General features: G+C 36.6%; 1 pseudogene across 1 annotated transcript; it reads left to right on the forward strand.

Moving 5' to 3' along the window:
* Positions 1-689: 689 nt before the first annotated feature.
* Positions 690-14,422, forward strand: LOC146666495 (interleukin-1 beta-like; annotated as a pseudogene). Its single transcript, XR_014912776.1, has 6 exons — positions 690-1,186; positions 1,641-1,683; positions 7,578-7,764; positions 11,626-11,790; positions 12,200-12,340; positions 12,801-14,422. The product of XR_014912776.1 is annotated as an interleukin-1 beta-like (transcript).
* Positions 14,423-72,089: the final 57,667 nt, after the last annotated feature.

Genomic DNA, 72,089 nt, shown 5'->3' on the forward strand with positions numbered 1-72,089 from the left:
TGTGAAACAGCTCAGTCAGTGAAGCATCAGCACGCTGTGCCTGAATTAACTCTTGCTGGGAAACTGACAAATGTTCAGGAACAATCAAGTCTGGTTCAACCTGACACTCTTCTGCTTGAGTTACAGGCTCTGCATCCCTTTTAGCTGCAGCCCTCGTAACAGCACAAGCTGCAAAGTCAGAAAAACCCTGTTCACACTCATGGGACTCATTCAGAACTCTAGATTTAACAGGTAAAGAATTGTTGTGGGCAGTCTGAGGTACACCTGTGCACTACTCATGATGTCAGATCAGCATCCTGATGTGGCACACCTGTGAGGTGGGATGGATTATCTCAATATAGCAGATGTGCCCACTACCACACATTTGGACTGATTTGTGACCACTGTTTGGGAGGGATGGTTATATTGTGTATCTGGAATGAATTTTAGGTCTCTACGTCCATCCCATGGGGAATGGGAGCAGTAACAAAGGTGTTGCGTTTATATTTTTGTTGAGTGTATATATGTGTGTGTATATATATATATATGTGTGTGTGTGTGTATATATATATATATATATATATATATATATATGTGTGTGTGTGTGTGTATATGTGTATGTATATGTATATGTATATATATGTATATGTATATATATGTATATGTATATATATGTATATACATATACATATATGAGCAATGTTTGTCAAACAAGTGTGACAAACATACAAAAAATAGGAAATCGGGAAGGGGGAAACCCTTTTTCACATTTTTAGACACATTTTTAGTAGACATCAAAAGTCCCACAAACATTAAGTTATGGATTTTTTCCTCTAGTTTTGTTTAAATAGTTGTGTAAAATGGGGAAAAAAACATCAACCTTTCACCTGAATTAATGCAACTTTTTCCTCCTCACTGTGTGTCTAGAAATGAGTAGCATTAGGCAGAGAGCATATTCTTTCCATTTCCCCTGTAACAAAATTGCAGCAGTGTGGTTTCTGATGACATAAAGAAAGAAGGTCCACCTCTAGCCGCATAAAGGAAGCTGCTCACACACAGGACTGTCATTCAACTTGCAGTGCAACAAGTGACACTAATTACTTAAAACGCTCGCAAAACCTGGACAGAGAACTTAAAAAAAAAATCCCAATTCAGCAATTTACTTCGCAACTATGTGTGATTTTGATCTCTCTCAAGCTCTGGACTGGTAAGTACAAGAAGTTCTATTCAGTTAAATTTATTTTAAATTTAAGCCAAAAGCTAATGCTTTTACTAAAACTATCATAACAACATAATGTGATTTTTACGTGATTATGGATATGTTAAGTAAAATTCTAAATGTTTTATGCTTTTGATCTCAAACCAGTAGCTAAGGGTGGAGTTTCCCAAAAGCATTTGCAATTATAGAGTTACATCCTGGGTTATTGTTTGTGAAAAGGGAACAGCTCCAGTCTGGCAGCATGTTTCGTTTCCCATTCCCTCACTGTAATCATATTGTACTTGCATTCTGTGTCTAAATACATTGCTTGACAAAGCATGGTGTTCACATTACAACAGACATTTGTGTATATAGGTATGTAGGCTGATATTGATAATTATATACAGTTATACGTGTTTTTATTCCATTCAGTGTCTTAAAAATGTTTTATTTCATATTTCAGCTCACCTGAAGAAGGAATTGAATCTGCCTGCTTTGACATGAAGGTAAGATTTTTCCCTTCCATAACTTTTTCATCTAATATCTTTACACTGTCACACACACATACATTCAATAACATTTAATTTAAATGGAGTTTTTAAACAAATTTTACTATTTCATGAAAAATATCATCTTATTTTGAATTTGATGCCAGTAAAATGTTCCAAAAAAAATTGGGTCAAGGGAAGCAAAGGCTAAAAACGTGTGGCAGGGTGTGGTCTGTAGCACCGTATCTGGCTGATACACCGAAACTGCATCAGCTCATCACACTTCCCCTGCATTCAAGTCTTTGCTGGGTCCTGACTGTGTTGTTTTAGTTGGTGTGTATGTTCGGCTGCAAGCTAAAAAGCTGCAGCCGTGTCTGTAAAACAAAGACCGTGAACAGTGGCGGTCCTAGCCTGTTTGGCGCCCAGGGCGAACACTCCCTCTGCCCCCCCCCGCCAAACACACACACACACACACACACACACACACACACACACACACACACACACACACACACACATAAAACATATTAAGGATTATGCATTAACATAAAACTGTTGTCGGAACCATACTGAATTTCACCAGAGAAACACACACATATGAAGAAGAGAGAGAGTGTGCATAGTATGCAAACAGCCACCAAACAGCCATCATAATTCATCATACAATGAGAATAGAACAAATCAACAATTGACAATGACTAATTAATATTAAAATCTGTAACATAATGTATTGTTTGGAGTTTAGTCTGTTACTGTTACTATTTTTACCATTTCTTCTTGGAGCAACCCACATTTCCTTAGGGATTAATAAAGTATTCTGATTCTGATTGTTTCAGGATACATGACTTGCCATGATCCAATGACACATCTGGTTACCTGTATCTTTTGCTCGTTTCTCCTCCTCTTCTTTTTTCTTTTTTCTAAACTGAAGACATGATGGCTTTGAACTTTTCTTGTCCATCTTCCATTGGTTTTAATTTTACACTACAGTATGAACACCCATCCCCCAACTCAGGGATCACCCCAACATAACCTAATAAACCTACACCTTAGTTCATTTTGTCTAGGGTTTATTTCGAGGATTTCGCACAACCCAGGATTCCAATCATGAATACATAATGGGCTTGGATTTACAACATTATGAATGAAATGTGGTCTACTTGGAAGCAGCAGGGCTCTCCTCCCCTTTTGACGGGTTGTGTGTGAGATTTTAAATCATCAAACTGTAAATTATGAATTTTAAATTGTTATTGATCCCTTTATCGCGGGGGCAATAGTCCTAAAGTGTATATTTATTTTCTTACTCTTCTTGTTTGTTTAATTGCACTGCTGTAACTGGAGCCTCGTTGTCTTGTAAGCAAGTAAAACTTTATTTATATAGCACCTTTCAAGATAAAAATCACAAAGTGCTTCACAGAAGCTAAAACCTAAAAATAAAAATCAACTAAAAGCAAGTTTAAAAAGATGGGTTTTTAGCTGTTTTTTAAAAGTGACCACTGAGTCCACAGATCTCAGGCTCAAAGGGAGGTTCCACAATCTGGGGGCCACAGTTCCAAAAGCTTTGTCGCCTTTTGTTTTCAGCCTCGTGTGCTGGACAGCAAGCAAGCCCTGGTCACATGACCTCAGGGACCTGCTGGGAATGTATGGATGCAAAAGTTCACTTATATATGTTGGTGCTTGTCCATGCAGGGCCCTGAAAGTCAAGGTCAAAACCTTAAACTGGATCCTGAATTTAACGGGGAGCCAGTGCAGCTGAATCAGAAGCTTTGCAGCAGCATTCTGAACAACTTGCAGACGATCCAAAGAGGCTTTACATAAACAAGTAAACAAAGAATTACAGTAGTCCAGACGAGATGAAACAAATGCATGAATGACAATTTCTAATTCGGAGCGCGATACAATGGGACTCAGCTTAGCAATGTTTCTCAAATGATAAAAACAGGAGCGAACCAAAGATTTTACATGGGCATCCAAAGTCAGAGCTGAGTCAATACTAACACCAGATAGACGGTTTTGCAAATGTAGCAAGTGGACCCAAGTTTTCCATAACACTAGGTACAAAAGTTTTAGGAGCACAAACAAGAACTTCAGTCTTCTCCTCATTTAGTTGAAGAAAGTTTCCAGCCATCCAACATCTAATGGAGTCTATGCACTTGTGCAAAATTTGTAGCTTGGAAACATCATGGGGCTTAAAGGAGATATATACCTGAATATCATCAGCATAGCAGTGATACGAAATGTCCTTAAAAGTGCTCAATAAGTGTTGAAGAGGAAGTAAATACAGTAAGAACAATAAAGGCCCCAAAACTGAACCTTGTGGCACACCATAGGCAAGAAAAGTAGAAGAGGAACTGTACTTAGAGGTAGCCACAGAAAAGGATCGTTCATGCAAATAGGATTCAAACCAGTCCAAAGCAGCCCCTGATATACCCACCCAGTCTCTCAGCCTATCTAGCAGAATATGATGGTCCACAGTATCAAAGGCGGAGGTCAGGTCCAACATCAACAGAACGGAGCATTCTCCTGCATCACATCTCATTAAAATGTCGTTGGAGACTCTAAGAAGTGTAGTTTCAGTAGAGTGAGCTCTACGAAAGCCAGATTGGAATTTATCCAGAATGCTGTATTCATCTAGAACAGCTATAAGCTGCTTAGCCACAACCTTTTCTAAAATCTTAGAAATGAACGGTAATTTTGAAATCGGTCTGTAGCTACTGAGAAGAGAAGCATCAAGCTTAGGTTTTTTTTAACAGTGGGTGAATAACAGCATTCTTACAATAAACAGGGACCTGACCAGAAACCAGTGAGGTATTAATAATTGTGAGCACACAGGGACCAATAGACTGAAAGACATTTTTAAACAAAGATCCAGGTAAAATATCAAGAGAGCAGGAGGATGCTTTCATTGAATTAACCAACTTGACCAGCTCAGGTAAGGACACAGGTAAAAATCTTTCTAAAATTACAGGCCTAGATTGAGTTGGAGCAGACAAGAGAGACACAGAAGGAGAGATACTGTTCCTCACGTTACTGACTTTTTCAACGAAGAAAGAAAGAAATTTTTCACAATCTTCATTTGATGAAATTGGGACAGCAGGTGGAGCAGGAGCAACAATATCACTAATGGTGTCGAATAGTACCTTAGACACTAAGTCTGAGAAATAGGCCGCCCTCGCATCTCGAACTAAAGTGTTAAAAGAGACTAAAAGTTCCTTTAGATAAAGGAGATGGACATGCAAACGCGTTTTCCTCCATAAACGCTCAACCTTACGGCAGCAACGCTTTAAGAAGCGAATGCTGTCATTTAACCAGGGAGACGATTTTGAAACCGGAGCTAGTCAAACTTTGACAGGACAAACATTGTCTAAAATACAAAGACAATGATTATTAAAAAGATTTGTTAAAAAATGAACATCATTATAGGGAGATAAAACTAAATTAAAAGCATCGGAAAATTTAACAGCACTAGAGGAAGTTAAGATGCGAGAGCTAACCACGTGTCGAATAGGAGAGAAGGACAAATGAAAAGACAGATTAAAAAGAATACAATGATGATCCGAAATAAAAATGTCCTCAGTACAAATAAAATCAATGTTTAAACCTAAAGTAAAAACAAGGTCCAGTGGTGTGTCCTTTGGTGTGTGTGGGACCAGACACATGCTGAGTAAAATGAAAAGAATCCATGACGCTAAGGAAACCTCTGGCAAAGAGGTCAGAGTCATCATCAACGTGTATATTAAAATCCCCGACTATAACCAGTCTGGACAGCTTCAAAGTCGAAGATAAAAAGTCACTGAACTCCTTTAAAAACATAGTGTTTAGGCCAGGTGGACGATACACTACAGCGCAGTAAAATGGATCTTTATTTCCAATTCTAACCAGCTGTAGTTCAAAGGATGAAAAATGTCCGACCAACACTGCGCGACAGTAAAACCGGCTTCCAAACACCGCAGCGACACCTCCTCCTCGACCCGACGTCCGAGGCTGGCTGATGAATGAGTACCCACTCGGACAGAGTTCAATGAAGGATGAAAAGTCACCATCGCGCTGCCAGGTTTCGGTTAGAAATAAGAAGTCCAGTTTCTTGGAAAGAATAAAATCGTTCAGCAGGAACGTTTTATTAGTCATTGATCGAGCGTTGAAAAGCGCCACTCTCAGCGAAGTAGAAGACATATTATTAACAGAAGCGGCCCGATTTAGGGGACGAAGAAACAGAGTTTGATCCGCGACGTTCATAAATTCCACTCACCGCGGGGATGGAAGGCCAAACAACAGGAGAGTCTGGATGAACACTCCTGAGGTAGCGCCGTCTCATAGATCCAGGCACAGTTAGTCCCCGCTTCCAGAACAGTCTGAGTTTTACCTGGACACCTGCTCTTTTTCCTCTCCTTCTCCGTGACTTGCGCGGACACAGAAAGGCGCCACTGATGACACCTAACGAAGATCCAGACACCGGTGTCGGCAGCGGAGGATGGAAAATACCGCAGGAGGATAAGGCATCTTGACTTATCATAGAGGATCGGATGGATAATAGCGTCAGGCGATCATAGACAAGGGCAGCCAACACATTAGTGACAAAAAGCGAAAGCAAAAAGGCCGAAAAAAACAGCACAGAGAAACCACGGCCGGCAGCGGCAAAGCCAAACACAGGCGCCATCATACCGGAAGTGTCTTGTCTCTCTATATACTGGACTGTATGTAGCGGAGATGTCAATAAAGTTTACTTTGACTTCAGCAGCAAGCAGGCGCACCGAGGGCTCTCGCGCTCACTTTTCGCATATAGAATTTCGAAAAAACATCGGTGCAAATTATTAAGTCTGTATTATAATGTCTGGTGTTTTAGTGTTCGTTAGTTTGTTTTTATTTTGTTTTATTTTGCGAGCTGGTTATTAGATGCTGCTCCAGCCAGCCAGAGAATCCCCCCACCGCCCTGCCCTCTCCTCCCTGTGCAAGCAGCAGGCGCACCTCGCAAACGGAGGGCGATAGAAAATCGATCGGTGCCTATGCCATTCCCAATATGCGCTGGCATGATGTCAGGGCAGCATGAGTACGAGCAATTTTTTTATTTTAATTTTTTGCCCATGCGCGTGATGCCGCCCCCCACCACGATGCCGCCCCAGGCAACCGCCCGTGTCGCTACTATCAAAAACCGCTACTGACCGTGAATAAAGTACGCTGGAAAGCATGAAAATATGGTTGGGTATGCCTTGGATCTATTACAGTGGTGCCAAAACCCAGGATCGGGGCACAACCGTAGCTTGCCTCCACCAGTGTGTGAATGCGAGAGTGAATGAATAGTGGCATTGTAAAGCGCTTTGGGTGCCTTGAAAAGCGCTATATAAATCCAATCCATTATTATTATAGCATTTTATTAGCGCCCATTTCAAAAGCCGGCATCTCTGATGGTATGTGAGCATGTTAATGTCTATGGAATTGGCCTGACTGACTTGAACATCTGCAAAGATACCATCAGTGTTAAAAGGTATACACAGGTTTTAAAGCAACATATGCTCCTATCCATTTTCAAGGAAGGTGAGATATTGTGCTGCCATCAAATTCAAAATGACCATATTTTTTCCTTAAGATGGTACATTTTCTCAGTTAATTCTCAAAATGAAATATTGGTTTATGAGAGTTGCAAAACTTTACATTCTTTTGGGCAGTGTCTAACCTTTTGGGCATTTTTTTGTACTTGCAAGAGTGTACAAAAATTGTGTACAAAAAAGTGTACATAGGCAACAATATATCTAAGTGAGATGTACAGAATAACATTTTTTATGGAGCAATGTTGAGGTTACGTAACTTGTCCTGAGCAGCATTTTTTTTTTTGTCTCACTGTAAACTTTGTATGGCATGGATGAGAAGCGGCAGCAGAAGTCTGACTTCTTGTTTTTCTGCTTTGTATTATGCAGGAGGTTGAAAGTGAGATCTTCAGACTTAATGAGGGTTTGGAGCTGATGGTTTCCCACAACAGAAGGACCATGCAGAGTGTGGCTCTTTTAGTGCTGGGGGTAAACAGGATGAAAAAGCCACTTACTCAAAGTGACAGTAAGCTCAGTGATGATGATGTCATGAACATCATAGACAGTGTAGTGAAAGGTAAGTAATAATATTGTTATACAGTTAAAAAGAAATCCTCTTATGGCTTATATAATAAAAATAAAACCACACAGTTACCACACTGCTGTGAAGAAATACAAAATTTCTGCTGTTTAGCCCTTTTAATTGTATTTCTCTTGTTTGGGTACATGATATTCTGGGCAACCACATAAGTAAACTAATGTCTATATTTAGGCACTGTAAAAATGAGACAGTGCTGCCATCACCAGGTCAAATTGGAGATTACTAAATCTGCCCTATATACAGTTATCATACAAAATGCTGTTATTAAAAAAATTGGATCAAAAACACGTTTTAAATAAAAATAGTACAAAAAATGCTTCATTTTCATAGTCCCACTGAAAATTAAAAGCAACAATTTAATAAATATAATTCTATCATTTAACACGACTCTTATTATCATTGTGTTTTTTCCCCTCATTTGCTTGTTCACAAAAGAACAATAATTAAAATAAGTCAGACATTATTGTTTGCCAAATAATTTTGTAGCAGTATCTGGCTTAAGCATACTGATCACATCATACTGATGTGATTACTGATGTATTTTTTTCTTTACTGAGAACAAGCTGGAGCAGCTCATTTACTATATTAATATGTCAAACATCAATGACAGCTATCAATTTATAATTGAAACTAAAGTGCAACTAGAAAAATTTGCATTTCCTGCGAAAATGCTGTGAGGATGCTTGAAACTAGCTGAAAAAGCTGAAAATTTGCAGAAATTGTAAAAACTTTGCAGAAGCAAAGGAACTTTGCTAAAATGGAATAACTTAGCAGAACTGCAATATCTTAGAGGAAACATAATACTTGGCAGAAATGCAATAGCATAGCAGAACTTAGCAGAAATATTGTAACTTACCAGAAACATGATAACTTCTCAAAAATACAAAAATTTAGGAGAAATAGTATAAGATAACAGAAAGAATATATTTAGCCAAAAATACTCGAACATTACAGAAACACTATGATTTAGAAAAAAAGTACAACATAGCAGAAATACTGTGATTTACCAGAGACACTGTGATGAAGTATGAATATTGTAATTTTAAATTAATACTATAATTTGACAGAAATACTATCATTTGGCAGAAATACTATGTTTCAGCACAAATACTCTGGTTTAGCACAAATATTATAACATAGCAGAAATACAATTATATAGCAGAAATGCTATATTTAGAAAGAAAAATATAATATAGTAGAAATAGTATGATTTAGCAGAAATACTGTAATCAGCACATATACTGTAACATGACAGAAATTCCTCCACTTAGTAGTAATACTATAACATAACACAAATGTTATGATTTGGCACAAAAACCATGATTTGGCAAAAATACTATGATTTAGCAGAAATACTATGATTGAGCAGAAGTACTAAGATGTAGTAAAAGTACTTTGATTTAACAGAAATACAATTATGGAGGAGTAATACTTTAAAGTGGGAGAAATATTGATACACACAGACATACACAGAGCCTAAAGGGAACAATATTTGTGCCATGGAGTGCTAACAAGAATGTGAGGTCCATATTAGAAAAGCTGGTAAAATCATAAAAGTTTGCAGAATACTGTAAAAGGCTTTCTCTCTCTCTCTCTCTCTGTGTGTGTGTGTGTGTGTGTCTCGCACACACACACACACACACACACACACACACACACACACACACACACACACACACACACGGCGAGAGAAGCAAGTTTCTAGGTCAGTCAAGCAGCCTGGGAGCAGCTAAATTTGAATCCACCAATCAGAGAGGCTGTGTACTTTTTCCCGCCAAAACAGGTGCACAGAGACAGGATTTTTGTAGTCTATTTCTCATAGTGAGGATTCCCCTCAAACAAATGACCATAATTTCCTAACCGTAGGGGCTAGAACGGTCATTCTTACACAGTTTTGTTCAGAAGAGATGGGGGAATCGTCAAGTGTTGACAATTTATCATTAAAATATGGATTTTTAGAGATATATGACATGGATGACTTGTTGGCTTAGAAGTAGGGTTGCCAACCGTTCCTTAAAATACGGAATCGTCCCGTATTTAGAAACAAAAGTACACGTCCCGTATTGAACTAATAAAGGACGCACTTTGTCCCGTAATACAGTGAGGATCAAAAGTAGTCTATAACTTTTAATGGAATTAACGCTTTGTTTGAAAACATAATTCCCAGCCCCTCTCCTGCTTTGTGACCAATGAGCTGACAGCACACTTATGACAATTCGAGTATGACAATTCAGATTACCGCTCATCGAGGAAAGGTCGCTTGAAATACCGGAAGACAACAAGTCAAGGCAGTTTTTGCTTTGCTCTACTCAGTTATGGTGCATTAGAAGTCAAATATCTTTAATAATTCATATTTTAATGATAAATTGTCAACACTTGACGATTCCCCCATCTCTTCTGACCAAAACGGTCTAAGAATGACCGTTCTAGCCCCTACGGTTAGGAAATTATGGTCATTTGTTTGAGGGGAGTCGTCATTATGAGAAATAGACTGCAAAAATCCTGTGTCTCTCTGTGCTGCGTGCACCAGTTTTGGCGGGAAAAAGTGCACAGGCTCTCTGATTGGTGGATTCAAATTCAGCAGCTCCCAGTCTGCTTGACTGACCTAGAAACTTACTTCTCTCTCCCTGTGTGTGTGTGTGTGTGTGTGTGTGTGTGTGTGTGTGTGTGTGTGTGTGTGTGTGTGTGTGTGTGTGTGCATGAGAGAGAGAGAGAGAGAGAGACCCTCTTTAGGGCAGCATCTCATTGTTGGAAAAAAATATAATATATTCAGACTGGTTGACTGGCATAGACCCTCCGTGTGTGTCTCTCTCTCTCTCTCTGTGCATTTGTGTATACATATTTGATTTTGTGTGTATCTGTTGGCTATTCCTTCTTGTTTTTTAAATTTATTTATATTTCTTTTTTTTTTTTCACAGGTGAACAACAATTAGTTTTGAGGGAACTTAACCATGTTCCGTTTTTTTTTTCAGCTTGTCATCTTACTTTTCCAGTATTTTCACTTAAGTTATTACTATTCTGCTCAATCATAGTATTTGTTCTAAATCATTGTTATTATGCTATATTGTAGTATTTCTGCTAAAAGATACTATTTCTACTATATTATATTTTTCTTTCTAAATATAGCATTTCTGCTATATAATTGTATTTCTGCTATGTTATAATATTTGTGCTAAACCAGAGTATTTGTGCTGAAACATAGTATTTCTGCCAAATGATAGTATTTCTGTCAAACTATAGTATTTGTGATAAAACATAGTATTGATTTAAAATTATAATATTCATAGTTCATCACAGTGTCTCTGGTAAATCACAGTATTTCTGCTCTGTTGTACTATTTTTCTAAATCATAGTTCTGTAATGCTTAAGTATTTTTGGCTAAATATATTCTTTCTGTTATCTTATACTATTTCTCCTAAATTCTTATATTTTTGAGAAGTTATCATGTTTCTGGTAAGTTACAATATTTCTGCTAAGTTCTGCTATGCTATTGCATTTCTGCCAAGTATTATGTTTCCTCTAAGATATTGCAGTTCTGCTAAGTTATTCCATTTTAGCAAAGTTCCTTTGCTTCTGCAAAGTTTTTACAATTTCTGCAAATTTTCAGCTTTTTCAGCTAGTTTTTGCATACAGCTTCAGCTTTAAAGCATCCACACTGCATTTTCGCAGGAAATGCAAATTTTTCTAGTTTTTTCTGTGTGTGTGTGTGTGTGTGTGTGTGTGTGTATTTGTTTTTTTTTTTTCTTTTTTAGAAAAACAGAAACTGCTGTTTGTCTAGCTTTAGGTGAATAGAAATTTTTGTTGTTTTTCCTTGTTTTGTTTCCTCTGTCTCTTTAGAAACTGTTTGGACTCCCACCCAAGGAATAAAACGAAGGGACTTCCTGCGTGCCAACAGTGAGAAAGCGTTGACACTGTGTGACAACTCTCAGAAAGATCTTGTTCTGTCAGGAGAGTTACAGCTGCAGGCCATCACTCTGCAAGGGGGATATTGCCACCGCAAAGGTACAAACAGGACACAAAATCATTTACATAAGCAGGTATATTAACGTACTGGTACTAAACTTGAGTATTTCAGGTTCATGCCGCTTTATAGTCCTACTCCGCTGAATTTCAGAGATATTATATCTGATGACCCTCAGCTTCAAGGTTGGAAATGTGACATCAGTTTTAACAATCTAATAAAGTTAACCCCCATAAAGAACAGCTGTGTTTACTTCATTAAGTAAAAGCAGGTGTTTGAATGTAAGACTTGTAGTTGGAGCAAGTATGTTTAACCTGTTGGACTTTAGGTAGAGAGTGTTATCCATCCGTCCATCACTACCAACTAAAAACAAATGGCCATTCTGCACAACTTCAGTCTTCCAACTACACACGAGCTCCTGTTCTTACTTTTTTTGTTTCCTTACGTTAGTGAATTTTAAAATGTCCCGGTACATCCCTTTCTCCGTCCCTCCTGGTGACTCTCCTGGTCTGATTGTCGTCCCTTGATAGCAACAACAACCTGTACATGTCTTGCCGCATGGAAGATAATAAAGTTGTGCTGTTTCTGGAGGTAAATATAAATTCACATGATGCAATCCCATTTTATTTCTTTTTAGAGAGTATTAAATAGACAAATTCTCCTTGCCTCCAGCCTCCCGTCTTACCCTGTCCTATAATTTTTATCTGAAAATTATAATGGGGATTTAATAGGTCCAATATTTTACTTTATATGTCACACTTTAAGTTGATGTTTATAGGCTTTTACTACTAGTATTACAACTTATACAGGGGACAGTATAAAAAATTTGGTTTTAAAATTATTTACTCTGAGTAGTTTTCCAATAACTTTGACTTACTATGTCTGAACATACCTCACATACCTCTTTAGTGCAAAATGTGGATATTTTTCCTAATGATTAAGTCCCAGTTTTAACTTTCCATAAACATTTTTCTTTTTCATTGGGACGAAATGTGTTTCCATGCATGAAAAAATGACTGGGAAACGTATTCTTTTCATCTCTTTCTGCCAGCAATACCATGATGACATTTTAACCGACAGAGACATGGACCGATTTCTCTTCTACAGGAAAACCACTGGAATTTCTCTAACCACTTTTGAGTCTGTCAAGTTCCGCGGCTGGTACATCAGCACTTCACAACAGGAAAACCAGCCCGTTGAACTGTGTAAGGTGGATGCTGCTAACCGCCTTACAAGCTTCAGAGTAAACTAAAAGATGTTGTAGCACCCACGCATCTGTATAATTTTTGACATAATCACTAGATGAAGCAATTTTATATAGTAATGCCTGAGTCTGTAGTGGCAGTGTTCTGTACTTATTGAAATAGAAAAGCTTATGACCTAGTGTAACCTATCAAAAGCACTATTACTTTATAATACATTTACTTACAACATACTTAAAAATAAACAAAGAAAAAAAATTGGAAAACACATGCCTTCTTTGTTGGAGAAAATTGTAACAGAATATTCCTTAAAACTACTGATATATTTTCTTTTTTTCTAAAAAGCTATTATCTTTATTTAAGTTTATGCTATTGCTGTGGCTTTTTAGCCATTAATGCTCTGATTTAAGTCTTCTGCAGTTTTTTTGTACTAAGACCTTTAGAGGTTACGCTTTTCCTTTTCTGATATCAGCTGGTGTTGTGGGTTAAAAAAATACTGTTATATATTTATTTTTTCAATTTCCTCCTTGTTAGCTTGTATTTTGTATTGTTTTAAAACCTCTTTTTGTGAAGAGCCTATATATCTTTAAGAACTTGTAATGTGTCTTCTCTAACCAGTGTAAGGATTTCAGTACCATATTAAAACAAACAAAGAGGGTAGTTTCAACTGGTAGATCCAATTATCTGAGAACAAAAAGTAAAATTAATTAACTGTTTGGTAAGAAAATGGGTTGTGAGAGCCTACTTTAGGAATCTGCCAATAAATAATACCCTAATCTGCTGTACTTCCTACCTACAGATCTTCCTACAAATCTTGGGATATAATTTGGGAAATTACTCTTCATCAGCAATCCATTCACTTGAGCATTGTTGTAAAAGCCGCATTGTGAACTTACAATGAGGCTTTTACAACAATGCCGCATTGTGAACTTACAGCTATGACATTTTCATGTCATAGCTGTTGTAAGCTTTAGGACCAAGTGATAACTGCTACATCTGATTACCTGTGAATTACATATACATTCATTTCTTGGAGAAATGTTGTTTTTGCATTTATTCAGGATTTATTCAAAACACATGCCTACAGGAGCCTTTTCTTCAGTACTATGTAAATCTCAAGTGAAGGAAAGAAAAGCATTGTATATGATTGACAGGGTAATTTTTTTTTTAAATTAGGTTTTGTGAAATTATATATACTGATTATGATTTATCTGTATTTTGTTGCACTATATCTTACATTTGGTGTCTAAAATCTTGTAACTGCATGTAACTGCATTCTCATAATTTCTCAAATAAAGAATGCTAATTTTACATATTAAAATTTAACTTGATCACCTTTGGTAATCTTAAATTTATTGCACTTGATCTGTTAAAAACATTTATTATGATTGTTAATCGGTGCTGATATTTATGAAATTTATATTTGTGTAATTGATTGACTGATGAAAATGTCTTGAGACGACGCGGAGACTCTAGCAACATTTTAATGTAATGATAAACATCCTTATTAAGTGACCAACGCATTTCGGCTAACTGCCTTCATCAGAGTCATTGTAAAATGTGAAACAGTTTGTGTTCAAATAAAAGACAGGAAACAGAGATTTTTTTCAAATGGATGAATCACACCTTCACAAACAAACCATGTGACCAATTGACATTTAACGAGGTGGTATTGGCTATTTGGTAAATTGGTTATGTCACAGTCCAAGTGCTTATCCTGTTCCTCCTTCCACAAAGGAGCAGATACCAGTCATGCTGATGGATGAACCTTTTATGGCACTTTTCAGCTCTGCTAAAGTAACTTCCTGGCTGTATCCCAATTCAGGGTCTACAGCCTTAAAGTACACAGCCTTAACGGTCCTCAAGGGCCGCGTACTCGAAGATCGCTACGGCCAGAAGTGCGAGGCTTGTAGGCTTGTGAAATGGGACGGTCTAGCCTCGGTCGCACTGACCAGGTTGCCTAGCAACCGTGATACCAACCGCTGGAAACGTGTCATACAGCTTTGTTTGACATAAATGAATGAGGGATAACGTATTTTGTTCATTTGTTTCTACGTGAGCTCTGTGTGATTTAATGACCAGAGGACTGTAAAACATGATTGTTGGGCTTCATTTCTGTGCTGAACAGTCATTTTAAGATTAGCTAGTAAATAACAATTAGCTAATGTTGTTCATGAGACTAAAGTCATCTCACTTTGGTAATGTGAATATAATATGGCCAATATTATAGTTAATATATTAATTATTATTAGTTATTACAGCAGTGAGCTTGAACTCTGTGTCAAAGATTCAAGTTGCATTTATTTATATGTCCTATCACCTTAAATCTTCACTCAAAGACAAGTATCTTTGACAGTGTATCTATAGATGTATTATATATGAGACAAATATTCTTTTAGTATGTTGGCATTACTAAATTTGGCTCAATGCTTACATATATGTGTAAAAAGAAAATGTACGAGCTGTAATAACTGTTGCTGATAGAATGAAGAGTAGACCAATATATTAAATATTCCTTTATTAGGTGAAAAAATTATACCATGTGACATAACTGCTTTAAGTCATACAGAATAGATATCAGAGCCTTAAACAGGCTGACTTCTGCTAAATGGGTCAAACTGAGCAGAAAGTACACAAACACATAACATCCTTATAGAATATGATGTAACACTATAGATCAACCTACCTCAGAATATATAAAGCATATACACAATTACAGCAACATGATGCAACAAACATAGCAGGACTACTAATCTAAAATACTCAAAGCTTCATAGAACTGAAACAAACATTTATTTTTAGGTCCATTCTGCTGCTTATACATACTTTAGGTTTCTGAATATTAAACTTGTTTCTGCCTTTCATAGTGTTTAACTTGAAGGCCCTGAGTACTTTCTCCCACACTGAGAACACTGGAATGATAAAATTATTTGAACATTAACTAATAAGACTGATTCAGGACAGACAATTAGTTATTTTAAACTTTTCTAGCAGTCCTTCACAAACAGGGAACAGTCTCTGTATTCTCTCCATCTGTCAGCTGCTGCTGGCTCTTCCTCCCCCTCTTCCTCACACACTGCTGAGTTTGTCCTGGTGGATCATCAGGGGTGCAAAGTCTCACAGATGATGTGCAGCAGTGGGTCCCTCAGTCTGTCCTCACTCTGGACACTTGCAGTTGTCACACATGGAAATCAAATGTGTTACAACGCGTTACTGTAATCCGATTACTTTTTTCAAGTAACGAGTAAAGTAAGGGATTACTATTGCAAAAACGATAATTAGATTACTGTTACTTTCCCGTAAGCACGCTGCGTTACTAAAACCGTGATTAATTTGCGAGAGTGTCTGACAATGACGTAAGCGAGTGCGACGTTTGTGGCAACAGCTGTATGCTAGTAATGTAATTTCCGGCTCTTTTTGGAGAACCGGCTCTTTCGGCTCGGATCACTAAAAACAGCCGCCTCTTTCGACTCCGAACCGGCTTTTCAGGTTTTTTTTGTTGCTTTAATTAATTTATTATTAAAAATAATATAAAATTATGCACAAAAGGAATTACTAATGTAAAAAAAAAAAAAAAAAAAAAAAAAGTGGTTTTATTTATATATGTTTATATATAAATATATGCGGTGGCCCCTAGAGACAAAGCACGTAAAACTCCAAAAAGCACCTACAAACTCTAAAACACATTTCTAGCTTTAACTGAACTTCCAAAACAGAGCTATCTAGATCACTTAAATTACACAATTGAAAGAATATGTGTATTGTTTGTGTATTTAAACAAATAATTAAAAAAAAAAAAGTTCATTTACCTATTACTATCACACACTAAATCCGGTCGTTGGTACTTCCTGGCTTGTGTAGCCACTAGGTAACAAAAGATCAACACTTTCTGTTTTATTTGGTTCATTACAGTTACATGTGTTCAGTACATGTGTGTTATCAGTAAGTTCAGTTTTGCATATAAAGTTAAAGTTCTAAACTAAAAATCTTTTAACACTCTTTTCTTTGTCAGTCTGATGTATTTTTGCTTTTACACACCCATTCACCTTCACCTGAGTTGTTGTATCGTTTAAGCTATGAAAATGTAAATAAATGTCACAGCTGTCGAGGCGAGCCGTGTGGTGTTGGAGGGAAAAGGACCCAAAGTGCAGGCAGTTGACTCATAATGCAAGTGACGTTTATTTACAAGTAATAGGGTGACAGAACTGGCAGTGAGAAATGACAAATGACTAAAGAAACCTAAACAACAAACCTGGGAACATAAGAAACCGGGTGTGGGGCAGAGAGATGCAGCGAGAGGAATGAAACACCATGGAACGCAGACGAACCAGACACAGGTAGGAGAACACACAGGTCTTAAATACAGACAGCAGTAATCAGGGGATGAGAGAGAGGAGGGCAACACACCTGGGAGAAATCAGAGCTGACGGGACAGGGGAAACGTAATCTGAACACACTCACATGAGAGGGGGACCTTCAGAATAAAACAGGAAACTCAGACACAGAGAACCAGACTGAACTAAACAGACAGATTCACAAACAGACAGTGTGACACCATAGACAGACAGAACACAGAAGTGGGACCAGGGCAGGCACAGAACAGAAACCTAACAAATGGCAAATCATAACAGAATACATACTCAGAATAAACGAAAGCATAAAGAAACACAAAACACTGAGTCGGCAGACTCAGGACCATGACAATAAAAATGTTTATCTTTAGATTTTATAGTAAAATGAATCATCTAACCTTTACAACGGAAAAAATATTTGTTAAAATGAAGCTAAGTGAGTCCTTTCCATAAAAATTGAAAATTAGGAAAGATGGGCAACCAACTTGAAAATTACAGCAAGCAGTTTTGAAGCTAAGAAACATTAAATCACTTTGCACCTTGTACATTCTGTGAATAGTCAATGCAGATATTTCATAAAAAACAAACTTAACAGAACCCTTTCTTGTTGTCTCTATAACAAAACATAACTTACTTGGTCTTTTAAGAGCCACAGTGGAGGGGCCAGAGAGGCACATGTGGCTTTAGAGCCGCAGGTTGAAGATCCCTGGCCTAGGTGCTGTAGAATATAAAATTTTCTACATGTAGGTGGCAACCTATGAAAGCAAACACTTTATTTCTTCTAAGACGGCTACATTAATAATAATGAACATATATAACTCAAAACAAAATCATAGAGACAAACTGGGTATGTAAAAAATAATAATCATTTAGGTATACATGAATCACTTCACATGAAAGTCACAGTTTTCCACAGAAAAAAATAAAGAACTTTAGCCTACCTTGCGTACGTTTCTGCACTGGTAACAAAAGAAATATCGACCTTTCTGCTGACTAAATTGTGTTACTAAAGTGTAAACTAATAAAACTTAATATGCAGCAAGCCTAAGAAAAGTGGACAGTCTTCTATAAACGTGCAAAACTCCACAGCTGCTGAAACTCACTGCCACAGACACTGGTGTTATACAGCATAGGCCGTAAGAATTAAAATCATTATATCTTAGAAACCGTAGCAGCACAAACGCTAATTTTACCTGCACAAATCTGCACAAACGTAGCACTAACCGCTCCGCCTACTTGCCTTTACGTTTCAAGTGGGTGGGGTCAGCTTCACTCTGCTCCAGGGCTTTCATCAGGCGTCCCAGACGCTAACGAAGGAAGCTTTGGTCAGAACCAGGCAGTGGAGCTTAAAGCTCCTCACCTGTCTCTAGCCAAAGTCCTTCAAAGAGCAGCTCTCCTCGTATCTATTTATTGAAAACTGTTATAATACACAACAGAACACAAGCACCTCCCACCGTAAAACCCACAAAGGTTTGTGGGCATCAAGGCACTATATGTGTGTATGTGTAAGCACGTGCGTGCGTGCATGCATATGAGAATGTGTGTGTTGGGGGGGGGGGGGGGGGGGCGTTTGTGTGACCTCCTGCTCACCAAAAGGATCGTAAAGGATCAGCAGGAAGCTTACAACACAAGTCACAGATCTATCAGATAGGATGTATCTGTAATAAAACCTCACCCCAGCACCAGAGTGGCTGGAGAGATGGTCAGAGACTATGGAATGTCTTTGATCCTATAGTTTGAACCTAGACTTTGTTAAATGTAGTCATTGGGTTTCTTAAATTTTACTTAACAATGGGGATATTGAATTCTATAAGGCAAAGCATAAATATCTGTGTCTGAGTCTTCTATCAAAAGTTATAGCTATCTTTATGAAGTGGTACAAAAACGCTTTCTTTCGCCAGGACAGTGCATTTCTCGCTATTACATGCATTTGAATGGGGAACTCGCCCAAAACACAGTATAGGTTTTCATTATGTGAATAACTTTAAAATCTTACCTCAAACAGCTACAAAACCTGTTTGCCAAGCACGGGGATATTGAATTCTATAAGATAAAGCCATAAATATGTGTGTCTGAGTCTTCTATCAAAAGTTACAGCGATTTATATGAAGTTGTTCAAAAACGCTTTATTTCGTCAAGACAATGCGTTTCTCACTGTTACATGCATTTGAATGGGAAACTCGCCTGAAACAAAGTATAGGTTTTCATTATGTGAATAATTTTAAAATCTTAGCTCAAACGGCTGCAAAACCTGTTCTGTTTGCCAAGCACGGGGATATTGAGTTCTATAAGATAAAGCCATAAACATGTTTGTCTGAGTCTTCTATCAAAAGTTACAGCGATTTATATGAAGTGGTTGAAAAACGCTTTATTTCGCCAAGACAGTGTGTTTCTCACTGTTACATGCATTTGAATGGGAAACTCACCCGAGACAAAGTATAGGTTTTCATTATGTGTATAACTTGGAAATCTAAGCTCCAACAGCTGCAAAACCTGTTTGCCCAGCACGGGGATATTGAGTTCTATAAGATAAAGCCATAAACATGTTTGTCTGAGTCTTCTATCAAAAGTTACAGCGATTTATATGAAGTGGTTGAAAAACGCTTTATTTCGCCAAGACAATGCGTTTCTCACTGTTACATGCATTTGAATGGGAAACTCGCCTGAAACAAAGTATAGGTTTTCATTATGTGAATAATTTTAAAATCTTAGCTCAAACGTCTGCAAAACCTGTTCTGTTTGCCAAGCACGGGGATATTGAGTTCTATAAGATAAAGCCATAAACATGTTTGTCTGAGTCTTCTATCAAAAGTTACAGCGATTTATATGAAGTTGTTCAAAAACGCTTTCTTTCGCCAAGACAGTGTGTTTCTCACTGTTACATGCATTTGAATGGGAAACTCGCCTGAAACAAAGTATAGGTTTTCATTATGTGAATAATTTTAAAATCTTAGCTCAAACGGCTGCAAAACCTGTTTGCCCAGCACGGGGATATTGAGTTCTATAAGATAAAGCCATAAACATGTTTGTCTGAGTCTTCTATCAAAAGTTACAGCGATTTATATGAAGTTGTACAAAAACGCTTTCTTTCGCCAAGACAGTGCATTTCTCACTGTTACATGCATTTGAATGGGAAACTCGCCTGAGACAAAGTATAGGTTTTCATTATGTGAATAATTTTAAAATCTTAGCTCAAACGGCTGCAAAACCTGTTCTGTTTGCCCAGCACGGGGATATTGAGTTCTATAAGATAAAGCCATAAACATGTTTGTCTGAGTCTTCTATCAAAAGTTACAGCGATTTATATGAAGTTGTTCAAAAACGCTTTCTTTCGCCAAGACAGTGTGTTTCTCACTGTTACATGCATTTGAATGGGAAACTCGCCTGAAACAAAGTATAGGTTTTCATTATGTGAATAATTTTAAAATCTTAGCTCAAACGGCTGCAAAACCTGTTTGCCCAGCACGGGGATATTGAGTTCTATAAGATAAAGCCATAAACATGTTTGTCTGAGTCTTCTATCAAAAGTTACAGCGATTTATATGAAGTTGTACAAAAACGCTTTATTTCGCCAAGACAGTGTGTTTCTCACTGTTACATGCATTTGAATGGGAAACTCACCCGAGACAAAGTATAGGTTTTCATTATGTGAATAATTTTAAAATCTTAGCTCAAACGGCTGCAAAACCTGTTCTGTTTGCCAAGCACGGGGATATTGAGTTCTATAAGATAAAGCCATAAACATGTTTGTCTGAGTCTTCTATCAAAAGTTACAGCGATTTATATGAAGTTGTTCAAAAACGCTTTCTTTCGCCAAGACAGTGTGTTTCTCACTGTTACATGCATTTGAATGGGAAACTCGCCTGAAACAAAGTATAGGTTTTCATTATGTGAATAATTTTAAAATCTTAGCTCAAACGGCTGCAAAACCTGTTTGCCCAGCACGGGGATATTGAGTTCTATAAGATAAAGCCATAAACATGTTTGTCTGAGTCTTCTATCAAAAGTTACAGCGATTTATATGAAGTGGTTGAAAAACGCTTTATTTCGCCAAGACAATGCGTTTCTCACTGTTACATGCATTTGAATGGGAAACTCGCCTGAAACAAAGTATAGGTTTTCATTATGTGAATAATTTTAAAATCTTAGCTCAAACGGCTGCAAAACCTGTTTGCCCAGCACGGGGATATTGAGTTCTATAAGATAAAGCCATAAACATGTTTGTCTGAGTCTTCTATCAAAAGTTACAGCGATTTATATGAAGTTGTTCAAAAACGCTTTATTTCGCCAAGACAATGCGTTTCTCACTGTTACATGCATTTGAATGGGAAACTCGCCTGAAACAAAGTATAGGTTTTCATTATGTGAATAATTTTAAAATCTTAGCTCAAACGGCTGCAAAACCTGTTCTGTTTGCCCAGCACGGGGATATTGAGTTCTATAAGATAAAGCCATAAACATGTTTGTCTGAGTCTTCTATCAAAAGTTACAGCGATTTATATGAAGTTGTTCAAAAATGCTTTCTTTCGCCAAGACAGTGTGTTTCTCACTGTTACATGCATTTGAATGGGAAACTCACCCGAGACAAAGTATAGGTTTTCATTATGTGAATAATTTTAAAATCTTAGCTCAAACGGCTGCAAAACCTGTTCTGTTTGCCAAGCACGGGGATATTGAGTTCTATAAGATAAAGCCATAAACATGTTTGTCTGAGTCTTCTATCAAAAGTTACAGCGATTTATATGAAGTTGTTCAAAAACGCTTTCTTTCGCCAAGACAATGCGTTTCTCACTGTTACATGCATTTGAATGGGAAACTCGCCTGAAACAAAGTATAGGTTTTCATTATGTGAATAATTTTAAAATCTTAGCTCAAACGGCTGCAAAACCTGTTTGCCCAGCACGGGGATATTGAGTTCTATAAGATAAAGCCATAAACATGTTTGTCTGAGTCTTCTATCAAAAGTTACAGCGATTTATATGAAGTTGTTCAAAAACGCTTTCTTTCGCCAAGACAGTGCATTTCTCACTGTTACATGCATTTGAATGGGAAACTCGCCTGAGACAAAGTATAGGTTTTCATTATGTGAATAATTTTAAAATCTTAGCTCAAACGGCTGCAAAACCTGTTCTGTTTGCCAAGCACGGGGATATTGAGTTCTATAAGATAAAGCCATAAACATGTTTGTCTGAGTCTTCTATCAAAAGTTACAGCGATTTATATGAAGTTGTTCAAAAACGCTTTCTTTCGCCAAGACAGTGTGTTTCTCACTGTTACATGCATTTGAATGGGAAACTCGCCTGAAACAAAGTATAGGTTTTCATTATGTGAATAATTTTAAAATCTTAGCTCAAACGGCTGCAAAACCTGTTTGCCCAGCACGGGGATATTGAGTTCTATAAGATAAAGCCATAAACATGTTTGTCTGAGTCTTCTATCAAAAGTTACAGCGATTTATATGAAGTTGTACAAAAACGCTTTCTTTCGCCAAGACAGTGCATTTCTCACTGTTACATGCATTTGAATGGGAAACTCGCCTGAGACAAAGTATAGGTTTTCATTATGTGAATAATTTTAAAATCTTAGCTCAAACGGCTGCAAAACCTGTTCTGTTTGCCAAGCACGGGGATATTGAGTTCTATAAGATAAAGCCATAAACATGTTTGTCTGAGTCTTCTATCAAAAGTTACAGCGATTTATATGAAGTTGTTCAAAAACGCTTTATTTCGCCAAGACAATGCGTTTCTCACTGTTACATGCATTTGAATGGGAAACTCGCCTGAAACGAAGTATAGGTTTTCATTATGTGAATAATTTTAAAATCTTAGCTCAAACGGCTGCAAAACCTGTTCTGTTTGCCAAGCACGGGGATATTGAGTTCTATAAGATAAAGCCATAAACATGTTTGTCTGAGTCTTCTATCAAAAGTTACAGCGATTTATATGAAGTTGTTCAAAAACGCTTTCTTTCGCCAAGACAGTGTGTTTCTCACTGTTACATGCATTTGAATGGGAAACTCACCCGAGACAAAGTATAGGTTTTCATTATGTGAATAATTTTAAAATCTTAGCTCAAACGGCTGCAAAACCTGTTCTGTTTGCCAAGCACGGGGATATTGAGTTCTATAAGATAAAGCCATAAACATGTTTGTCTGAGTCTTCTATCAAAAGTTACAGCGATTTATATGAAGTTGTTCAAAAACGCTTTCTTTCGCCAAGACAGTGTGTTTCTCACTGTTACATGCATTTGAATGGGAAACTCGCCTGAAACAAAGTATAGGTTTTCATTATGTGAATAATTTTAAAATCTTAGCTCAAACGGCTGCAAAACCTGTTTGCCCAGCACGGGGATATTGAGTTCTATAAGATAAAGCCATAAACATGTTTGTCTGAGTCTTCTATCAAAAGTTACAGCGATTTATATGAAGTTGTTCAAAAACGCTTTATTTCGCCAAGACAATGCGTTTCTCACTGTTACATGCATTTGAATGGGAAACTCGCCTGAAACAAAGTATAGGTTTTCATTATGTGAATAATTTTAAAATCTTAGCTCAAACGGCTGCAAAACCTGTTCTGTTTGCCAAGCACGGGGATATTGAGTTCTATAAGATAAAGCCATAAACATGTTTGTCTGAGTCTTCTATCAAAAGTTACAGCGATTTATATGAAGTTGTTCAAAAACGCTTTCTTTCGCCAAGACAGTGTGTTTCTCACTGTTACATGCATTTGAATGGGAAACTCGCCTGAAACGAAGTATAGGTTTTCATTATGTGAATAATTTTAAAATCTTAGCTCAAACGGCTGCAAAACCTGTTCTGTTTGCCAAGCACGGGGATATTGAGTTCTATAAGATAAAGCCATAAACATGTTTGTCTGAGTCTTCTATCAAAAGTTACAGCGATTTATATGAAGTTGTTCAAAAACGCTTTCTTTCGCCAAGACAGTGTGTTTCTCACTGTTACATGCATTTGAATGGGAAACTCACCCGAGACAAAGTATAGGTTTTCATTATGTGAATAATTTTAAAATCTTAGCTCAAACGGCTGCAAAACCTGTTCTGTTTGCCAAGCACGGGGATATTGAGTTCTATAAGATAAAGCCATAAACATGTTTGTCTGAGTCTTCTATCAAAAGTTACAGCGATTTATATGAAGTTGTTCAAAAACGCTTTCTTTCGCCAAGACAGTGTGTTTCTCACTGTTACATGCATTTGAATGGGAAACTCGCCTGAAACAAAGTATAGGTTTTCATTATGTGAATAATTTTAAAATCTTAGCTCAAACGGCTGCAAAACCTGTTTGCCCAGCACGGGGATATTGAGTTCTATAAGATAAAGCCATAAACATGTTTGTCTGAGTCTTCTATCAAAAGTTACAGCGATTTATATGAAGTTGTTCAAAAACGCTTTATTTCGCCAAGACAATGCGTTTCTCACTGTTACATGCATTTGAATGGGAAACTCGCCTGAAACAAAGTATAGGTTTTCATTATGTGAATAATTTTAAAATCTTAGCTCAAACGGCTGCAAAACCTGTTTGCCCAGCACGGGGATATTGAGTTCTATAAGATAAAGCCATAAACATGTTTGTCTGAGTCTTCTATCAAAAGTTACAGCGATTTATATGAAGTTGTTCAAAAACGCTTTCTTTCGCCAAGACAGTGTGTTTCTCACTGTTACATGCATTTGAATGGGAAACTCACCCGAGACAAAGTATAGGTTTTCATTATGTGAATAATTTTAAAATCTTAGCTCAAACGGCTGCAAAACCTGTTCTGTTTGCCAAGCACGGGGATATTGAGTTCTATAAGATAAAGCCATAAACATGTTTGTCTGAGTCTTCTATCAAAAGTTACAGCGATTTATATGAAGTTGTTCAAAAACGCTTTCTTTCGCCAAGACAGTGTGTTTCTCACTGTTACATGCATTTGAATGGGAAACTCGCCTGAAACAAAGTATAGGTTTTCATTATGTGAATAATTTTAAAATCTTAGCTCAAACGGCTGCAAAACCTGTTTGCCCAGCACGGGGATATTGAGTTCTATAAGATAAAGCCATAAACATGTTTGTCTGAGTCTTCTATCAAAAGTTACAGCGATTTATATGAAGTTGTACAAAAACGCTTTCTTTCGCCAAGACAGTGCATTTCTCACTGTTACATGCATTTGAATGGGAAACTCGCCTGAGACAAAGTATAGGTTTTCATTATGTGAATAATTTTAAAATCTTAGCTCAAACGGCTGCAAAACCTGTTCTGTTTGCCCAGCACGGGGATATTGAGTTCTATAAGATAAAGCCATAAACATGTTTGTCTGAGTCTTCTATCAAAAGTTACAGCGATTTATATGAAGTTGTTCAAAAACGCTTTCTTTCGCCAAGACAGTGTGTTTCTCACTGTTACATGCATTTGAATGGGAAACTCGCCTGAAACAAAGTATAGGTTTTCATTATGTGAATAATTTTAAAATCTTAGCTCAAACGGCTGCAAAACCTGTTTGCCCAGCACGGGGATATTGAGTTCTATAAGATAAAGCCATAAACATGTTTGTCTGAGTCTTCTATCAAAAGTTATAGCTATCTTTATGAAGTGGTACAAAAACGCTTTCTTTCGCCAGGACAGTGCATTTCTCGCTATTACATGCATTTGAATGGGGAACTCGCCCAAAACACAGTATAGGTTTTCATTATGTGAATAACTTTAAAATCTTACCTCAAACAGCTACAAAACCTGTTTGCTCAGCACGGGGATATTGAATTCTATAAGATAAAGCCATAAATATGTGTGTCTGAGTCTTCTATCAAAAGTTACAGCGATTTATATGAAGTTGTTCAAAAACGCTTTATTTCGTCAAGACAATGCGTTTCTCAGTGTTACATGCATTTGAATGGGAAACTCGCCTGAAACAAAGTATAGGTTTTCATTATGTGAATAATTTTAAAATCTTAGCTCAAACGGCTGCAAAACCTGTTCTGTTTGCCAAGCACGGGGATATTGAGTTCTATAAGATAAAGCCATAAACATGTTTGTCTGAGTCTTCTATCAAAAGTTACAGCGATTTATATGAAGTGGTTGAAAAACGCTTTATTTCGCCAAGACAGTGTGTTTCTCACTGTTACATGCATTTGAATGGGAAACTCACCCGAGACAAAGTATAGGTTTTCATTATGTGTATAACTTGGAAATCTAAGCTCCAACAGCTGCAAAACCTGTTTGCCCAGCACGGGGATATTGAGTTCTATAAGATAAAGCCATAAACATGTTTGTCTGAGTCTTCTATCAAAAGTTACAGCGATTTATATGAAGTGGTTGAAAAACGCTTTATTTCGCCAAGACAATGCGTTTCTCACTGTTACATGCATTTGAATGGGAAACTCGCCTGAAACAAAGTATAGGTTTTCATTATGTGAATAATTTTAAAATCTTAGCTCAAACGGCTGCAAAACCTGTTCTGTTTGCCAAGCACGGGGATATTGAGTTCTATAAGATAAAGCCATAAACATGTTTGTCTGAGTCTTCTATCAAAAGTTACAGCGATTTATATGAAGTTGTTCAAAAACGCTTTCTTTCGCCAAGACAGTGTGTTTCTCACTGTTACATGCATTTGAATGGGAAACTCGCCTGAAACAAAGTATAGGTTTTCATTATGTGAATAATTTTAAAATCTTAGCTCAAACGGCTGCAAAACCTGTTTGCCCAGCACGGGGATATTGAGTTCTATAAGATAAAGCCATAAACATGTTTGTCTGAGTCTTCTATCAAAAGTTACAGCGATTTATATGAAGTTGTACAAAAACGCTTTCTTTCGCCAAGACAGTGCATTTCTCACTGTTACATGCATTTGAATGGGAAACTCGCCTGAGACAAAGTATAGGTTTTCATTATGTGAATAATTTTAAAATCTTAGCTCAAACGGCTGCAAAACCTGTTCTGTTTGCCCAGCACGGGGATATTGAGTTCTATAAGATAAAGCCATAAACATGTTTGTCTGAGTCTTCTATCAAAAGTTACAGCGATTTATATGAAGTTGTTCAAAAACGCTTTCTTTCGCCAAGACAGTGTGTTTCTCACTGTTACATGCATTTGAATGGGAAACTCGCCTGAAACAAAGTATAGGTTTTCATTATGTGAATAATTTTAAAATCTTAGCTCAAACGGCTGCAAAACCTGTTTGCCCAGCACGGGGATATTGAGTTCTATAAGATAAAGCCATAAACATGTTTGTCTGAGTCTTCTATCAAAAGTTACAGCGATTTATATGAAGTTGTTCAAAAACGCTTTCTTTCGCCAAGACAGTGTGTTTCTCACTGTTACATGCATTTGAATGGGAAACTCGCCTGAGACAAAGTAGGTTTTCATTATGTGAATAATTTTAAAATCTTAGCTCAAACGGCTGCAAAACCTGTTCTGTTTGCCCAGCACGGGGATATTGAGTTCTATAAGATAAAGCCATAAACATGTTTGTCTGAGTCTTCTATCAAAAGTTACAGCGATTTATATGAAGTGGTTGAAAAACGCTTTATTTCGCCAAGACAATGCGTTTCTCACTGTTACATGCATTTGAATGGGAAACTCGCCTGAAACAAAGTATAGGTTTTCATTATGTGAATAATTTTAAAATCTTAGCTCAAACGGCTGCAAAACCTGTTTGCCCAGCACGGGGATATTGAGTTCTATAAGATAAAGCCATAAACATGTTTGTCTGAGTCTTCTATCAAAAGTTACAGCGATTTATATGAAGTTGTTCAAAAACGCTTTATTTCGCCAAGACAATGCGTTTCTCACTGTTACATGCATTTGAATGGGAAACTCGCCTGAAACAAAGTATAGGTTTTCATTATGTGAATAATTTTAAAATCTTAGCTCAAACGGCTGCAAAACCTGTTCTGTTTGCCCAGCACGGGGATATTGAGTTCTATAAGATAAAGCCATAAACATGTTTGTCTGAGTCTTCTATCAAAAGTTACAGCGATTTATATGAAGTTGTTCAAAAACGCTTTCTTTCGCCAAGACAGTGTGTTTCTCACTGTTACATGCATTTGAATGGGAAACTCACCCGAGACAAAGTATAGGTTTTCATTATGTGAATAATTTTAAAATCTTAGCTCAAACGGCTGCAAAACCTGTTCTGTTTGCCAAGCACGGGGATATTGAGTTCTATAAGATAAAGCCATAAACATGTTTGTCTGAGTCTTCTATCAAAAGTTACAGCGATTTATATGAAGTTGTTCAAAAACGCTTTCTTTCGCCAAGACAGTGTGTTTCTCACTGTTACATGCATTTGAATGGGAAACTCGCCTGAAACAAAGTATAGGTTTTCATTATGTGAATAATTTTAAAATCTTAGCTCAAACGGCTGCAAAACCTGTTTGCCCAGCACGGGGATATTGAGTTCTATAAGATAAAGCCATAAACATGTTTGTCTGAGTCTTCTATCAAAAGTTACAGCGATTTATATGAAGTTGTACAAAAACGCTTTCTTTCGCCAAGACAGTGCATTTCTCACTGTTACATGCATTTGAATGGGAAACTCGCCTGAAACAAAGTATAGGTTTTCATTATGTGAATAATTTTAAAATCTTAGCTCAAACGGCTGCAAAACCTGTTTGCCCAGCACGGGGATATTGAGTTCTATAAGATAAAGCCATAAACATGTTTGTCTGAGTCTTCTATCAAAAGTTACAGCGATTTATATGAAGTTGTACAAAAACGCTTTCTTTCGCCAAGACAGTGCATTTCTCACTGTTACATGCATTTGAATGGGAAACTCGCCTGAGACAAAGTATAGGTTTTCATTATGTGAATAATTTTAAAATCTTAGCTCAAACGGCTGCAAAACCTGTTCTGTTTGCCAAGCACGGGGATATTGAGTTCTATAAGATAAAGCCATAAACATGTTTGTCTGAGTCTTCTATCAAAAGTTACAGCGATTTATATGAAGTTGTTCAAAAACGCTTTCTTTCGCCAAGACAATGCGTTTCTCACTGTTACATGCATTTGAATGGGAAACTCGCCTGAAACAAAGTATAGGTTTTCATTATGTGAATAATTTTAAAATCTTAGCTCAAACGGCTGCAAAACCTGTTTGCCCAGCACGGGGATATTGAGTTCTATAAGATAAAGCCATAAACATGTTTGTCTGAGTCTTCTATCAAAAGTTACAGCGATTTATATGAAGTTGTACAAAAACGCTTTCTTTCGCCAAGACAGTGCATTTCTCACTGTTACATGCATTTGAATGGGAAACTCGCCTGAGACAAAGTATAGGTTTTCATTATGTGAATAATTTTAAAATCTTAGCTCAAACGGCTGCAAAACCTGTTCTGTTTGCCCAGCACGGGGATATTGAGTTCTATAAGATAAAGCCATAAACATGTTTGTCTGAGTCTTCTATCAAAAGTTACAGCGATTTATATGAAGTTGTTCAAAAACGCTTTCTTTCGCCAAGACAGTGTGTTTCTCACTGTTACATGCATTTGAATGGGAAACTCGCCTGAAACAAAGTATAGGTTTTCATTATGTGAATAATTTTAAAATCTTAGCTCAAACGGCTGCAAAACCTGTTCTGTTTGCCCAGCACGGGGATATTGAGTTCTATAAGATAAAGCCATAAACATGTTTGTCTGAGTCTTCTATCAAAAGTTACAGCGATTTATATGAAGTTGTTCAAAAACGCTTTCTTTCGCCAAGACAGTGTGTTTCTCACTGTTACATGCATTTGAATGGGAAACTCGCCTGAAACAAAGTATAGGTTTTCATTATGTGAATAATTTTAAAATCTTAGCTCAAACGGCTGCAAAACCTGTTTGCCCAGCACGGGGATATTGAGTTCTATAAGATAAAGCCATAAACATGTTTGTCTGAGTCTTCTATCAAAAGTTACAGCGATTTATATGAAGTTGTTCAAAAACGCTTTCTTTCGCCAAGACAGTGCGTTTCTCACTGTTACATGCATTTGAATGGGAAACTCGCCTGAGACAAAGTATAGGTTTTCATTATGTGAATAATTTTAAAATCTTAGCTCAAACGGCTGCAAAACCTGTTCTGTTTGCCCAGCACGGGGATATTGAGTTCTATAAGATAAAGCCATAAACATGTTTGTCTGAGTCTTCTATCAAAAGTTACAGCGATTTATATGAAGTTGTTCAAAAACGCTTTCTTTCGCCAAGACAGTGTGTTTCTCACTGTTACATGCATTTGAATGGGAAACTCGCCTGAAACAAAGTATAGGTTTTCATTATGTGAATAATTTTAAAATCTTAGCTCAAACGGCTGCAAAACCTGTTTGCCCAGCACGGGGATATTGAGTTCTATAAGATAAAGCCATAAACATGTTTGTCTGAGTCTTCTATCAAAAGTTACAGCGATTTATATGAAGTTGTACAAAAACGCTTTATTTCGCCAAGACAGTGTGTTTCTCACTGTTACATGCATTTGAATGGGAAACTCACCCGAGACAAAGTATAGGTTTTCATTATGTGAATAATTTTAAAATCTTAGCTCAAACGGCTGCAAAACCTGTTCTGTTTGCCAAGCACGGGGATATTGAGTTCTATAAGATAAAGCCATAAACATGTTTGTCTGAGTCTTCTATCAAAAGTTACAGCGATTTATATGAAGTTGTTCAAAAACGCTTTCTTTCGCCAAGACCGTGTGTTTCTCACTGTTACATGCATTTGAATGGGAAACTCGCCTGAAACAAAGTATAGGTTTTCATTATGTGAATAATTTTAAAATCTTAGCTCAAACGGCTGCAAAACCTGTTTGCCCAGCACGGGGATATTGAGTTCTATAAGATAAAGCCATAAACATGTTTGTCTGAGTCTTCTATCAAAAGTTACAGCGATTTATATGAAGTTGTTCAAAAACGCTTTATTTCGCCAAGACAATGCGTTTCTCACTGTTACATGCATTTGAATGGGAAACTCGCCTGAAACAAAGTATAGGTTTTCATTATGTGAATAATTTTAAAATCTTAGCTCAAACGGCTGCAAAACCTGTTTGCCCAGCACGGGGATATTGAGTTCTATAAGATAAAGCCATAAACATGTTTGTCTGAGTCTTCTATCAAAAGTTACAGCGATTTATATGAAGTTGTTCAAAAACACTTTCTTTCGCCAAGACAGTGTGTTTCTCACTGTTACATGCATTTGAATGGGAAACTCGCCTGAAACAAAGTATAGGTTTTCATTATGTGAATAATTTTAAAATCTTAGCTCAAACGGCTGCAAAACCTGTTTGCCCAGCACGGGGATATTGAGTTCTATAAGATAAAGCCATAAACATGTTTGTCTGAGTCTTCTATCAAAAGTTACAGCGATTTATATGAAGTTGTACAAAAACGCTTTATTTCGCCAAGACAGTGTGTTTCTCACTGTTACATGCATTTGAATGGGAAACTCACCCGAGACAAAGTATAGGTTTTCATTATGTGAATAATTTTAAAATCTTAGCTCAAACGGCTGCAAAACCTGTTCTGTTTGCCAAGCACGGGGATATTGAGTTCTATAAGATAAAGCCATAAACATGTTTGTCTGAGTCTTCTATCAAAAGTTACAGCGATTTATATGAAGTTGTTCAAAAACGCTTTCTTTCGCCAAGACAGTGTGTTTCTCACTGTTACATGCATTTGAATGGGAAACTCGCCTGAAACAAAGTATAGGTTTTCATTATGTGAATAATTTTAAAATCTTAGCTCAAACGGCTGCAAAACCTGTTTGCCCAGCACGGGGATATTGAGTTCTATAAGATAAAGCCATAAACATGTTTGTCTGAGTCTTCTATCAAAAGTTACAGCGATTTATATGAAGTTGTTCAAAAACGCTTTATTTCGCCAAGACAATGCGTTTCTCACTGTTACATGCATTTGAATGGGAAACTCGCCTGAAACAAAGTATAGGTTTTCATTATGTGAATAATTTTAAAATCTTAGCTCAAACGGCTGCAAAACCTGTTTGCCCAGCACGGGGATATTGAGTTCTATAAGATAAAGCCATAAACATGTTTGTCTGAGTCTTCTATCAAAAGTTACAGCGATTTATATGAAGTTGTTCAAAAACGCTTTCTTTCGCCAAGACAGTGTGTTTCTCACTGTTACATGCATTTGAATGGGAAACTCACCCGAGACAAAGTATAGGTTTTCATTATGTGAATAATTTTAAAATCTTAGCTCAAACGGCTGCAAAACCTGTTCTGTTTGCCAAGCACGGGGATATTGAGTTCTATAAGATAAAGCCATAAACATGTTTGTCTGAGTCTTCTATCAAAAGTTACAGCGATTTATATGAAGTTGTTCAAAAACGCTTTCTTTCGCCAAGACAGTGTGTTTCTCACTGTTACATGCATTTGAATGGGAAACTCGCCTGAAACAAAGTATAGGTTTTCATTATGTGAATAATTTTAAAATCTTAGCTCAAACGGCTGCAAAACCTGTTTGCCCAGCACGGGGATATTGAGTTCTATAAGATAAAGCCATAAACATGTTTGTCTGAGTCTTCTATCAAAAGTTACAGCGATTTATATGAAGTTGTACAAAAACGCTTTCTTTCGCCAAGACAGTGCATTTCTCACTGTTACATGCATTTGAATGGGAAACTCGCCTGAGACAAAGTATAGGTTTTCATTATGTGAATAATTTTAAAATCTTAGCTCAAACGGCTGCAAAACCTGTTCTGTTTGCCCAGCACGGGGATATTGAGTTCTATAAGATAAAGCCATAAACATGTTTGTCTGAGTCTTCTATCAAAAGTTACAGCGATTTATATGAAGTTGTTCAAAAACGCTTTCTTTCGCCAAGACAGTGTGTTTCTCACTGTTACATGCATTTGAATGGGAAACTCGCCTGAAACAAAGTATAGGTTTTCATTATGTGAATAATTTTAAAATCTTAGCTCAAACGGCTGCAAAACCTGTTTGCCCAGCACGGGGATATTGAGTTCTATAAGATAAAGCCATAAACATGTTTGTCTGAGTCTTCTATCAAAAGTTACAGCGATTTATATGAAGTTGTACAAAAACGCTTTATTTCGCCAAGACAGTGTGTTTCTCACTGTTACATGCATTTGAATGGGAAACTCACCCGAGACAAAGTATAGGTTTTCATTATGTGAATAATTTTAAAATCTTAGCTCAAACGGCTGCAAAACCTGTTCTGTTTGCCAAGCACGGGGATATTGAGTTCTATAAGATAAAGCCATAAACATGTTTGTCTGAGTCTTCTATCAAAAGTTACAGCGATTTATATGAAGTTGTTCAAAAACGCTTTATTTCGCCAAGACAATGCGTTTCTCACTGTTACATGCATTTGAATGGGAAACTCGCCTGAGACAAAGTATAGGTTTTCATTATGTGAATAATTTTAAAATCTTAGCTCAAACGGCTGCAAAACCTGTTTGCCCAGCACGGGGATATTGAGTTCTATAAGATAAAGCCATAAACATGTTTGTCTGAGTCTTCTATCAAAAGTTACAGCGATTTATATGAAGTTGTTCAAAAACGCTTTCTTTCGCCAAGACAGTGTGTTTCTCACTGTTACATGCATTTGAATGGGAAACTCGCCTGAAACAAAGTATAGGTTTTCATTATGTGAATAATTTTAAAATCTTAGCTCAAACGGCTGCAAAACCTGTTTGCCCAGCACGGGGATATTGAGTTCTATAAGATAAAGCCATAAACATGTTTGTCTGAGTCTTCTATCAAAAGTTACAGCGATTTATATGAAGTTGTACAAAAACGCTTTATTTCGCCAAGACAGTGTGTTTCTCACTGTTACATGCATTTGAATGGGAAACTCACCCGAGACAAAGTATAGGTTTTCATTATGTGAATAATTTTAAAATCTTAGCTCAAACGGCTGCAAAACCTGTTCTGTTTGCCAAGCACGGGGATATTGAGTTCTATAAGATAAAGCCATAAACATGTTTGTCTGAGTCTTCTATCAAAAGTTACAGCGATTTATATGAAGTTGTTCAAAAACGCTTTCTTTCGCCAAGACAGTGTGTTTCTCACTGTTACATGCATTTGAATGGGAAACTCGCCTGAAACAAAGTATAGGTTTTCATTATGTGAATAATTTTAAAATCTTAGCTCAAACGGCTGCAAAACCTGTTTGCCCAGCACGGGGATATTGAGTTCTATAAGATAAAGCCATAAACATGTTTGTCTGAGTCTTCTATCAAAAGTTACAGCGATTTATATGAAGTTGTTCAAAAACGCTTTCTTTCGCCAAGACAGTGTGTTTCTCACTGTTACATGCATTTGAATGGGAAACTCGCCTGAAACAAAGTATAGGTTTTCATTATGTGAATAATTTTAAAATCTTAGCTCAAACGGCTGCAAAACCTGTTTGCCCAGCACGGGGATATTGAGTTCTATAAGATAAAGCCATAAACATGTTTGTCTGAGTCTTCTATCAAAAGTTACAGCGATTTATATGAAGTTGTACAAAAACGCTTTATTTCGCCAAGACAGTGTGTTTCTCACTGTTACATGCATTTGAATGGGAAACTCACCCGAGACAAAGTATAGGTTTTCATTATGTGAATAATTTTAAAATCTTAGCTCAAACGGCTGCAAAACCTGTTCTGTTTGCCAAGCACGGGGATATTGAGTTCTATAAGATAAAGCCATAAACATGTTTGTCTGAGTCTTCTATCAAAAGTTACAGCGATTTATATGAAGTTGTTCAAAAACGCTTTCTTTCGCCAAGACCGTGTGTTTCTCACTGTTACATGCATTTGAATGGGAAACTCGCCTGAGACAAAGTATAGGTTTTCATTATGTGAATAATTTTAAAATCTTAGCTCAAACGGCTGCAAAACCTGTTCTGTTTGCCCAGCACGGGGATATTGAGTTCTATAAGATAAAGCCATAAACATGTTTGTCTGAGTCTTCTATCAAAAGTTACAGCGATTTATATGAAGTTGTTCAAAAACGCTTTCTTTCGCCAAGACAGTGTGTTTCTCACTGTTACATGCATTTGAATGGGAAACTCACCCGAGACAAAGTATAGGTTTTCATTATGTGAATAATTTTAAAATCTTAGCTCAAACGGCTGCAAAACCTGTTTGCCCAGCACGGGGATATTGAGTTCTATAAGATAAAGCCATAAACATGTTTGTCTGAGTCTTCTATCAAAAGTTACAGCGATTTATATGAAGTTGTACAAAAACGCTTTCTTTCGCAAAGACAGTGCATTTCTCACTGTTACATGCATTTGAATGGGAAACTCGCCTGAGACAAAGTATAGGTTTTCATTATGTGAATAATTTTAAAATCTTAGCTCAAACGGCTGCAAAACCTGTTCTGTTTGCCAAGCACGGGGATATTGAGTTCTATAAGATAAAGCCATAAACATGTTTGTCTGAGTCTTCTATCAAAAGTTACAGCGATTTATATGAAGTTGTTCAAAAACGCTTTCTTTCGCCAAGACAGTGTGTTTCTCACTGTTACATGCATTTGAATGGGAAACTCGCCTGAAACAAAGTATAGGTTTTCATTATGTGAATAATTTTAAAATCTTAGCTCAAACGGCTGCAAAACCTGTTTTCCCAGCACGGGGATATTGAGTTCTATAAGATAAAGCCATAAACATGTTTGTCTGAGTCTTCTATCAAAAGTTACAGCGATTTATATGAAGTTGTACAAAAACGCTTTATTTCGCCAAGACAGTGTGTTTCTCACTGTTACATGCATTTGAATGGGAAACTCACCCGAGACAAAGTATAGGTTTTCATTATGTGAATAATTTTAAAATCTTAGCTCAAACGGCTGCAAAACCTGTTCTGTTTGCCAAGCACGGGGATATTGAGTTCTATAAGATAAAGCCATAAACATGTTTGTCTGAGTCTTCTATCAAAAGTTACAGCGATTTATATGAAGTTGTTCAAAAACGCTTTCTTTCGCCAAGACAGTGTGTTTCTCACTGTTACATGCATTTGAATGGGAAACTCGCCTGAAACAAAGTATAGGTTTTCATTATGTGAATAATTTTAAAATCTTAGCTCAAACGGCTGCAAAACCTGTTTGCCCAGCACGGGGATATTGAGTTCTATAAGATAAAGCCATAAACATGTTTGTCTGAGTCTTCTATCAAAAGTTACAGCGATTTATATGAAGTTGTTCAAAAACGCTTTATTTCGCCAAGACAATGCGTTTCTCACTGTTACATGCATTTGAATGGGAAACTCGCCTGAAACAAAGTATAGGTTTTCATTATGTGAATAATTTTAAAATCTTAGCTCAAACGGCTGCAAAACCTGTTTGCCCAGCACGGGGATATTGAGTTCTATAAGATAAAGCCATAAACATGTTTGTCTGAGTCTTCTATCAAAAGTTACAGCGATTTATATGAAGTTGTACAAAAACGCTTTCTTTCGCCAAGACAGTGCATTTCTCACTGTTACATGCATTTGAATGGGAAACTCGCCTGAGACAAAGTATAGGTTTTCATTATGTGAATAATTTTAAAATCTTAGCTCAAACGGCTGCAAAACCTGTTCTGTTTGCCCAGCACGGGGATATTGAGTTCTATAAGATAAAGCCATAAACATGTTTGTCTGAGTCTTCTATCAAAAGTTACAGCGATTTATATGAAGTTGTTCAAAAACGCTTTCTTTCGCCAAGACAGTGTGTTTCTCACTGTTACATGCATTTGAATGGGAAACTCACCCGAGACAAAGTATAGGTTTTCATTATGTGAATAATTTTAAAATCTTAGCTCAAACGGCTGCAAAACCTGTTTGCCCAGCACGGGGATATTGAGTTCTATAAGATAAAGCCATAAACATGTTTGTCTGAGTCTTCTATCAAAAGTTACAGCGATTTATATGAAGTTGTACAAAAACGCTTTCTTTCGCCAAGACAGTGCATTTCTCACTGTTACATGCATTTGAATGGGAAACTCGCCTGAGACAAAGTATAGGTTTTCATTATGTGAATAATTTTAAAATCTTAGCTCAAACGGCTGCAAAACCTGTTCTGTTTGCCCAGCACGGGGATATTGAGTTCTATAAGATAAAGCCATAAACATGTTTGTCTGAGTCTTCTATCAAAAGTTACAGCGATTTATATGAAGTTGTTCAAAAACGCTTTCTTTCGCCAAGACAGTGTGTTTCTCACTGTTACATGCATTTGAATGGGAAACTCACCCGAGACAAAGTATAGGTTTTCATTATGTGAATAATTTTAAAATCTTAGCTCAAACGGCTGCAAAACCTGTTTGCCCAGCACGGGGATATTGAGTTCTATAAGATAAAGCCATAAACATGTTTGTCTGAGTCTTCTATCAAAAGTTACAGCGATTTATATGAAGTTGTACAAAAACGCTTTCTTTCGCCAAGACAGTGCATTTCTCACTGTTACATGCATTTGAATGGGAAACTCGCCTGAGACAAAGTATAGGTTTTCATTATGTGAATAATTTTAAAATCTTAGCTCAAACGGCTGCAAAACCTGTTCTGTTTGCCAAGCACGGGGATATTGAGTTCTATAAGATAAAGCCATAAACATGTTTGTCTGAGTCTTCTATCAAAAGTTACAGCGATTTATATGAAGTTGTTCAAAAACGCTTTCTTTCGCCAAGACAGTGTGTTTCTCACTGTTACATGCATTTGAATGGGAAACTCGCCTGAAACAAAGTATAGGTTTTCATTATGTGAATAATTTTAAAATCTTAGCTCAAACGGCTGCAGAACCTGTTTGCCCAGCACGGGGATATTGAGTTCTATAAGATAAAGCCATAAACATGTTTGTCTGAGTCTTCTATCAAAAGTTACAGCGATTTATATGAAGTTGTACAAAAACGCTTTATTTCGCCAAGACAGTGTGTTTCTCACTGTTACATGCATTTGAATGGGAAACTCACCCGAGACAAAGTATAGGTTTTCATTATGTGAATAATTTTAAAATCTTAGCTCAAACGGCTGCAAAACCTGTTCTGTTTGCCAAGCACGGGGATATTGAGTTCTATAAGATAAAGCCATAAACATGTTTGTCTGAGTCTTCTATCAAAAGTTACAGCGATTTATATGAAGTTGTTCAAAAAGGCTTTCTTTCGCCAAGACAGTGTGTTTCTCACTGTTACATGCATTTGAATGGGAAACTCGCCTGAAACAAAGTATAGGTTTTCATTATGTGAATAATTTTAAAATCTTAGCTCAAACGGCTGCAAAACCTGTTTGCCCAGCACGGGGATATTGAGTTCTATAAGATAAAGCCATAAACATGTTTGTCTGAGTCTTCTATCAAAAGTTACAGCGATTTATATGAAGTTGTACAAAAACGCTTTCTTTCGCCAAGACAGTGCATTTCTCACTGTTACATGCATTTGAATGGGAAACTCGCCTGAGACAAAGTATAGGTTTTCATTATGTGAATAATTTTAAAATCTTAGCTCAAACGGCTGCAAAACCTGTTCTGTTTGCCAAGCACGGGGATATTGAGTTCTATAAGATAAAGCCATAAACATGTTTGTCTGAGTCTTCTATCAAAAGTTACAGCGATTTATATGAAGTTGTTCAAAAACGCTTTCTTTCGCCAAGACAGTGTGTTTCTCACTGTTACATGCATTTGAATGGGAAACTCGCCTGAAACAAAGTATAGGTTTTCATTATGTGAATAATTTTAAAATCTTAGCTCAAACGGCTGCAAAACCTGTTTGCCCAGCACGGGGATATTGAGTTCTATAAGATAAAGCCATAAACATGTTTGTCTGAGTCTTCTATCAAAAGTTACAGCGATTTATATGAAGTTGTACAAAAACGCTTTATTTCGCCAAGACAGTGTGTTTCTCACTGTTACATGCATTTGAATGGGAAACTCACCCGAGACAAAGTATAGGTTTTCATTATGTGAATAATTTTAAAATCTTAGCTCAAACGGCTGCAAAACCTGTTCTGTTTGCCAAGCACGGGGATATTGAGTTCTATAAGATAAAGCCATAAACATGTTTGTCTGAGTCTTCTATCAAAAGTTACAGCGATTTATATGAAGTTGTTCAAAAACGCTTTCTTTCGCCAAGACAGTGTGTTTCTCACTGTTACATGCATTTGAATGGGAAACTCGCCTGAAACAAAGTATAGGTTTTCATTATGTGAATAATTTTAAAATCTTAGCTCAAACGGCTGCAAAACCTGTTTGCCCAGCACGGGGATATTGAGTTCTATAAGATAAAGCCATAAACATGTTTGTCTGAGTCTTCTATCAAAAGTTACAGCGATTTATATGAAGTTGTTCAAAAACGCTTTATTTCGCCAAGACAATGCGTTTCTCACTGTTACATGCATTTGAATGGGAAACTCGCCTGAAACAAAGTATAGGTTTTCATTATGTGAATAATTTTAAAATCTTAGCTCAAACGGCTGCAAAACCTGTTTGCCCAGCACGGGGATATTGAGTTCTATAAGATAAAGCCATAAACATGTTTGTCTGAGTCTTCTATCAAAAGTTACAGCGATTTATATGAAGTTGTACAAAAACGCTTTCTTTCGCCAAGACAGTGCATTTCTCACTGTTACATGCATTTGAATGGGAAACTCGCCTGAGACAAAGTATAGGTTTTCATTATGTGAATAATTTTAAAATCTTAGCTCAAACGGCTGCAAAACCTGTTCTGTTTGCCAAGCACGGGGATATTGAGTTCTATAAGATAAAGCCATAAACATGTTTGTCTGAGTCTTCTATCAAAAGTTACAGCGATTTATATGAAGTTGTTCAAAAACGCTTTCTTTCGCCAAGACAGTGTGTTTCTCACTGTTACATGCATTTGAATGGGAAACTCACCCGAGACAAAGTATAGGTTTTCATTATGTGAATAATTTTAAAATCTTAGCTCAAACGGCTGCAAAACCTGTTTGCCCAGCACGGGGATATTGAGTTCTATAAGATAAAGCCATAAACATGTTTGTCTGAGTCTTCTATCAAAAGTTACAGCGATTTATATGAAGTTGTACAAAAACGCTTTCTTTCGCCAAGACAATGCATTTCTCACTGTTACATGCATTTGAATGGGAAACTCGCCTGAGACAAAGTATAGGTTTTCATTATGTGAATAATTTTAAAATCTTAGCTCAAACGGCTGCAAAACCTGTTCTGTTTGCCCAGCACGGGGATATTGAGTTCTATAAGATAAAGCCATAAACATGTTTGTCTGAGTCTTCTATCAAAAGTTACAGCGATTTATATGAAGTTGTTCAAAAACGCTTTATTTCGCCAAGACAATGCGTTTCTCACTGTTACATGCATTTGAATGGGAAACTCGCCTGAAACAAAGTATAGGTTTTCATTATGTGAATAATTTTAAAATCTTAGCTCAAACGGCTGCAAAACCTGTTCTGTTTGCCCAGCACGGGGATATTGAGTTCTATAAGATAAAGCCATAAACATGTTTGTCTGAGTCTTCTATCAAAAGTTACAGCGATTTATATGAAGTTGTTCAAAAACGCTTTATTTCGCCAAGACAATGCGTTTCTCACTGTTACATGCATTTGAATGGGAAACTCGCCTGAAACAAAGTATAGGTTTTCATTATGTGAATAATTTTAAAATCTTAGCTCAAACGGCTGCAAAACCTGTTTGCCCAGCACGGGGATATTGAGTTCTATAAGATAAAGCCATAAACATGTTTGTCTGAGTCTTCTATCAAAAGTTACAGCGATTTATATGAAGTTGTTCAAAAACGCTTTCTTTCGCCAAGACAGTGTGTTTCTCACTGTTACATGCATTTGAATGGGAAACTCGCCTGAAACAAAGTATAGGTTTTCATTATGTGAATAATTTTAAAATCTTAGCTCAAACGGCTGCAAAACCTGTTTGCCCAGCACGGGGATATTGAGTTCTATAAGATAAAGCCATAAACATGTTTGTCTGAGTCTTCTATCAAAAGTTACAGCGATTTATATGAAGTTGTACAAAAACGCTTTATTTCGCCAAGACAGTGTGTTTCTCACTGTTACATGCATTTGAATGGGAAACTCACCCGAGACAAAGTATAGGTTTTCATTATGTGAATAATTTTAAAATCTTAGCTCAAACGGCTGCAAAACCTGTTCTGTTTGCCAAGCACGGGGATATTGAGTTCTATAAGATAAAGCCATAAACATGTTTGTCTGAGTCTTCTATCAAAAGTTACAGCGATTTATATGAAGTTGTTCAAAAACGCTTTCTTTCGCCAAGACCGTGTGTTTCTCACTGTTACATGCATTTGAATGGGAAACTCGCCTGAGACAAAGTATAGGTTTTCATTATGTGAATAATTTTAAAATCTTAGCTCAAACGGCTGCAAAACCTGTTCTGTTTGCCCAGCACGGGGATATTGAGTTCTATAAGATAAAGCCATAAACATGTTTGTCTGAGTCTTCTATCAAAAGTTACAGCGATTTATATGAAGTTGTTCAAAAACGCTTTCTTTCGCCAAGACAGTGTGTTTCTCACTGTTACATGCATTTGAATGGGAAACTCACCCGAGACAAAGTATAGGTTTTCATTATGTGAATAATTTTAAAATCTTAGCTCAAACGGCTGCAAAACCTGTTTGCCCAGCACGGGGATATTGAGTTCTATAAGATAAAGCCATAAACATGTTTGTCTGAGTCTTCTATCAAAAGTTACAGCGATTTATATGAAGTTGTACAAAAACGCTTTCTTTCGCCAAGACAGTGCATTTCTCACTGTTACATGCATTTGAATGGGAAACTCGCCTGAGACAAAGTATAGGTTTTCATTATGTGAATAATTTTAAAATCTTAGCTCAAACGGCTGCAAAACCTGTTCTGTTTGCCAAGCACGGGGATATTGAGTTCTATAAGATAAAGCCATAAACATGTTTGTCTGAGTCTTCTATCAAAAGTTACAGCGATTTATATGAAGTTGTTCAAAAACGCTTTCTTTCGCCAAGACAGTGTGTTTCTCACTGTTACATGCATTTGAATGGGAAACTCGCCTGAAACAAAGTATAGGTTTTCATTATGTGAATAATTTTAAAATCTTAGCTCAAACGGCTGCAAAACCTGTTTGCCCAGCACGGGGATATTGAGTTCTATAAGATAAAGCCATAAACATGTTTGTCTGAGTCTTCTATCAAAAGTTACAGCGATTTATATGAAGTTGTACAAAAACGCTTTATTTCGCCAAGACAGTGTGTTTCTCACTGTTACATGCATTTGAATGGGAAACTCACCCGAGACAAAGTATAGGTTTTCATTATGTGAATAATTTTAAAATCTTAGCTCAAACGGCTGCAAAACCTGTTCTGTTTGCCAAGCACGGGGATATTGAGTTCTATAAGATAAAGCCATAAACATGTTTGTCTGAGTCTTCTATCAAAAGTTACAGCGATTTATATGAAGTTGTTCAAAAACGCTTTCTTTCGCCAAGACAGTGTGTTTCTCACTGTTACATGCATTTGAATGGGAAACTCACCCGAGACAAAGTATAGGTTTTCATTATGTGAATAATTTTAAAATCTTAGCTCAAACGGCTGCAAAACCTGTTTGCCCAGCACGGGGATATTGAGTTCTATAAGATAAAGCCATAAACATGTTTGTCTGAGTCTTCTATCAAAAGTTACAGCGATTTATATGAAGTTGTACAAAAACGCTTTCTTTCGCCAAGACAGTGCATTTCTCACTGTTACATGCATTTGAATGGGAAACTCGCCTGAGACAAAGTATAGGTTTTCATTATGTGAATAATTTTAAAATCTTAGCTCAAACGGCTGCAAAACCTGTTCTGTTTGCCCAGCACGGGGATATTGAGTTCTATAAGATAAAGCCATAAACATGTTTGTCTGAGTCTTCTATCAAAAGTTACAGCGATTTATATGAAGTTGTTCAAAAACGCTTTCTTTCGCCAAGACAGTGTGTTTCTCACTGTTACATGCATTTGAATGGGAAACTCACCCGAGACAAAGTATAGGTTTTCATTATGTGAATAATTTTAAAATCTTAGCTCAAACGGCTGCAAAACCTGTTTGCCCAGCACGGGGATATTGAGTTCTATAAGATAAAGCCATAAACATGTTTGTCTGAGTCTTCTATCAAAAGTTACAGCGATTTATATGAAGTTGTACAAAAACGCTTTCTTTCGCCAAGACAGTGCATTTCTCACTGTTACATGCATTTGAATGGGAAACTCGCCTGAGACAAAGTATAGGTTTTCATTATGTGAATAATTTTAAAATCTTAGCTCAAACGGCTGCAAAACCTGTTCTGTTTGCCAAGCACGGGGATATTGAGTTCTATAAGATAAAGCCATAAACATGTTTGTCTGAGTCTTCTATCAAAAGTTACAGCGATTTATATGAAGTTGTTCAAAAACGCTTTCTTTCGCCAAGACAGTGTGTTTCTCACTGTTACATGCATTTGAATGGGAAACTCGCCTGAAACAAAGTATAGGTTTTCATTATGTGAATAATTTTAAAATCTTAGCTCAAACGGCTGCAAAACCTGTTTGCCCAGCACGGGGATATTGAGTTCTATAAGATAAAGCCATAAACATGTTTGTCTGAGTCTTCTATCAAAAGTTACAGCGATTTATATGAAGTTGTACAAAAACGCTTTATTTCGCCAAGACAGTGTGTTTCTCACTGTTACATGCATTTGAATGGGAAACTCACCCGAGACAAAGTATAGGTTTTCATTATGTGAATAATTTTAAAATCTTAGCTCAAACGGCTGCAAAACCTGTTCTGTTTGCCAAGCACGGGGATATTGAGTTCTATAAGATAAAGCCATAAACATGTTTGTCTGAGTCTTCTATCAAAAGTTACAGCGATTTATATGAAGTTGTTCAAAAACGCTTTCTTTCGCCAAGACAGTGTGTTTCTCACTGTTACATGCATTTGAATGGGAAACTCGCCTGAAACAAAGTATAGGTTTTCATTATGTGAATAATTTTAAAATCTTAGCTCAAACGGCTGCAAAACCTGTTTGCCCAGCACGGGGATATTGAGTTCTATAAGATAAAGCCATAAACATGTTTGTCTGAGTCTTCTATCAAAAGTTACAGCGATTTATATGAAGTTGTTCAAAAACGCTTTATTTCGCCAAGACAATGCGTTTCTCACTGTTACATGCATTTGAATGGGAAACTCGCCTGAAACAAAGTATAGGTTTTCATTATGTGAATAATTTTAAAATCTTAGCTCAAACGGCTGCAAAACCTGTTTGCCCAGCACGGGGATATTGAGTTCTATAAGATAAAGCCATAAACATGTTTGTCTGAGTCTTCTATCAAAAGTTACAGCGATTTATATGAAGTTGTACAAAAACGCTTTCTTTCGCCAAGACAGTGCATTTCTCACTGTTACATGCATTTGAATGGGAAACTCGCCTGAGACAAAGTATAGGTTTTCATTATGTGAATAATTTTAAAATCTTAGCTCAAACGGCTGCAAAACCTGTTCTGTTTGCCAAGCACGGGGATATTGAGTTCTATAAGATAAAGCCATAAACATGTTTGTCTGAGTCTTCTATCAAAAGTTACAGCGATTTATATGAAGTTGTTCAAAAACGCTTTCTTTCGCCAAGACAGTGTGTTTCTCACTGTTACATGCATTTGAATGGGAAACTCACCCGAGACAAAGTATAGGTTTTCATTATGTGAATAATTTTAAAATCTTAGCTCAAACGGCTGCAAAACCTGTTTGCCCAGCACGGGGATATTGAGTTCTATAAGATAAAGCCATAAACATGTTTGTCTGAGTCTTCTATCAAAAGTTACAGCGATTTATATGAAGTTGTACAAAAACGCTTTCTTTCGCCAAGACAATGCATTTCTCACTGTTACATGCATTTGAATGGGAAACTCGCCTGAGACAAAGTATAGGTTTTCATTATGTGAATAATTTTAAAATCTTAGCTCAAACGGCTGCAAAACCTGTTCTGTTTGCCCAGCACGGGGATATTGAGTTCTATAAGATAAAGCCATAAACATGTTTGTCTGAGTCTTCTATCAAAAGTTACAGCGATTTATATGAAGTTGTTCAAAAACGCTTTATTTCGCCAAGACAATGCGTTTCTCACTGTTACATGCATTTGAATGGGAAACTCGCCTGAAACAAAGTATAGGTTTTCATTATGTGAATAATTTTAAAATCTTAGCTCAAACGGCTGCAAAACCTGTTCTGTTTGCCCAGCACGGGGATATTGAGTTCTATAAGATAAAGCCATAAACATGTTTGTCTGAGTCTTCTATCAAAAGTTACAGCGATTTATATGAAGTTGTTCAAAAACGCTTTATTTCGCCAAGACAATGCGTTTCTCACTGTTACATGCATTTGAATGGGAAACTCGCCTGAAACAAAGTATATGTTTTCATTATGTGAATAATTTTAAAATCTTAGCTCAAACGGCTGCAAAACCTGTTTGCCCAGCACGGGGATATTGAGTTCTATAAGATAAAGCCATAAACATGTTTGTCTGAGTCTTCTATCAAAAGTTACAGCGATTTATATGAAGTTGTTCAAAAACGCTTTATTTCGCCAAGACAATGCGTTTCTCACTGTTACATGCATTTGAATGGGAAACTCGCCTGAAACAAAGTATAGGTTTTCATTATGTGAATAATTTTAAAATCTTAGCTCAAACGGCTGCAAAACCTGTTTGCCCAGCACGGGGATATTGAGTTCTATAAGATAAAGCCATAAACATGTTTGTCTGAGTCTTCTATCAAAAGTTACAGCGATTTATATGAAGTGGTTGAAAAACGCTTTATTTCGCCAAGACAGTGTGTTTCTCACTGTTACATGCATTTGAATGGGAAACTCGCCTGAAACAAAGTATAGGTTTTCATTATGTGAATAATTTTAAAATCTTAGCTCAAACGGCTGCAAAACCTGTTTGCCCAGCACAGGGATATTGAGTTCTATAAGATAAAGCCATAAACATGTTTGTCTGAGTCTTCTATCAAAAGTTACAGCGATTTATATGAAGTTGTTCAAAAACGCTTTCTTTCGCCAAGACAGTGTGTTTCTCACTGTTACATGCATTTGAATGGGAAACTCACCCGAGACAAAGTATAGGTTTTCATTATGTGAATAATTTTAAAATCTTAGCTCAAACGGCTGCAAAACCTGTTCTGTTTGCCCAGCACGGGGATATTGAGTTCTATAAGATAAAGCCATAAACATGTTTGTCTGAGTCTTCTATCAAAAGTTACAGCGATTTATATGAAGTTGTTCAAAAACGCTTTATTTCGCCAAGACAATGCGTTTCTCACTGTTACATGCATTTGAATGGGAAACTCGCCTGAAACAAAGTATATGTTTTCATTATGTGAATAATTTTAAAATCTTAGCTCAAACGGCTGCAAAACCTGTTTGCCCAGCACGGGGATATTGAGTTCTATAAGATAAAGCCATAAACATGTTTGTCTGAGTCTTCTATCAAAAGTTACAGCGATTTATATGAAGTTGTTCAAAAACGCTTTATTTCGCCAAGACAATGCGTTTCTCACTGTTACATGCATTTGAATGGGAAACTCGCCTGAAACAAAGTATAGGTTTTCATTATGTGAATAATTTTAAAATCTTAGCTCAAACGGCTGCAAAACCTGTTTGCCCAGCACGGGGATATTGAGTTCTATAAGATAAAGCCATAAACATGTTTGTCTGAGTCTTCTATCAAAAGTTACAGCGATTTATATGAAGTGGTTGAAAAACGCTTTATTTCGCCAAGACAGTGTGTTTCTCACTGTTACATGCATTTGAATGGGAAACTCGCCTGAAACAAAGTATAGGTTTTCATTATGTGAATAATTTTAAAATCTTAGCTCAAACGGCTGCAAAACCTGTTTGCCCAGCACAGGGATATTGAGTTCTATAAGATAAAGCCATAAACATGTTTGTCTGAGTCTTCTATCAAAAGTTACAGCGATTTATATGAAGTTGTTCAAAAACGCTTTCTTTCGCCAAGACAGTGTGTTTCTCACTGTTACATGCATTTGAATGGGAAACTCACCCGAGACAAAGTATAGGTTTTCATTATGTGAATAATTTTAAAATCTTAGCTCAAACGGCTGCAAAACCTGTTTGCCCAGCACGGGGATATTGAGTTCTATAAGATAAAGCCATAAACATGTTTGTCTGAGTCTTCTATCAAAAGTTACAGCGATTTATATGAAGTTGTACAAAAACGCTTTCTTTCGCCAAGACAGTGCATTTCTCACTGTTACATGCATTTGAATGGGAAACTCGCCTGAGACAAAGTATAGGTTTTCATTATGTGAATAATTTTAAAATCTTAGCTCAAACGGCTGCAAAACCTGTTCTGTTTGCCAAGCACGGGGATATTGAGTTCTATAAGATAAAGCCATAAACATGTTTGTCTGAGTCTTCTATCAAAAGTTACAGCGATTTATATGAAGTTGTTCAAAAACGCTTTCTTTCGCCAAGACAGTGTGTTTCTCACTGTTACATGCATTTGAATGGGAAACTCGCCTGAAACAAAGTATAGGTTTTCATTATGTGAATAATTTTAAAATCTTAGCTCAAACGGCTGCAAAACCTGTTCTGTTTGCCAAGCACGGGGATATTGAGTTCTATAAGATAAAGCCATAAACATGTTTGTCTGAGTCTTCTATCAAAAGTTACAGCGATTTATATGAAGTTGTTCAAAAACGCTTTCTTTCGCCAAGACAGTGTGTTTCTCACTGTTACATGCATTTGAATGGGAAACTCGCCTGAAACAAAGTATAGGTTTTCATTATGTGAATAATTTTAAAATCTTAGCTCAAACGGCTGCAAAACCTGTTTGCCCAGCACGGGGATATTGAGTTCTATAAGATAAAGCCATAAACATGTTTGTCTGAGTCTTCTATCAAAAGTTACAGCGATTTATATGAAGTTGTTCAAAAACGCTTTATTTCGCCAAGACAATGCGTTTCTCACTGTTACATGCATTTGAATGGGAAACTCGCCTGAAACAAAGTATAGGTTTTCATTATGTGAATAATTTTAAAATCTTAGCTCAAACGGCTGCAAAACCTGTTTGCCCAGCACGGGGATATTGAGTTCTATAAGATAAAGCCATAAACATGTTTGTCTGAGTCTTCTATCAAAAGTTACAGCGATTTATATGAAGTTGTACAAAAACGCTTTCTTTCGCCAAGACAGTGCATTTCTCACTGTTACATGCATTTGAATGGGAAACTCGCCTGAGACAAAGTATAGGTTTTCATTATGTGAATAATTTTAAAATCTTAGCTCAAACGGCTGCAAAACCTGTTCTGTTTGCCCAGCACGGGGATATTGAGTTCTATAAGATAAAGCCATAAACATGTTTGTCTGAGTCTTCTATCAAAAGTTACAGCGATTTATATGAAGTTGTTCAAAAACGCTTTCTTTCGCCAAGACAGTGTGTTTCTCACTGTTACATGCATTTGAATGGGAAACTCACCCGAGACAAAGTATAGGTTTTCATTATGTGAATAATTTTAAAATCTTAGCTCAAACGGCTGCAAAACCTGTTTGCCCAGCACGGGGATATTGAGTTCTATAAGATAAAGCCATAAACATGTTTGTCTGAGTCTTCTATCAAAAGTTACAGCGATTTATATGAAGTTGTACAAAAACGCTTTCTTTCGCCAAGACAGTGCATTTCTCACTGTTACATGCATTTGAATGGGAAACTCGCCTGAGACAAAGTATAGGTTTTCATTATGTGAATAATTTTAAAATCTTAGCTCAAACGGCTGCAAAACCTGTTCTGTTTGCCAAGCACGGGGATATTGAGTTCTATAAGATAAAGCCATAAACATGTTTGTCTGAGTCTTCTATCAAAAGTTACAGCGATTTATATGAAGTTGTTCAAAAACGCTTTCTTTCGCCAAGACAGTGTGTTTCTCACTGTTACATGCATTTGAATGGGAAACTCGCCTGAGACAAAGTATAGGTTTTCATTATGTGAATAATTTTAAAATCTTAGCTCAAACGGCTGCAAAACCTGTTTGCCCAGCACGGGGATATTGAGTTCTATAAGATAAAGCCATAAACATGTTTGTCTGAGTCTTCTATCAAAAGTTACAGCGATTTATATGAAGTTGTACAAAAACGCTTTATTTCGCCAAGACAGTGTGTTTCTCACTGTTACATGCATTTGAATGGGAAACTCACCCGAGACAAAGTATAGGTTTTCATTATGTGAATAATTTTAAAATCTTAGCTCAAACGGCTGCAAAACCTGTTCTGTTTGCCAAGCACGGGGATATTGAGTTCTATAAGATAAAGCCATAAACATGTTTGTCTGAGTCTTCTATCAAAAGTTACAGCGATTTATATGAAGTTGTTCAAAAACGCTTTCTTTCGCCAAGACAGTGTGTTTCTCACTGTTACATGCATTTGAATGGGAAACTCGCCTGAAACAAAGTATAGGTTTTCATTATGTGAATAATTTTAAAATCTTAGCTCAAACGGCTGCAAAACCTGTTTGCCCAGCACGGGGATATTGAGTTCTATAAGATAAAGCCATAAACATGTTTGTCTGAGTCTTCTATCAAAAGTTACAGCGATTTATATGAAGTTGTTCAAAAACGCTTTATTTCGCCAAGACAATGCGTTTCTCACTGTTACATGCATTTGAATGGGAAACTCGCCTGAAACAAAGTATAGGTTTTCATTATGTGAATAATTTTAAAATCTTAGCTCAAACGGCTGCAAAACCTGTTTGCCCAGCACGGGGATATTGAGTTCTATAAGATAAAGCCATAAACATGTTTGTCTGAGTCTTCTATCAAAAGTTACAGCGATTTATATGAAGTTGTACAAAAACGCTTTCTTTCGCCAAGACAGTGCATTTCTCACTGTTACATGCATTTGAATGGGAAACTCGCCTGAGACAAAGTATAGGTTTTCATTATGTGAATAATTTTAAAATCTTAGCTCAAACGGCTGCAAAACCTGTTCTGTTTGCCCAGCACGGGGATATTGAGTTCTATAAGATAAAGCCATAAACATGTTTGTCTGAGTCTTCTATCAAAAGTTACAGCGATTTATATGAAGTTGTTCAAAAACGCTTTCTTTCGCCAAGACAGTGTGTTTCTCACTGTTACATGCATTTGAATGGGAAACTCACCCGAGACAAAGTATAGGTTTTCATTATGTGAATAATTTTAAAATCTTAGCTCAAACGGCTGCAAAACCTGTTTGCCCAGCACGGGGATATTGAGTTCTATAAGATAAAGCCATAAACATGTTTGTCTGAGTCTTCTATCAAAAGTTACAGCGATTTATATGAAGTTGTACAAAAACGCTTTCTTTCGCCAAGACAGTGCATTTCTCACTGTTACATGCATTTGAATGGGAAACTCGCCTGAGACAAAGTATAGGTTTTCATTATGTGAATAATTTTAAAATCTTAGCTCAAACGGCTGCAAAACCTGTTCTGTTTGCCCAGCACGGGGATATTGAGTTCTATAAGATAAAGCCATAAACATGTTTGTCTGAGTCTTCTATCAAAAGTTACAGCGATTTATATGAAGTTGTTCAAAAACGCTTTATTTCGCCAAGACAATGCGTTTCTCACTGTTACATGCATTTGAATGGGAAACTCGCCTGAAACAAAGTATATGTTTTCATTATGTGAATAATTTTAAAATCTTAGCTCAAACGGCTGCAAAACCTGTTTGCCAAGCACGGGGATATTGAGTTCTATAAGATAAAGCCATAAACATGTTTGTCTGAGTCTTCTATCAAAAGTTACAGCGATTTATATGAAGTTGTTCAAAAACTCTTTCTTTCGCCAAGACAATGTGTTTCTCACTGTTACATGCATTTGAATGGGAAACTCGCCTGAAACAAAGTATAGGTTTTCATTATGTGAATAATTTTAAAATCTTAGCTCAAACGGCTGCAAAACCTGTTTGCCCAGCACGGGGATATTGAGTTCTATAAGATAAAGCCATAAACATGTTTGTCTGAGTCTTCTATCAAAAGTTACAGCGATTTATATGAAGTGGTTGAAAAACTCTTTCTTTCGCCAAGACAATGCGTTTCTCACTGTTACATGCATTTGAATGGGAAACTCGCCTGAAACAAAGTATAGGTTTTCATTATGTGAATAATTTTAAAATCTTAGCTCAAACGGCTGCAAAACCTGTTTGCCCAGCACGGGGATATTGAGTTCTATAAGATAAAGCCATAAACATGTTTGTCTGAGTCTTCTATCAAAAGTTACAGCGATTTATATGAAGTGGTTGAAAAACGCTTTATTTCGCCAAGACAGTGTGTTTCTCACTGTTACATGCATTTGAATGGGAAACTCGCCTGAGACAAAGTATAGGTTTTCATTATGTGAATAATTTTAAAATCTTAGCTCAAACGGCTGCAAAACCTGTTTGCCCAGCACGGGGATATTGAGTTCTATAAGATAAAGCCATAAACATGTTTGTCTGAGTCTTCTATCAAAAGTTACAGCGATTTATATGAAGTTGTTCAAAAACGCTTTATTTCGCCAAGACAATGCGTTTCTCACTGTTACATGCATTTGAATGGGAAACTCGCCTGAAACAAAGTATAGGTTTTCATTATGTGAATAATTTTAAAATCTTAGCTCAAACGGCTGCAAAACCTGTTTGCCCAGCACGGGGATATTGAGTTCTATAAGATAAAGCCATAAACATGTTTGTCTGAGTCTTCTATCAAAAGTTACATCGATTTATATGAAGTGGTTGAAAAACGCTTTATTTCGCCAAGACAGTGTGTTTCTCACTGTTACATGCATTTGAATGGGAAACTCGCCTGAGACAAAGTATAGGTTTTCATTATGTGAATAATTTTAAAATCTTAGCTCAAACGGCTGCAAAACCTGTTTGCCCAGCACGGGGATATTGAGTTCTATAAGATAAAGCCATAAACATGTTTGTCTGAGTCTTCTATCAAAAGTTACAGCGATTTATATGAAGTGGTTGAAAAACGCTTTATTTCGCCAAGACAGTGTGTTTCTCACTGTTACATGCATTTGAATGGGAAACTCGCCTGAAACAAAGTATAGGTTTTCATTATGTGAATAATTTTAAAATCTTAGCTCAAACGGCTGCAAAACCTGTTTGCCCAGCACGGGGATATTGAGTTCTATAAGATAAAGCCATAAACATGTTTGTCTGAGTCTTCTATCAAAAGTTACAGCGATTTATATGAAGTGGTTGAAAAACGCTTTATTTCGCCAAGACAGTGTGTTTCTCACTGTTACATGCATTTGAATGGGAAACTCGCCTGAGACAAAGTATAGGTTTTCATTATGTGAATAATTTTAAAATCTTAGCTCAAACGGCTGCAAAACCTGTTTGCCCAGCACGGGGATATTGAGTTCTATAAGATAAAGCCATAAACATGTTTGTCTGAGTCTTCTATCAAAAGTTACAGCGATTTATATGAAGTGGTTGAAAAACGCTTTATTTCGCCAAGACAGTGTGTTTCTCACTGTTACATGCATTTGAATGGGAAACTCGCCTGAAACAAAGTATAGGTTTTCATTATGTGAATAATTTTAAAATCTTAGCTCAAACGGCTGCAAAACCTGTTTGCCCAGCACGGGGATATTGAGTTCTATAAGATAAAGCCATAAACATGTTTGTCTGAGTCTTCTATCAAAAGTTACAGCGATTTATATGAAGTGGTTGAAAAACTCTTTCTTTCGCCAAGACAATGTGTTTCTCACTGTTACATGCATTTGAATGGGAAACTCGCCTGAAACAAAGTATAGGTTTTCATTATGTGAATAATTTTAAAATCTTAGCTCAAACGGCTGCAAAACCTGTTTGCCCAGCACGGGGATATTGAGTTCTATAAGATAAAGCCATAAACATGTTTGTCTGAGTCTTCTATCAAAAGTTACAGCGATTTATATGAAGTGGTTGAAAAACTCTTTCTTTCGCCAAGACAATGCGTTTCTCACTGTTACATGCATTTGAATGGGAAACTCGCCTGAAACAAAGTATAGGTTTTCATTATGTGAATAATTTTAAAATCTTAGCTCAAACGGCTGCAAAACCTGTTTGCCCAGCACGGGGATATTGAGTTCTATAAGATAAAGCCATAAACATGTTTGTCTGAGTCTTCTATCAAAAGTTACAGCGATTTATATGAAGTGGTTGAAAAACGCTTTATTTCGCCAAGACAGTGTGTTTCTCACTGTTACATGCATTTGAATGGGAAACTCGCCTGAGACAAAGTATAGGTTTTCATTATGTGAATAATTTTAAAATCTTAGCTCAAACGGCTGCAAAACCTGTTTGCCCAGCACGGGGATATTGAGTTCTATAAGATAAAGCCATAAACATGTTTGTCTGAGTCTTCTATCAAAAGTTACAGCGATTTATATGAAGTTGTTCAAAAACGCTTTATTTCGCCAAGACAATGCGTTTCTCACTGTTACATGCATTTGAATGGGAAACTCGCCTGAAACAAAGTATAGGTTTTCATTATGTGAATAATTTTAAAATCTTAGCTCAAACGGCTGCAAAACCTGTTTGCCCAGCACGGGGATATTGAGTTCTATAAGATAAAGCCATAAACATGTTTGTCTGAGTCTTCTATCAAAAGTTACATCGATTTATATGAAGTGGTTGAAAAACGCTTTATTTCGCCAAGACAGTGTGTTTCTCACTGTTACATGCATTTGAATGGGAAACTCGCCTGAGACAAAGTATAGGTTTTCATTATGTGAATAATTTTAAAATCTTAGCTCAAACGGCTGCAAAACCTGTTTGCCCAGCACGGGGATATTGAGTTCTATAAGATAAAGCCATAAACATGTTTGTCTGAGTCTTCTATCAAAAGTTACAGCGATTTATATGAAGTGGTTGAAAAACGCTTTATTTCGCCAAGACAGTGTGTTTCTCACTGTTACATGCATTTGAATGGGAAACTCGCCTGAAACAAAGTATAGGTTTTCATTATGTGAATAATTTTAAAATCTTAGCTCAAACGGCTGCAAAACCTGTTTGCCCAGCACGGGGATATTGAGTTCTATAAGATAAAGCCATAAACATGTTTGTCTGAGTCTTCTATCAAAAGTTACAGCGATTTATATGAAGTGGTTGAAAAACGCTTTATTTCGCCAAGACAGTGTGTTTCTCACTGTTACATGCATTTGAATGGGAAACTCGCCTGAGACAAAGTATAGGTTTTCATTATGTGAATAATTTTAAAATCTTAGCTCAAACGGCTGCAAAACCTGTTTGCCCAGCACGGGGATATTGAGTTCTATAAGATAAAGCCATAAACATGTTTGTCTGAGTCTTCTATCAAAAGTTACAGCGATTTATATGAAGTGGTTGAAAAACGCTTTATTTCGCCAAGACAGTGTGTTTCTCACTGTTACATGCATTTGAATGGGAAACTCGCCTGAAACAAAGTATAGGTTTTCATTATGTGAATAATTTTAAAATCTTAGCTCAAACGGCTGCAAAACCTGTTTGCCCAGCACGGGGATATTGAGTTCTATAAGATAAAGCCATAAACATGTTTGTCTGAGTCTTCTATCAAAAGTTACAGCGATTTATATGAAGTTGTTCAAAAACGCTTTATTTCGCCAAGACAATGCGTTTCTCACTGTTACATGCATTTGAATGGGAAACTCGCCTGAAACAAAGTATAGGTTTTCATTATGTGAATAATTTTAAAATCTTAGCTCAAACGGCTGCAAAACCTGTTTGCCCAGCACGGGGATATTGAGTTCTATAAGATAAAGCCATAAACATGTTTGTCTGAGTCTTCTATCAAAAGTTACAGCGATTTATATGAAGTGGTTGAAAAACGCTTTATTTCGCCAAGACAGTGTGTTTCTCACTGTTACATGCATTTGAATGGGAAACTCGCCTGAGACAAAGTATAGGTTTTCATTATGTGAATAATTTTAAAATCTTAGCTCAAACGGCTGCAAAACCTGTTTGCCCAGCACGGGGATATTGAGTTCTATAAGATAAAGCCATAAACATGTTTGTCTGAGTCTTCTATCAAAAGTTACAGCGATTTATATGAAGTTGTTCAAAAACGCTTTATTTCGCCAAGACAATGCGTTTCTCACTGTTACATGCATTTGAATGGGAAACTCGCCTGAAACAAAGTATAGGTTTTCATTATGTGAATAATTTTAAAATCTTAGCTCAAACGGCTGCAAAACCTGTTTGCCCAGCACGGGGATATTGAGTTCTATAAGATAAAGCCATAAACATGTTTGTCTGAGTCTTCTATCAAAAGTTACATCGATTTATATGAAGTGGTTGAAAAACGCTTTATTTCGCCAAGACAGTGTGTTTCTCACTGTTACATGCATTTGAATGGGAAACTCGCCTGAGACAAAGTATAGGTTTTCATTATGTGAATAATTTTAAAATCTTAGCTCAAACGGCTGCAAAACCTGTTTGCCCAGCACGGGGATATTGAGTTCTATAAGATAAAGCCATAAACATGTTTGTCTGAGTCTTCTATCAAAAGTTACAGCGATTTATATGAAGTGGTTGAAAAACGCTTTATTTCGCCAAGACAGTGTGTTTCTCACTGTTACATGCATTTGAATGGGAAACTCGCCTGAGACAAAGTATAGGTTTTCATTATGTGAATAATTTTAAAATCTTAGCTCAAACGGCTGCAAAACCTGTTTGCCCAGCACGGGGATATTGAGTTCTATAAGATAAAGCCATAAACATGTTTGTCTGAGTCTTCTATCAAAAGTTACAGCGATTTATATGAAGTGGTTGAAAAACGCTTTATTTCGCCAAGACAGTGTGTTTCTCACTGTTACATGCATTTGAATGGGAAACTCGCCTGAAACAAAGTATAGGTTTTCATTATGTGAATAATTTTAAAATCTTAGCTCAAACGGCTGCAAAACCTGTTTGCCCAGCACGGGGATATTGAGTTCTATAAGATAAAGCCATAAACATGTTTGTCTGAGTCTTCTATCAAAAGTTACAGCGATTTATATGAAGTTGTTCAAAAACGCTTTATTTCGCCAAGACAATGCGTTTCTCACTGTTACATGCATTTGAATGGGAAACTCGCCTGAAACAAAGTATATGTTTTCATTATGTGAATAATTTTAAAATCTTAGCTCAAACGGCTGCAAAACCTGTTCTGTTTGCCCAGCACGGGGATATTGAGTTCTATAAGATAAAGCCATAAACATGTTTGTCTGAGTCTTCTATCAAAAGTTACAGCGATTTATATGAAGTTGTTCAAAAACGCTTTATTTCGCCAAGACAATGCGTTTCTCACTGTTACATGCATTTGAATGGGAAACTCGCCTGAAACAAAGTATAGGTTTTCATTATGTGAATAATTTTAAAATCTTAGCTCAAACGGCTGCAAAACCTGTTCTGTTTGCCCAGCACGGGGATATTGAGTTCTATAAGATAAAGCCATAAACATGTTTGTCTGAGTCTTCTATCAAAAGTTACAGCGATTTATATGAAGTTGTTCAAAAACGCTTTATTTCGCCAAGACAATGCGTTTCTCACTGTTACATGCATTTGAATGGGAAACTCGCCTGAAACAAAGTATATGTTTTCATTATGTGAATAATTTTAAAATCTTAGCTCAAACGGCTGCAAAACCTGTTTGCCCAGCACGGGGATATTGAGTTCTATAAGATAAAGCCATAAACATGTTTGTCTGAGTCTTCTATCAAAAGTTACAGCGATTTATATGAAGTTGTTCAAAAACGCTTTATTTCGCCAAGACAATGCGTTTCTCACTGTTACATGCATTTGAATGGGAAACTCGCCTGAAACAAAGTATAGGTTTTCATTATGTGAATAATTTTAAAATCTTAGCTCAAACGGCTGCAAAACCTGTTTGCCCAGCACGGGGATATTGAGTTCTATAAGATAAAGCCATAAACATGTTTGTCTGAGTCTTCTATCAAAAGTTACAGCGATTTATATGAAGTGGTTGAAAAACGCTTTATTTCGCCAAGACAGTGTGTTTCTCACTGTTACATGCATTTGAATGGGAAACTCGCCTGAAACAAAGTATAGGTTTTCATTATGTGAATAATTTTAAAATCTTAGCTCAAACGGCTGCAAAACCTGTTTGCCCAGCACAGGGATATTGAGTTCTATAAGATAAAGCCATAAACATGTTTGTCTGAGTCTTCTATCAAAAGTTACAGCGATTTATATGAAGTTGTTCAAAAACGCTTTATTTCGCCAAGACAATGCGTTTCTCACTGTTACATGCATTTGAATGGGAAACTCGCCTGAAACGAAGTATAGGTTTTCATTATGTGAATAATTTTAAAATCTTAGCTCAAACGGCTGCAAAACCTGTTCTGTTTGCCAAGCACGGGGATATTGAGTTCTATAAGATAAAGCCATAAACATGTTTGTCTGAGTCTTCTATCAAAAGTTACAGCGATTTATATGAAGTTGTTCAAAAACGCTTTCTTTCGCCAAGACAGTGTGTTTCTCACTGTTACATGCATTTGAATGGGAAACTCACCCGAGACAAAGTATAGGTTTTCATTATGTGAATAATTTTAAAATCTTAGCTCAAACGGCTGCAAAACCTGTTTGCCCAGCACGGGGATATTGAGTTCTATAAGATAAAGCCATAAACATGTTTGTCTGAGTCTTCTATCAAAAGTTACAGCGATTTATATGAAGTTGTACAAAAACGCTTTCTTTCGCCAAGACAGTGCATTTCTCACTGTTACATGCATTTGAATGGGAAACTCGCCTGAGACAAAGTATAGGTTTTCATTATGTGAATAATTTTAAAATCTTAGCTCAAACGGCTGCAAAACCTGTTCTGTTTGCCAAGCACGGGGATATTGAGTTCTATAAGATAAAGCCATAAACATGTTTGTCTGAGTCTTCTATCAAAAGTTACAGTGATTTATATGAAGTTGTTCAAAAACGCTTTCTTTCGCCAAGACAGTGTGTTTCTCACTGTTACATGCATTTGAATGGGAAACTCGCCTGAAACAAAGTATATGTTTTCATTATGTGAATAATTTTAAAATCTTAGCTCAAACGGCTGCAAAACCTGTTTGCCCAGCACGGGGATATTGAGTTCTATAAGATAAAGCCATAAACATGTTTGTCTGAGTCTTCTATCAAAAGTTACAGCGATTTATATGAAGTTGTACAAAAACGCTTTATTTCGCCAAGACAGTGTGTTTCTCACTGTTACATGCATTTGAATGGGAAACTCACCCGAGACAAAGTATAGGTTTTCATTATGTGAATAATTTTAAAATCTTAGCTCAAACGGCTGCAAAACCTGTTCTGTTTGCCAAGCACGGGGATATTGAGTTCTATAAGATAAAGCCATAAACATGTTTGTCTGAGTCTTCTATCAAAAGTTACAGCGATTTATATGAAGTTGTTCAAAAACGCTTTCTTTCGCCAAGACAGTGTGTTTCTCACTGTTACATGCATTTGAATGGGAAACTCGCCTGAAACAAAGTATAGGTTTTCATTATGTGAATAATTTTAAAATCTTAGCTCAAACGGCTGCAAAACCTGTTTGCCCAGCACGGGGATATTGAGTTCTATAAGATAAAGCCATAAACATGTTTGTCTGAGTCTTCTATCAAAAGTTACAGCGATTTATATGAAGTTGTTCAAAAACGCTTTATTTCGCCAAGACAATGCGTTTCTCACTGTTACATGCATTTGAATGGGAAACTCGCCTGAAACAAAGTATAGGTTTTCATTATGTGAATAATTTTAAAATCTTAGCTCAAACGGCTGCAAAACCTGTTTGCCCAGCACGGGGATATTGAGTTCTATAAGATAAAGCCATAAACATGTTTGTCTGAGTCTTCTATCAAAAGTTACAGCGATTTATATGAAGTTGTACAAAAACGCTTTCTTTCGCCAAGACAGTGCATTTCTCACTGTTACATGCATTTGAATGGGAAACTCGCCTGAGACAAAGTATAGGTTTTCATTATGTGAATAATTTTAAAATCTTAGCTCAAACGGCTGCAAAACCTGTTCTGTTTGCCCAGCACGGGGATATTGAGTTCTATAAGATAAAGCCATAAACATGTTTGTCTGAGTCTTCTATCAAAAGTTACAGCGATTTATATGAAGTTGTTCAAAAACGCTTTCTTTCGCCAAGACAGTGTGTTTCTCACTGTTACATGCATTTGAATGGGAAACTCACCCGAGACAAAGTATAGGTTTTCATTATGTGAATAATTTTAAAATCTTAGCTCAAACGGCTGCAAAACCTGTTTGCCCAGCACGGGGATATTGAGTTCTATAAGATAAAGCCATAAACATGTTTGTCTGAGTCTTCTATCAAAAGTTACAGCGATTTATATGAAGTTGTACAAAAACGCTTTCTTTCGCCAAGACAGTGCATTTCTCACTGTTACATGCATTTGAATGGGAAACTCGCCTGAGACAAAGTATAGGTTTTCATTATGTGAATAATTTTAAAATCTTAGCTCAAACGGCTGCAAAACCTGTTCTGTTTGCCAAGCACGGGGATATTGAGTTCTATAAGATAAAGCCATAAACATGTTTGTCTGAGTCTTCTATCAAAAGTTACAGCGATTTATATGAAGTTGTTCAAAAACGCTTTCTTTCGCCAAGACAGTGTGTTTCTCACTGTTACATGCATTTGAATGGGAAACTCGCCTGAGACAAAGTATAGGTTTTCATTATGTGAATAATTTTAAAATCTTAGCTCAAACGGCTGCAAAACCTGTTTGCCCAGCACGGGGATATTGAGTTCTATAAGATAAAGCCATAAACATGTTTGTCTGAGTCTTCTATCAAAAGTTACAGCGATTTATATGAAGTTGTACAAAAACGCTTTATTTCGCCAAGACAGTGTGTTTCTCACTGTTACATGCATTTGAATGGGAAACTCACCCGAGACAAAGTATAGGTTTTCATTATGTGAATAATTTTAAAATCTTAGCTCAAACGGCTGCAAAACCTGTTCTGTTTGCCAAGCACGGGGATATTGAGTTCTATAAGATAAAGCCATAAACATGTTTGTCTGAGTCTTCTATCAAAAGTTACAGCGATTTATATGAAGTTGTTCAAAAACGCTTTCTTTCGCCAAGACAGTGTGTTTCTCACTGTTACATGCATTTGAATGGGAAACTCGCCTGAAACAAAGTATAGGTTTTCATTATGTGAATAATTTTAAAATCTTAGCTCAAACGGCTGCAAAACCTGTTTGCCCAGCACGGGGATATTGAGTTCTATAAGATAAAGCCATAAACATGTTTGTCTGAGTCTTCTATCAAAAGTTACAGCGATTTATATGAAGTTGTTCAAAAACGCTTTATTTCGCCAAGACAATGCGTTTCTCACTGTTACATGCATTTGAATGGGAAACTCGCCTGAAACAAAGTATAGGTTTTCATTATGTGAATAATTTTAAAATCTTAGCTCAAACGGCTGCAAAACCTGTTTGCCCAGCACGGGGATATTGAGTTCTATAAGATAAAGCCATAAACATGTTTGTCTGAGTCTTCTATCAAAAGTTACAGCGATTTATATGAAGTTGTACAAAAACGCTTTCTTTCGCCAAGACAGTGCATTTCTCACTGTTACATGCATTTGAATGGGAAACTCGCCTGAGACAAAGTATAGGTTTTCATTATGTGAATAATTTTAAAATCTTAGCTCAAACGGCTGCAAAACCTGTTTGCCCAGCACGGGGATATTGAGTTCTATAAGATAAAGCCATAAACATGTTTGTCTGAGTCTTCTATCAAAAGTTACAGCGATTTATATGAAGTGGTTGAAAAACGCTTTATTTCGCCAAGACAGTGTGTTTCTCACTGTTACATGCATTTGAATGGGAAACTCGCCTGAGACAAAGTATAGGTTTTCATTATGTGAATAATTTTAAAATCTTAGCTCAAACGGCTGCAAAACCTGTTTGCCCAGCACGGGGATATTGAGTTCTATAAGATAAAGCCATAAACATGTTTGTCTGAGTCTTCTATCAAAAGTTACAGCGATTTATATGAAGTTGTTCAAAAACGCTTTATTTCGCCAAGACAATGCGTTTCTCACTGTTACATGCATTTGAATGGGAAACTCGCCTGAAACAAAGTATATGTTTTCATTATGTGAATAATTTTAAAATCTTAGCTCAAACGGCTGCAAAACCTGTTTGCCCAGCACGGGGATATTGAGTTCTATAAGATAAAGCCATAAACATGTTTGTCTGAGTCTTCTATCAAAAGTTACAGCGATTTATATGAAGTTGTTCAAAAACTCTTTCTTTCGCCAAGACAATGTGTTTCTCACTGTTACATGCATTTGAATGGGAAACTCGCCTGAAACAAAGTATAGGTTTTCATTATGTGAATAATTTTAAAATCTTAGCTCAAACGGCTGCAAAACCTGTTTGCCCAGCACGGGGATATTGAGTTCTATAAGATAAAGCCATAAACATGTTTGTCTGAGTCTTCTATCAAAAGTTACAGCGATTTATATGAAGTGGTTGAAAAACTCTTTCTTTCGCCAAGACAATGCGTTTCTCACTGTTACATGCATTTGAATGGGAAACTCGCCTGAAACAAAGTATAGGTTTTCATTATGTGAATAATTTTAAAATCTTAGCTCAAACGGCTGCAAAACCTGTTCTGTTTGCCCAGCACGGGGATATTGAGTTCTATAAGATAAAGCCATAAACATGTTTGTCTGAGTCTTCTATCAAAAGTTACAGCGATTTATATGAAGTTGTTCAAAAACGCTTTATTTCGCCAAGACAATGCGTTTCTCACTGTTACATGCATTTGAATGGGAAACTCGCCTGAAACAAAGTATAGGTTTTCATTATGTGAATAATTTTAAAATCTTAGCTCAAACGGCTGCAAAACCTGTTTGCCCAGCACAGGGATATTGAGTTCTATAAGATAAAGCCATAAACATGTTTGTCTGAGTCTTCTATCAAAAGTTACAGCGATTTATATGAAGTGGTTGAAAAACGCTTTATTTCGCCAAGACAGTGTGTTTCTCACTGTTACATGCATTTGAATGGGAAACTCGCCTGAGACAAAGTATAGGTTTTCATTATGTGAATAATTTTAAAATCTTAGCTCAAACGGCTGCAAAACCTGTTTGCCCAGCACGGGGATATTGAGTTCTATAAGATAAAGCCATAAACATGTTTGTCTGAGTCTTCTATCAAAAGTTACAGCGATTTATATGAAGTGGTTGAAAAACGCTTTATTTCGCCAAGACAGTGTGTTTCTCACTGTTACATGCATTTGAATGGGAAACTCGCCTGAAACAAAGTATAGGTTTTCATTATGTGAATAATTTTAAAATCTTAGCTCAAACGGCTGCAAAACCTGTTTGCCCAGCACGGGGATATTGAGTTCTATAAGATAAAGCCATAAACATGTTTGTCTGAGTCTTCTATCAAAAGTTACAGCGATTTATATGAAGTGGTTGAAAAACGCTTTATTTCGCCAAGACAGTGTGTTTCTCACTGTTACATGCATTTGAATGGGAAACTCGCCTGAGACAAAGTATAGGTTTTCATTATGTGAATAATTTTAAAATCTTAGCTCAAACGGCTGCAAAACCTGTTTGCCCAGCACGGGGATATTGAGTTCTATAAGATAAAGCCATAAACATGTTTGTCTGAGTCTTCTATCAAAAGTTACAGCGATTTATATGAAGTTGTTCAAAAACGCTTTATTTCGCCAAGACAATGCGTTTCTCACTGTTACATGCATTTGAATGGGAAACTCGCCTGAAACAAAGTATATGTTTTCATTATGTGAATAATTTTAAAATCTTAGCTCAAACGGCTGCAAAACCTGTTTGCCCAGCACGGGGATATTGAGTTCTATAAGATAAAGCCATAAACATGTTTGTCTGAGTCTTCTATCAAAAGTTACAGCGATTTATATGAAGTTGTTCAAAAACTCTTTCTTTCGCCAAGACAATGTGTTTCTCACTGTTACATGCATTTGAATGGGAAACTCGCCTGAAACAAAGTATAGGTTTTCATTATGTGAATAATTTTAAAATCTTAGCTCAAACGGCTGCAAAACCTGTTCTGTTTGCCCAGCACGGGGATATTGAGTTCTATAAGATAAAGCCATAAACATGTTTGTCTGAGTCTTCTATCAAAAGTTACAGCGATTTATATGAAGTTGTTCAAAAACGCTTTCTTTCGCCAAGACAGTGTGTTTCTCACTGTTACATGCATTTGAATGGGAAACTCACCCGAGACAAAGTATAGGTTTTCATTATGTGAATAATTTTAAAATCTTAGCTCAAACGGCTGCAAAACCTGTTTGCCCAGCACGGGGATATTGAGTTCTATAAGATAAAGCCATAAACATGTTTGTCTGAGTCTTCTATCAAAAGTTACAGCGATTTATATGAAGTTGTACAAAAACGCTTTCTTTCGCCAAGACAGTGCATTTCTCACTGTTACATGCATTTGAATGGGAAACTCGCCTGAGACAAAGTATAGGTTTTCATTATGTGAATAATTTTAAAATCTTAGCTCAAACGGCTGCAAAACCTGTTCTGTTTGCCAAGCACGGGGATATTGAGTTCTATAAGATAAAGCCATAAACATGTTTGTCTGAGTCTTCTATCAAAAGTTACAGCGATTTATATGAAGTTGTTCAAAAACGCTTTCTTTCGCCAAGACAGTGTGTTTCTCACTGTTACATGCATTTGAATGGGAAACTCGCCTGAGACAAAGTATAGGTTTTCATTATGTGAATAATTTTAAAATCTTAGCTCAAACGGCTGCAAAACCTGTTTGCCCAGCACGGGGATATTGAGTTCTATAAGATAAAGCCATAAACATGTTTGTCTGAGTCTTCTATCAAAAGTTACAGCGATTTATATGAAGTTGTACAAAAACGCTTTATTTCGCCAAGACAGTGTGTTTCTCACTGTTACATGCATTTGAATGGGAAACTCACCCGAGACAAAGTATAGGTTTTCATTATGTGAATAATTTTAAAATCTTAGCTCAAACGGCTGCAAAACCTGTTCTGTTTGCCAAGCACGGGGATATTGAGTTCTATAAGATAAAGCCATAAACATGTTTGTCTGAGTCTTCTATCAAAAGTTACAGCGATTTATATGAAGTTGTTCAAAAACGCTTTCTTTCGCCAAGACAGTGTGTTTCTCACTGTTACATGCATTTGAATGGGAAACTCGCCTGAAACAAAGTATAGGTTTTCATTATGTGAATAATTTTAAAATCTTAGCTCAAACGGCTGCAAAACCTGTTTGCCCAGCACGGGGATATTGAGTTCTATAAGATAAAGCCATAAACATGTTTGTCTGAGTCTTCTATCAAAAGTTACAGCGATTTATATGAAGTTGTTCAAAAACGCTTTATTTCGCCAAGACAATGCGTTTCTCACTGTTACATGCATTTGAATGGGAAACTCGCCTGAAACAAAGTATAGGTTTTCATTATGTGAATAATTTTAAAATCTTAGCTCAAACGGCTGCAAAACCTGTTTGCCCAGCACGGGGATATTGAGTTCTATAAGATAAAGCCATAAACATGTTTGTCTGAGTCTTCTATCAAAAGTTACAGCGATTTATATGAAGTTGTACAAAAACGCTTTCTTTCGCCAAGACAGTGCATTTCTCACTGTTACATGCATTTGAATGGGAAACTCGCCTGAGACAAAGTATAGGTTTTCATTATGTGAATAATTTTAAAATCTTAGCTCAAACGGCTGCAAAACCTGTTTGCCCAGCACGGGGATATTGAGTTCTATAAGATAAAGCCATAAACATGTTTGTCTGAGTCTTCTATCAAAAGTTACAGCGATTTATATGAAGTGGTTGAAAAACGCTTTATTTCGCCAAGACAGTGTGTTTCTCACTGTTACATGCATTTGAATGGGAAACTCGCCTGAGACAAAGTATAGGTTTTCATTATGTGAATAATTTTAAAATCTTAGCTCAAACGGCTGCAAAACCTGTTTGCCCAGCACGGGGATATTGAGTTCTATAAGATAAAGCCATAAACATGTTTGTCTGAGTCTTCTATCAAAAGTTACAGCGATTTATATGAAGTTGTTCAAAAACGCTTTATTTCGCCAAGACAATGCGTTTCTCACTGTTACATGCATTTGAATGGGAAACTCGCCTGAAACAAAGTATATGTTTTCATTATGTGAATAATTTTAAAATCTTAGCTCAAACGGCTGCAAAACCTGTTTGCCCAGCACGGGGATATTGAGTTCTATAAGATAAAGCCATAAACATGTTTGTCTGAGTCTTCTATCAAAAGTTACAGCGATTTATATGAAGTTGTTCAAAAACTCTTTCTTTCGCCAAGACAATGTGTTTCTCACTGTTACATGCATTTGAATGGGAAACTCGCCTGAAACAAAGTATAGGTTTTCATTATGTGAATAATTTTAAAATCTTAGCTCAAACGGCTGCAAAACCTGTTTGCCCAGCACGGGGATATTGAGTTCTATAAGATAAAGCCATAAACATGTTTGTCTGAGTCTTCTATCAAAAGTTACAGCGATTTATATGAAGTGGTTGAAAAACTCTTTCTTTCGCCAAGACAATGCGTTTCTCACTGTTACATGCATTTGAATGGGAAACTCGCCTGAAACAAAGTATAGGTTTTCATTATGTGAATAATTTTAAAATCTTAGCTCAAACGGCTGCAAAACCTGTTCTGTTTGCCCAGCACGGGGATATTGAGTTCTATAAGATAAAGCCATAAACATGTTTGTCTGAGTCTTCTATCAAAAGTTACAGCGATTTATATGAAGTTGTTCAAAAACGCTTTATTTCGCCAAGACAATGCGTTTCTCACTGTTACATGCATTTGAATGGGAAACTCGCCTGAAACAAAGTATAGGTTTTCATTATGTGAATAATTTTAAAATCTTAGCTCAAACGGCTGCAAAACCTGTTTGCCCAGCACAGGGATATTGAGTTCTATAAGATAAAGCCATAAACATGTTTGTCTGAGTCTTCTATCAAAAGTTACAGCGATTTATATGAAGTGGTTGAAAAACGCTTTATTTCGCCAAGACAGTGTGTTTCTCACTGTTACATGCATTTGAATGGGAAACTCGCCTGAGACAAAGTATAGGTTTTCATTATGTGAATAATTTTAAAATCTTAGCTCAAACGGCTGCAAAACCTGTTTGCCCAGCACGGGGATATTGAGTTCTATAAGATAAAGCCATAAACATGTTTGTCTGAGTCTTCTATCAAAAGTTACAGCGATTTATATGAAGTGGTTGAAAAACGCTTTATTTCGCCAAGACAGTGTGTTTCTCACTGTTACATGCATTTGAATGGGAAACTCGCCTGAAACAAAGTATAGGTTTTCATTATGTGAATAATTTTAAAATCTTAGCTCAAACGGCTGCAAAACCTGTTTGCCCAGCACGGGGATATTGAGTTCTATAAGATAAAGCCATAAACATGTTTGTCTGAGTCTTCTATCAAAAGTTACAGCGATTTATATGAAGTGGTTGAAAAACGCTTTATTTCGCCAAGACAGTGTGTTTCTCACTGTTACATGCATTTGAATGGGAAACTCGCCTGAGACAAAGTATAGGTTTTCATTATGTGAATAATTTTAAAATCTTAGCTCAAACGGCTGCAAAACCTGTTTGCCCAGCACGGGGATATTGAGTTCTATAAGATAAAGCCATAAACATGTTTGTCTGAGTCTTCTATCAAAAGTTACAGCGATTTATATGAAGTTGTTCAAAAACGCTTTATTTCGCCAAGACAATGCGTTTCTCACTGTTACATGCATTTGAATGGGAAACTCGCCTGAAACAAAGTATATGTTTTCATTATGTGAATAATTTTAAAATCTTAGCTCAAACGGCTGCAAAACCTGTTTGCCCAGCACGGGGATATTGAGTTCTATAAGATAAAGCCATAAACATGTTTGTCTGAGTCTTCTATCAAAAGTTACAGCGATTTATATGAAGTTGTTCAAAAACTCTTTCTTTCGCCAAGACAATGTGTTTCTCACTGTTACATGCATTTGAATGGGAAACTCGCCTGAAACAAAGTATAGGTTTTCATTATGTGAATAATTTTAAAATCTTAGCTCAAACGGCTGCAAAACCTGTTTGCCCAGCACGGGGATATTGAGTTCTATAAGATAAAGCCATAAACATGTTTGTCTGAGTCTTCTATCAAAAGTTACAGCGATTTATATGAAGTGGTTGAAAAACTCTTTCTTTCGCCAAGACAATGCGTTTCTCACTGTTACATGCATTTGAATGGGAAACTCGCCTGAAACAAAGTATAGGTTTTCATTATGTGAATAATTTTAAAATCTTAGCTCAAACGGCTGCAAAACCTGTTCTGTTTGCCCAGCACGGGGATATTGAGTTCTATAAGATAAAGCCATAAACATGTTTGTCTGAGTCTTCTATCAAAAGTTACAGCGATTTATATGAAGTTGTTCAAAAACGCTTTATTTCGCCAAGACAATGCGTTTCTCACTGTTACATGCATTTGAATGGGAAACTCGCCTGAAACAAAGTATAGGTTTTCATTATGTGAATAATTTTAAAATCTTAGCTCAAACGGCTGCAAAACCTGTTTGCCCAGCACAGGGATATTGAGTTCTATAAGATAAAGCCATAAACATGTTTGTCTGAGTCTTCTATCAAAAGTTACAGCGATTTATATGAAGTGGTTGAAAAACGCTTTATTTCGCCAAGACAGTGTGTTTCTCACTGTTACATGCATTTGAATGGGAAACTCGCCTGAGACAAAGTATAGGTTTTCATTATGTGAATAATTTTAAAATCTTAGCTCAAACGGCTGCAAAACCTGTTTGCCCAGCACGGGGATATTGAGTTCTATAAGATAAAGCCATAAACATGTTTGTCTGAGTCTTCTATCAAAAGTTACAGCGATTTATATGAAGTGGTTGAAAAACGCTTTATTTCGCCAAGACAGTGTGTTTCTCACTGTTACATGCATTTGAATGGGAAACTCGCCTGAAACAAAGTATAGGTTTTCATTATGTGAATAATTTTAAAATCTTAGCTCAAACGGCTGCAAAACCTGTTTGCCCAGCACGGGGATATTGAGTTCTATAAGATAAAGCCATAAACATGTTTGTCTGAGTCTTCTATCAAAAGTTACAGCGATTTATATGAAGTTGTTCAAAAACGCTTTATTTCGCCAAGACAATGCGTTTCTCACTGTTACATGCATTTGAATGGGAAACTCGCCTGAAACAAAGTATATGTTTTCATTATGTGAATAATTTTAAAATCTTAGCTCAAACGGCTGCAAAACCTGTTTGCCCAGCACGGGGATATTGAGTTCTATAAGATAAAGCCATAAACATGTTTGTCTGAGTCTTCTATCAAAAGTTACAGCGATTTATATGAAGTTGTTCAAAAACTCTTTCTTTCGCCAAGACAATGTGTTTCTCACTGTTACATGCATTTGAATGGGAAACTCGCCTGAAACAAAGTATAGGTTTTCATTATGTGAATAATTTTAAAATCTTAGCTCAAACGGCTGCAAAACCTGTTTGCCCAGCACGGGGATATTGAGTTCTATAAGATAAAGCCATAAACATGTTTGTCTGAGTCTTCTATCAAAAGTTACAGCGATTTATATGAAGTGGTTGAAAAACGCTTTATTTCGCCAAGACAGTGTGTTTCTCACTGTTACATGCATTTGAATGGGAAACTCGCCTGAGACAAAGTATAGGTTTTCATTATGTGAATAATTTTAAAATCTTAGCTCAAACGGCTGCAAAACCTGTTTGCCCAGCACGGGGATATTGAGTTCTATAAGATAAAGCCATAAACATGTTTGTCTGAGTCTTCTATCAAAAGTTACAGCGATTTATATGAAGTTGTTCAAAAACGCTTTATTTCGCCAAGACAATGCGTTTCTCACTGTTACATGCATTTGAATGGGAAACTCGCCTGAAACAAAGTATATGTTTTCATTATGTGAATAATTTTAAAATCTTAGCTCAAACGGCTGCAAAACCTGTTTGCCCAGCACGGGGATATTGAGTTCTATAAGATAAAGCCATAAACATGTTTGTCTGAGTCTTCTATCAAAAGTTACAGCGATTTATATGAAGTTGTTCAAAAACTCTTTCTTTCGCCAAGACAATGTGTTTCTCACTGTTACATGCATTTGAATGGGAAACTCGCCTGAAACAAAGTATAGGTTTTCATTATGTGAATAATTTTAAAATCTTAGCTCAAACGGCTGCAAAACCTGTTTGCCCAGCACGGGGATATTGAGTTCTATAAGATAAAGCCATAAACATGTTTGTCTGAGTCTTCTATCAAAAGTTACAGCGATTTATATGAAGTGGTTGAAAAACTCTTTCTTTCGCCAAGACAATGCGTTTCTCACTGTTACATGCATTTGAATGGGAAACTCGCCTGAAACAAAGTATAGGTTTTCATTATGTGAATAATTTTAAAATCTTAGCTCAAACGGCTGCAAAACCTGTTCTGTTTGCCCAGCACGGGGATATTGAGTTCTATAAGATAAAGCCATAAACATGTTTGTCTGAGTCTTCTATCAAAAGTTACAGCGATTTATATGAAGTTGTTCAAAAACGCTTTATTTCGCCAAGACAATGCGTTTCTCACTGTTACATGCATTTGAATGGGAAACTCGCCTGAAACAAAGTATATGTTTTCATTATGTGAATAATTTTAAAATCTTAGCTCAAACGGCTGCAAAACCTGTTTGCCCAGCACGGGGATATTGAGTTCTATAAGATAAAGCCATAAACATGTTTGTCTGAGTCTTCTATCAAAAGTTACAGCGATTTATATGAAGTTGTTCAAAAACGCTTTATTTCGCCAAGACAATGCGTTTCTCACTGTTACATGCATTTGAATGGGAAACTCGCCTGAAACAAAGTATAGGTTTTCATTATGTGAATAATTTTAAAATCTTAGCTCAAACGGCTGCAAAACCTGTTTGCCCAGCACGGGGATATTGAGTTCTATAAGATAAAGCCATAAACATGTTTGTCTGAGTCTTCTATCAAAAGTTACAGCGATTTATATGAAGTGGTTGAAAAACGCTTTATTTCGCCAAGACAGTGTGTTTCTCACTGTTACATGCATTTGAATGGGAAACTCGCCTGAAACAAAGTATAGGTTTTCATTATGTGAATAATTTTAAAATCTTAGCTCAAACGGCTGCAAAACCTGTTTGCCCAGCACAGGGATATTGAGTTCTATAAGATAAAGCCATAAACATGTTTGTCTGAGTCTTCTATCAAAAGTTACAGCGATTTATATGAAGTTGTTCAAAAACGCTTTATTTCGCCAAGACAATGCGTTTCTCACTGTTACATGCATTTGAATGGGAAACTCGCCTGAAACAAAGTATAGGTTTTCATTATGTGAATAATTTTAAAATCTTAGCTCAAACGGCTGCAAAACCTGTTTGCCCAGCACGGGGATATTGAGTTCTATAAGATAAAGCCATAAACATGTTTGTCTGAGTCTTCTATCAAAAGTTACAGCGATTTATATGAAGTGGTTGAAAAACGCTTTATTTCGCCAAGACAGTGTGTTTCTCACTGTTACATGCATTTGAATGGGAAACTCGCCTGAGACAAAGTATAGGTTTTCATTATGTGAATAATTTTAAAATCTTAGCTCAAACGGCTGCAAAACCTGTTTGCCCAGCACGGGGATATTGAGTTCTATAAGATAAAGCCATAAACATGTTTGTCTGAGTCTTCTATCAAAAGTTACAGCGATTTATATGAAGTTGTTCAAAAACGCTTTATTTCGCCAAGACAATGCGTTTCTCACTGTTACATGCATTTGAATGGGAAACTCGCCTGAAACAACGTATAGGTTTTCATTATGTGAATAATTTTAAAATCTTAGCTCAAACGGCTGCAAAACCTGTTTGCCCAGCACGGGGATATTGAGTTCTATAAGATAAAGCCATAAACATGTTTGTCTGAGTCTTCTATCAAAAGTTACAGCGATTTATATGAAGTGGTTGAAAAACGCTTTATTTCGCCAAGACAGTGTGTTTCTCACTGTTACATGCATTTGAATGGGAAACTCGCCTGAGACAAAGTATAGGTTTTCATTATGTGAATAATTTTAAAATCTTAGCTCAAACGGCTGCAAAACCTGTTTGCCCAGCACGGGGATATTGAGTTCTATAAGATAAAGCCATAAACATGTTTGTCTGAGTCTTCTATCAAAAGTTACAGCGATTTATATGAAGTTGTTCAAAAACGCTTTATTTCGCCAAGACAATGCGTTTCTCACTGTTACATGCATTTGAATGGGAAACTCGCCTGAAACAAAGTATAGGTTTTCATTATGTGAATAATTTTAAAATCTTAGCTCAAACGGCTGCAAAACCTGTTTGCCCAGCACGGGGATATTGAGTTCTATAAGATAAAGCCATAAACATGTTTGTCTGAGTCTTCTATCAAAAGTTACAGCGATTTATATGAAGTGGTTGAAAAACGCTTTATTTCGCCAAGACAGTGTGTTTCTCACTGTTACATGCATTTGAATGGGAAACTCGCCTGAGACAAAGTATAGGTTTTCATTATGTGAATAATTTTAAAATCTTAGCTCAAACGGCTGCAAAACCTGTTTGCCCAGCACAGGGATATTGAGTTCTATAAGATAAAGCCATAAACATGTTTGTCTGAGTCTTCTATCAAAAGTTACAGCGATTTATATGAAGTTGTTCAAAAACGCTTTATTTCGCCAAGACAATGCGTTTCTCACTGTTACATGCATTTGAATGGGAAACTCGCCTGAAACAAAGTATAGGTTTTCATTATGTGAATAATTTTAAAATCTTAGCTCAAACGGCTGCAAAACCTGTTTGCCCAG

This window comes from Rhamphochromis longiceps, linkage group LG7, assembly GCF_057381845.1.
Source record: "Rhamphochromis longiceps isolate RC_006_pf linkage group LG7, R_longiceps_female_GT1.1, whole genome shotgun sequence".
Classification (NCBI taxonomy): Eukaryota; Metazoa; Chordata; class Actinopteri; order Cichliformes; family Cichlidae; genus Rhamphochromis; species Rhamphochromis longiceps.